Source organism: Lepidochelys kempii, chromosome 3, assembly GCF_965140265.1.
Source record: "Lepidochelys kempii isolate rLepKem1 chromosome 3, rLepKem1.hap2, whole genome shotgun sequence".
Lineage (NCBI taxonomy): Eukaryota > Metazoa > Chordata > Testudines > Cheloniidae > Lepidochelys > Lepidochelys kempii.
In genome coordinates, this window is record NC_133258.1 from 60,545,104 (window position 1) to 60,617,192 (window position 72,089).

The following is a 72,089-nucleotide window of genomic DNA, read 5'->3' on the forward strand; positions in this document are numbered from 1 at the left end:
GCCTGAAATCAAAAATGCATAATTTGCATGGTCAGGACTGTATATGATAAACTGCTCAGATTGTGAGCTATAATAAGATGGAAGTTGGCTTCCCCCAATTGCAATGAGGAGTCCAAAGGACCACATGGCTATAGACCAGTGGTAGGCAACCTGCGGCCCAGAGGCCACATGCATCCCACCAGGGTAAGCTGATTGCAGAACGAGAGACATTTTGCGGACATTGCCCGTCCTCAGGCAGAGCCCCCCACAGCTCCCAATGTCCATGGTTCACTGTTCCCAGCCAATGGGAGCTGTGGAAGCTGTGGCCAGCACTGCTGTAGACCAATTTAACAACCCAAGGACAGATTTTAAGAGGGTTGGATTCCCCTGGGAGACGATGATTAAGGCTACGTTTTAGTCATGGGTAGTTTTAGTAAAAGTCATGGACAAGTCACGGGCCGTAAACAAAAATTCACCACTGCACCCTGTCCATCACTTTTACTAAAAATACTCACCCTGAACTTGGGCGGGGGCCACGGGTGCTCGGGGGGCAGGAGGGAGGAGACAGAGGTCATGAAAGTCATGGAATCTGTGACTTCTGTAACCTCTGTGACAGACTCGCAGCCTTAACGATGATTAACTAGGGAAACAAATCTTGATTATGGTATGATTGCCTTGCCCATTGCACTAATCCTCTGATACAGGTAAAGCTGTGCCAAGAACAATTCATTGTGATGCATAAATTAAAGTGACAGGCTGCAGCACTGGGAACTTATCTTTGGTCTGCATTATGCCTTTCATGGCCATGCAGGTATATCACTACTCTCTGGTTGGAAAGACAACTTATTTCCCTATAATTTGATTGCTATCTTATTTTATGTAATTGTCAGTATCTTGTAAATAAAATATAAGCTAGGTTTTCCTAAACTTTATATTCTCTCAATATTTATTGAAAACCTTGAAAAACTGTCATAGAAATATGCTAGCTGAATCAATGAGTTTCTTTCTGTTTGTTTATTTTCAATGATGAGTTGTTACAAACTATTGTTTGACTCTAATAGAATTGTTTTAAAGGATGAAATTATATAAACTCCCTAAATGTTCATCTTATTTCTAAAATAAAACATGTGCACCAAGAAAAGATGAAGTAATATATACATAGGTCAGTATATAGATTCAGTTGTGGATCAACCTTATTTTGGTACATGATTCAATTACTTTCTGGCATTCAAATAAGCTAGACAATTCCCATTTCTATACACTTAACTGACTACCAAAAGGAACACAATTATTTACAGATCACTTAACAAAAAACAGTTGCAAGCATGCAAGAGGAAAAGGTGTGTTTGTGTGAAGTCTTGTGCACTTAAGCTTGACTGAGAGAGAAAACTGTGTGTGGTCCTGACCTTTAAGGCCAGTTTGCACATAGTGGCCTTAATTCTCATACTGCAGCAGTTTCATGGTTGTGGAACTGTACAGATGTCAGTGGAGTGACCAATTTATGCCAGTGTAAGGGAAGTTAGAATCATAGGCCAAATTCTGCTCACAGTTACACCATTGGGAACACAGAGTTACTTCAGTGGGCCCTCTCTTGATTTACACTAGTGCATTCAGCAGCAGCATGGTCCAATGTATATATTTTCATATTGGTACATACATATCTAAATCTAATCTAAATATACATATTAGATATACACCATTTGGCAAGGTTAGAAATCTCTTTGTAGTAGTACTATTCTCTATGTATAACTCATTCTTGTTTAGTATTTAGGGTGGACTCTGTTCATATCAAAAAAGTATTTAAATAATTCCTTACACAGGCAGTATAATGCCCTGAATTCTTCTTCACAGCTCCATGACATTAGTAGGAATTCTGTAACAGCCAGGGGTGGGTCATGATTTCAAGATAATGATTTTCTGATGACACATGGGTCTCAATGTAAGAGAATCCTTAAGTCTAGAAGAAAAGAAGGACTTGTGGCACCTTAGAGACTAACAAATTCATTTGAGCTTTCTGAGCTACAGCTCACTTCATCGGATGCATTCGTGGATGCATTGTTAGTCTCTAAGGTGCCACAAGTCCTCCTTTTCTTTTTGCAAATACAGACTAACACAGCTGCTACTCTGAAACCTGTCATTATGCAAGGCACCGAATTTAGCCGTATGGAGTGGAAATCGATCAACTTCATGAAAAAACTCATACAGGTACAGACAGACATCATCTTCCTTTCCAAATGCAAACAGATGGACATCATACCAAAAGGAATGAAGGTAAAAAATCCATTACAATCTACATACCACACAGACTATGCTGACAGCTTGTGCTACACACTCTCAAAGAAACTGCGGAGTTTCCACTGAATGCATCTGATGAAGTAAGCTGTAGCTCACGAAAGCTTATGCTCAAATAAATTTGTTAGTCTCTAGGTGCCACAAGTCCTCCTTTTCTTTTTGCGAAGACAGACTAACACGGCTGCTACTCTGAAACCTGTCATTACTTAAGGCTAGAGACTTCATTCACAAATGCAGGTGGTATATCAGCGGAGAGAGACTCACACACAGAATATTTCTAGCTGTACAAGAGTTAACAATCCAGACTTCTTTTTGTCAGTTTCTTAGCAGTGTTTAACAGCAGACTCTTAACTGTGCCACAACTCAGGCCTAGGAACAGGAGACAATTACCAGTCCAGAAGACCCTTTTCCTTTGCTTCCTCAGTCTGTTCCCTGATGAAATTTTATAGCACTGCCAAATTGTCACCTATCAGCCAGCCATTCACGGGGGCAGCTCCATCTCTAAGGATCTCCTCCAGAACTATCCTCATTCCAGCTTTGGCCTCCTCTTTCCCAGTTGTGCCTATTAACCCAACAGTCAGAAGTTTTCCTCTGAATGACCTGTAATGAGTCTTTATCTTTTCTGAGCTTTCCTGTTCAGGTATATTTATACTCTATTTACTACTACTGGAAAGGTTGGAATGCCAGATTAATTATTATGCTCATCTGACTCCCTTTCCCCATTCAGTTTTATGCATATTTCTGTCATAGGCCCATTGTGTGAGAGAAGGAAATAAAATGGAATCAATACAATTAAGATATGTCATGCTTGAATCTCCTACATCATTGTCCTTTGTACACTTAAATGCTCCTAGTGTGTTTGATAAGATCATTTTCTAGAAAGGAAAACACTGGAATCTGAATCACTATGTGCTGAAGGAATCTTCCTCTAATGTTTTTTGTTGTGGTGCATTAATTTACTTTTCAATTTGTGTCATGCCAAAGAGAATACCTCATAGTTTCATATAGTGTAGTACACTAAATTATTGTATCCAGGAACAGAATTTGTTTTATGTCAGCTAGATAATGGTCTAATTTTTGAATTGTTGAAAAATATGATGGAAAAAATCATGCCTTGTAATGATCTGGGTAGATAACACAAATCACACTTCTAAGGACATAATTTCCTTTTCTAAAACTGTGGAGTTTGACCTGTACTGATACACAGGTAATAACATCCCAGGACTTTGTGCAGGGTTGTCTAGAATCTAAACCACAGTCCAAATTTCACAATTACATTTATAATGAGCTGAATCAAAACCCCACGGCTGAAGGTCCCACACAACTTCAAGGAGTTGGGAGAATTATTCCACCTCTGAGTTTTATGGCTCAGTTCTAATTCTGCCATGTTGTACCTGGTTTTCTACTATGTTAAAATTAATCAAAATATGAACACTTTGGGGGTAAGCTTGTGCCCTGTTCAACAGCTATTTCCTAACACTTTCATGTAAGGATAGTATCCTTAACCTTAAAAGGGACCTATGTTAAACTGCAAGGAGATGAAAAACTAAAACCACAAAAGCCCCACAGTGTTCCAGTTATGATTGGGATAAACATTACTTCCACAGGCTGGGTTTGAATCAAGTGTAAGATTCTAGATTCAAAGTGTTTAAGGCAGGAGGAACCATCAGATTATCTAGTCTGACCTCCTGTATATCAACAGGCCATTACATTTTGTCCTATTTTGAGCCCAATGACTTGTGTTTGGTTAAAGCGTATCCTTCAGAAAGGCATTGAGTCTTCATCTGAAGATATCAAGAGAGAGAATCCACCACTTCTCTTTGTAGTTTGTTGCAGTGGTTAAATACCCCTTCCCCTCTCCCAGTTAAAAATTTGTCCCTTATTTCAAATTTGAATTTGTCTGGCTTCAGCTTTCAACCACTGATTTTTGTTTTTCCTTTCTATGCAAGATTAAAGAACCCTTTACTAACCAGTATTTCTCCTCCCAACCCCAAAATACTTACACGCTAATCAAGTCACCTCTGAATCTTCTTTTTGATAAAATAAACAGATTGACCCCTTTAAGTCTCTCATTGTAAGACACTCTGTCCAGAGATAAAATAGTCTCTCTCCTGCACACTATGCCCCTGTTTATACATTCAAAGATTGCATTATCCCTTTTCAGCACAGCATTGCACATGTTACCAAGTCCATATCTCTCTGTATGATTGTCCTGTCCTCCTCATTATTTACCATTCTGCCAATGTGCATGATCTGCAAATTTTATATTTACTTCTAGATCACAGATACAAATGTTGAAGTGTCAGGCCTATTACCAATTCCTGAGGCACCCCACTGGAAATACCCCTATTCCATGATGATTCTCCATTTGACAGCTACTTTTGGAGAAGTGTTAGTTCTTAATTTAGCTTTATTAATATTGTATTAGTGCTAATTTTTAACCATGCATTATTAAATCAAATGCCTTACAAAAGTCTAAGTATATTACATCCATACAGTTTTATGTTCATCGCCCAAACTTGGAATCTCATGAATGAATGAAATCAGGTTCTTTGATGAAATCTATTTTCCATAAAACCATGTTAGTTAGCATTAATTATATTTGTATCCTTTAATTCTTTATCAGTTGAATCTCTTATTACCTTTTCCATGATTTTGCACAGGATTGATGTCAGGCTAATTGACCTATACTTACCTGGGTCATTCTACTTGCCCTTTTTGAATATTGGCACATTAGCACTCTTCCAGTCTTCTTGATTTCTTCACTGTTCCCAAATTTGAAAATTAACATCAGCAGGCCAGAGATCTCCCCAGTTTAGGCCTCTTGGGTGCAAGTGATCTGGGACTGTTGAAAATAAAAATAGTTATCCCTTGTAGATGTTCTGTAACATTCTCCTCAGTTATTAATGAACTGGAAAGTACTTCTTCATCCTCCTGTGATACAAGTACATCGTCCTGCTTCTTCTCAAATACAGAGCAGAAATATTTAAACAGTTCTGCCCCTTTTGCCTCATTATTAATGATATTACCATCTCCATCTAGTAAAGAGCCTATTGGTGGGATTTCTTTTGGTCTTAATATCCCTTTAAAAACTCCTTCTGATTGTCCTTAGCCCTTGCAGCCATGGGTGCGTCCCCACCCCAATATCTTTTGCTTTTCAATTTTCTGGCCATTCATAATTTCTAATTTATATCAATTGCTGCTTCCCCCATTTTCCATTTGTTGTACATTCCTTTTTTTATTTCTAATTGCTGCCTTCATTTCACCACTCAAGGGGGGTGGACTTTTAGCAAAAATTGTCATATTTCTCGATTGTGGCTTTGTGATAAACCTTTGAGAAGGGTTTATTATATGATCTCCCACTTTGCAGTCACATTTTTCTGTCTCAGTTTTTCCTCCCAGTCAGTTTAATTCCATTTTCTTCAGCTTTGGGAAATTAGCCCTTTTGATGCACCACATCTATAACTCATTGGGACTGCCGGTGATCATGGTTCCTGAGCCAGCATCAGGTCCAGTTATTTAATTAATCTTTATCTGTCATGATAAAGTCCAAAATATGATTAAATTTTATAGGGTGCATAACCTTTTGTGTTCAAAAATCTACATCTAGAATTTTAGAACCTCTAATACATTTTATTACTGGTTGCTTGAGGCCTTCAATATATGTCTCCCAAATTGAACCTCCCATAACAGTTTTCCTTTCTACACATTACATAGATGTGCTTAACAAGCAACTCGTGTTCTCTGGTTTGATCAGACCCCAATAGGTGAACAATCATTTTATTTAGAAGTATTCTTATTTTCTCTATAAATACATTTATTTTTGGAAATATACTATTTGCACATAGATACTTATTTTTTAAACCAATCCCTCAGAGCTCATTTGATGAGACTAATACTTTGCTTTTCTTCAGACAGGTGCTTCAGTCTTCTGATTATAATGGTTATAGCTAGAGCTGGCTGGAGAAACATTAAGAGAACCACATTACGCTGGAATGTGTGGTTTCATCACGATCAAAACACTTGGAAAAATTAGGTCATTTCACTGAAATTTCATTTAAAAATGGAAAAAGTTCCAACAGTGGTGACATGTCCTGTTCCTACCCTTTCAGAATGAGATGTTATTTTTTTTGCTTTGAAATGAATTTTCCTTTCAAATTTTATTGTTGTATATTATACAAAATAAAAGTTAATCTGAATGAAATGTTTTGATTGTCAAAACTAAGCATTTTGAATGACTTGAAACAAATCTCCTTTCCAGATAATTTCAAAATGATGGGATTTTGTTCCAATTTGAAATGAAGTGAAATTTTAAAAACAAAAATCCTTTAAAACACAGAACATCCATCCTCCACACCAGTCTGATTAGAACACTGATATCTTACTTCTGGTAGCAGCTGTTTCTGAGAAACCACCTCAGATAGGAGCATGCAAGTGCTTAATGGCAAAATAAGAAAGGTAACAGTTTTAGAGATTTTTTTTTCCTGGGTGTAACAGAATTCTAAATCACAGGTCTCTTGAGGATTTAATGTAAACTTTGCTGCAAAAAGAATATTCCATGATGTTTGTTAATTTTATATTTACTAGAACTATGCACATATTTAATAGCAAGTTTACTCTTTTTTTTGGTCTAGGAATTGTCCATGAGCAGTTTTGAGTCTGTTCTCAAATGCATGCATTATTCAGAATTGATCACTGAGTAAATTCTGCAAACACTTCTTGATTAATAGACAGTTCAAACTGTTTGATAGCCAAAACATAGGCTTTGTTGAACTTCACATATCTTGCAAGGAATAGCAGGAAGAATGATGGTGCTAGTGGCAACCTGTGGCTGGTTTACATGTAGAGAAGACAGAGACAAGGTGGGTGAGATAATATCTTTTATTGGACCAACTTCTGTTGATGAAAGAAGCTTTTGAGCTACCCACGGCTCATCCCAAATGAAAGCCAATAACATTTGTTATAAAATGGACCTATAATATAAAAAGTCTGAACAACTTTTTTGGAAAAATTCTACCATTGTCAGCAATATTCCCCAACAGAAGCAGTAGAATAGTTCACAATACTGCAAATATTTGAATGGCCACTCTATCATTGCATGCCACCATGCATTGTGTATGACACATTGTGCAGAAAATATTTTGAGGAACGTTTGAGGTTTTTAAATGTGTGGTACAATTATGTGTTTAACCCCCTCTCTCCTCAAGGTAAAGCCAGGTGTTTTAGACATAAGTTCAACCATACAGTTCTCTGTAGGAGCCATTAAAAAGTGTAACAACATTTAAAAAGATAATGGACTTTAATACTGTGACACTATCTCATACATTTCCAAAGATGGAAGCAAGCACTGGGTCCCAAAGGAAAACTGGGAATCTCCTTGTTTCTGGGCCTGAAGGTCTGACACATAGGACTTTAGTGTTGTGCTATTTTTATATATTGAAAGCTGCCAACTACATTCCCCCATTCTTGGACATCAGGCAGGTGTCATGTTGTGGGAGAAATTCCACATGCAGGGGATGTACGGGGAGATGTCAGCAAACCAGTAAAGTGCCTGAAACCACTATGGCTTATTGCTAAAAGCAGCCAAGTCAGCAGGCTGTAAAGTGGCCATGTAGCAAACTCAGCGTGGCCAAAGAAGGAGGGGAGGGGTGTTTTGGGTGCCACAGAAAGGGCAGCTTAACCCCACATCCCTCCTGATAAGAATTGTGTTGAAGTTGCTGATACCTGCGTTTTAGAAGAGCAGGATGTGCCCCAAGAATGTCTATTGGGGTCTCAAGGCTGCAAACTCTGGAAAAATCCACACCTGGTTAATCGATAATCAGAAGGAACCTCTTGCTTGACCATTGGAACTTCTTGCTTAACAAGTTTTCTTTAAGTGACATGTTATTCTATTACTAATGTATAAATAAGGGGGGAAAGTTTGAGGTAGTTGGACTCTTTGGGACTGGACTCTCCCTCTGGATGCATCTTGTGTTCCCCAGCAGACAGGCTGCTGCTGTGTCACTCGAGAGCCACACTCAGCTTCGGGGAATTATCGAGGGTTGGGGGGTGTTCTACTAACCTGTTGCGGATGTGCGTAAGTGCTTGCGACTAAGTAAAGTTTAGCTTTAAGTGAAAGCACTCTCGTATTGTCCTGTTTATGCCAGCCATCTATCGGTCGGATGGCCGGGTCTCCCCGATTCGTTTCCTGACACCACCTTGCACAGAGTAAGAGTTATCAAGAGCTTTGGGCTGAAAGAACCCCAGGTAACAGGAGAAAGGGGAAAGAGCTTCTGATACCCTATCTAAAAACACAAAAAACCCAGTGTTCTAGCTGTTCAGCAGGTTGGAATATTCCATTGAGCGCCACAGGAAATGGATTAGTAGGCAGAGGGCAGATGAGACAATCAGAAGGCTAGAACATTCTTTTGTGACAGAACTCTGCAATTTATCATATGGATTCAATTTCAAAATAGAGAGTATGTATGAATGTATAAGTGCATTTTTTTTAAATAGGATTTTCAAATAGCACCGCTGATGCAGTATAATTTTCCATCTTTGTTTTGGTGGTGTATGTCTTGAAAGACTATCAAAAGTATTAATACTGCAGAGTTACTGCGATAACCTAAGGTGTTGTATTTAGTAACAATTTGGAAGAACATTTCCTGACCTTCAAGAATTTGCAGCCCATTGCGTTTTTCATTCTAAGCCAGAAGTCCTGTGAGTCTCTCAGACAATTTGTAATGAGCTTACTGCTTGAGGCTGACATGCTTGCACAAGTTCTAAGAAACTTGATTCTGATTCCTTTTCAGTTTGATTCAGATGCCGCACACTTCCTCAAAAGTAGGGATAGCTAAGAAATTGGGTAAGGTGTATAGAATTGAACTGATTTACCTCAGGGAAAGGCTACATTTGGACAGCAATTTAAAAAAAAAAAATTGAGCCCAATTGCCAGTAACCAAGGCCATTGGAAAGCAAAATTGAGTTACCTCAAATAAAGTGAAGGGTTTAATGCCAGTTACCAGGTTGCTTACCTAAGGTGATCCAACTTCTTTTCTGTAGGAAAAGGTAAATAAAGACTCACATTGAGGATACATAGTGAGCATAATAAATTGCTTCTGAAACAAAGTTGACTTGACACCCCTCTGGTCAAATTCAGAATCCATTGTCTTTCTAATCTAGGTGAATGAAACTGGAAGACGACAAGTTTGCAATGGTAAGATATAGGTGTGATTTCACTTGAGAGAACCATGTAACGTAAATACACCATGTCTGCATTTCACATTTAGATTGCCTTTTTATTTTCAATAGACAATTAAATGCTCTCTGTACTATTAAACATAGCCATAGGAAAGTGACATTCTTACAGGTCATGCTAAAAGATTCTTCTTATGTATGGTAAATACATCCACTTGCATGCTTCAGAGCCATGGGGCAGGTAGCTGTCTTTCAGTGTAGCACGTACATTGTACTGTCCATCAGTGCTGTCCCATGGTGTTCTCTGCTAACCTTAATTCAGAAGGGCAACTCCGTTTAAACACTTAATCATTTCTTAAGACCCTGTCTGCCCTCACAGGAGGGTAAGAAATGAGCATGTAGAACCATACCTATCACAAACTGAGCTATGGGCTCCCCAGCACAGTTTCTTTTTTACTTTTCCCCCCTTTTACTTTCAAGAAAAATACATAAATAATGTGCAAGACCTTTCCATTAATGTATCAGTCATTGCTGACACTGAACTAAGGAATGCACACATACAAGTCTATTGCTTTATATTTTTACCTTTTTCCATCTGACACAAGTAGGACCCAGTCAATTTCAGTAGTTCGGGAAGGTAGTGTACTCTCAACTGGTAGCACCCCTCTGTGTCAGGGTGCAATGCTGCAAGGGATCTTCATCCTTGGCTCCTCCTGTTGGCCACCTGCCTCTCATCAGGTCTTTGGTGGCTCAGCCCTATGGCCAAGTCACATAATGTCCAAACTCCTTCTGTGGTAACAAAAAGGTCCAAACAAGAGTCCTAACAAATCCAAGGTATGGTATTTTTCAGCCTCTCTTGGGCCAAACTAATAAATCCTTCTTCTCCAGCAGAATTCCCCACGCTGACTCCCTCCCCCAGGGACCCTGGACGTTTATCTCTGGGGTCTCCCTGCTCCCACTTACAAGTCTTATCCCAGGTAGGGTTGCCAACATTATAATTGCACAAAACCAAACACCCTTGCCCCACCTCCCTTCCCTGAGGCCCTGCCCCTTCTCTGAGGCTCTACCCCTGCTTACTTCATGTCCCCTCGTTCTCACACACTTTTCCTCACTCACTTATTTTCACTGGGCCAGGGCACGGGGCTGCAGTGTGGGAGGGAGTGAGGCTGTCAGTTAGGGGTGCAGGCTCTGGGAATGAGGGGTTTGGTGTGCAGGAGGGGGCTCTGGCTGGGGCTGAGAGATTTGGAGTGTGGGAGGGGGCTCTGGGCTGAGGCACGGGGTTGGGATGTGGGAGGGGGTACGGGCTCTCAGCTAGAGATGCTGGCTCTGGGGTGGGGATGGGGATGAGGGGTTTAGGGTGCAAGAGGAGGCTCTGGACTGAGGCTGGGGGGTTGGGGGCTCCAGCTGGGAGGTGCGGGCTCCAGGTGGCACTCACTTGCGAGCAGCAACATTTCCCTTAGCTTCCAGGCAGAGGCACAGCCAGTCAGCTCTGCCCACAGGCACCGCCCCCGCAGCTCCCATTGGCCAGGGAGCTCGGCCAATGGGAGCTGTGGAGCTGGTGCTCAGGGTAGGGGCAGTGCATGGCAACTCCGTGGCCACCCCTATGGCTAGGAGAAGGAGGGACATGTCACTGCTTCTGGGGAGCCGTGCAGAGCCAGGTAGGGAGCCTGCCAGCCCCTCACCAACTGGACTTTTAACAGCCTGGTCAGTAGTGCTGACTAGAGCCACCAGGGTCCTTTTTCAACCTAGTATTCCAATCAAAAACTGAACACCTAGCAACCCTAATCCCAGGGCTTCTCTCTTGGGAGCCTAACCTGCTTCCTGTGGGTTTCTTCTACCCATTGTAGGCTCTAACTGAGGGCTTCTCCACATAGGGATCTACTCTGATCCCTATGGGTTTCTTCTACCAGATTTCTCCTTCTTCCTCTCCTGCTGGAAGAGAGTTTTCACCTGTAGGACTCTGATCTGAAAGCCTATGCCTGCTCTCTTTTCAGAGCTTAAATGAGAGGAGCTTTGCCACTCTTACCCTCCCTAAGGGTCCTGACAGTTCTCTTGGGGTTCTCACTGTCAATTCAGAGCTTGCACCCCCAGAAGCCTACTTTACTTCCTGTAGGCACTTTCTCACATACCTTAGCTGCAGGACTTTTTCCTTCTTTCACTCTAAGCAAGTTTTCCTTTATCTTGTTCCAGCAGCCTCTTTCTAGCTCAGCTACTCTATTAGTAATGAGTTAAAGAGGTGCCACATGGAGCACCTAGCTGCTCCCAGGTGTCACTAACAGGGTCATCAAGGGCCTATTAGACTTTAATTCTCCTAAAAGGCCATTGGCCCATGACAATTTAAAAGAGCCAAACAAAACCAGCTTCATTTTCTACCTTCCCTATTTTCAGATATGTTTTTAATCTAAGGAAGCAGTCATTTAAAAAAGTTCTAAATGAAAGGAATTGGTGGGTGGGTGCTCCTAGTGAAGATCCTCAAGGCTAGGACTTGCTTCCTCTCAGCTTGCTAAGTCCTTGCTGGTGTGCATCTTGACCTGATGTAAAGCCTATTTTTATCAGGTCAGAAGTTGGTTGAGGGATATACAGTATGGGGTTATGTTTATTATCTCGGTGCAGGGCAAATTAGGCTGTTTATTGTGTATGTTTTGACCTATTTTCTACAATTAGATTTTTTCCTCTTGTAAAGCCCACTCCCAGATATAGAACGGGCACTTCCACATATAACTCTGAACACATAAGGAGGATCATTTTCAGGCATAGTACAGCATAATGCTTATGACTAACTTATTGCTTTTCCTTGTGAAATTGAATTTGTGAAGATGGAAATAAGATAATTGTCAGCTGTTGGTGATTGACTCTCTTTTCTTTCTGTAACTAGATTCTCAGTTTGATGATTAATCCTTGCAGTTTAATGACAGGCTATTGCATCAAATTTTGCAGTAAAGTGAGTGTAGCTATAGCATTCCCAAAATCCTGTAATCAGTTGGTTTATTGAAGTTGGCATTGTGCTAGAGGCTGATCAGTAAGTGCTCTTTTGGGGTGGGAGGGGAGCTAAACCTGCAGGAGCAGAAGGTATCTAAAGTCCCAGCACTTGGTTTGGAGCATGTTTGTTTGGAATCTGGTTTCTTGGTGGAAGAGGAAAGCGAAGAGCTTTCCTCGCAGAATGTTGGTTTAATGGTAGTCAGCCATTTTAGGTAAATGCTTTTATTCAAGTAGTTCAAGAGAACTTTTGCTCTTTCAATATAATCTGATTTGTGAGGTCTTCATGCTGGGGTCTCCTTGGTTAGGATATTGTGTTGCTATAATGGTTATTTAAATGCTTCCTTAGCTGAGAACGTAAATGATATGACTCTGTTTAAAACATTCATTAAAGCCTATGCCAAAATGTGTTTTATATGAAAAATGGCTTTGCTACAGAGAATGATTGGTATGTCAAGAATTTCATTTCAGGCAACATTTTTGTTATTAGAACAAGCTTCTGTTGTCTACATATTGGTTTTGTTCAGAGAGAGATAATGCAAGATAAAAAAAAACCTTTCCAGGGTTCTTATCTGCCATGCAATACTTCTATTGTAAGCATAGATAATAATAATTCTAATATTTTTTTTCATTTCCTTGGGTGCTGCCTCTTACTCACATCTTATAATGCCCCCTCATTTTGCTGCTGCTTCTCTGTAGAACTAGAAAAATAATCAAACTTCATTCTTCAGTAAGCATATATTAAAACCTTAGACTTGTGTATCTTAAAGGTGAACTATGAAGAGGGTTGTTCTTTTTAAATCCTTTTCAGAATTCCTTGATCAAATACAAAGATGACCCATATAAAGCTTGTTTTCATCATTGCTTTTTGCATAGGGAAAGCATGAAAGGGCTGAGCTGCATTTCCCTCTCTTTGCAGAAGGACCCGGCCACTTTGGAGTGGGGAGGGCAGGCAGGCTAGTTGCAGCTTAGGTGACAGCATCATGTGACCTCACCATGCAGGTCTTTTAAAGAGGCCAAGGAGAGCCCTCCTATGAACACGGGGGAAAAGCGAGACTGATCTTTCAAATTAAAGCCATAACAAACAAAGCAGAAAATGGTGGAGCAGCTTGTTCTGTTTTTTATTTTCATGTGTGTTTGGGTTTTTGGTTTTCAGTTCCTTCCCCTGAGATAGTATTGTCTTTTTACTATATTTTGTATATAGGTGACAGAGCCTTTAAGCTGTTTAAAACCAGCAAGTCCCTGCGTGGCTCAAGAGGCAGGATTGTAAGCTTTTCAGACAGGGTGTCTTTCTTTGCACTATAAGGTGGGTAGAAAGCTGGCTAGATTGTCGGGCTCAACGGGTAGTGATCAATGGCTCCATGTCTAGTTGGCAGCCGGTATCAAGTGGAGTGCCCCAAGGGTCAGTCCTGGGGCCAGTTTTGTTCAATATCTTCATACATGATCTGGAGGATGGTGTGGATTGCACTTTCAGCAAATTTGCGGATGATACTAAACTGGGAGGCGTGGTAGATACGCTGGAGGAGAGGGATAGGATACAGAAGGACCTAGACAAATTGGAGGATTGGGCCAAAAGAAATCTGATGAGGTTCAATAAGGATAAGTGCAGGGTCCTGCACTTAGGACGGAAGAACCCAATGCACAGCTACAGACTAGGGACCGAATGGCTAGGCAGCAGTTCTGCGGAAAAGGACCTAGGAGTGACAGTGGATGAGAAGCTGGATATGAGTCAACAGTGTGCCCTTGTTGCCAAGAAGGCCAATGGCATTTTGGGATGTATAAGTAGGGGCATAGCGAGCAGATCGAGGGACGTGATCGTTCCCCTCTATTCGACATTGGTGAGGCCTCATCTGGAGTACTGTGTCCAGTTTTGGGCCCCACACTACAAGAAGGATGTAGATAAATTGGAGAGAGTCCAGCGAAGGGCAACAAAAATGATTAGGGGTCTGGAACACATGACTTATGAGGAGAGGCTGAGGGAGCTGGGATTGTTTAGCCTGCAGAAGAGAAGAATGAGGGGGGATTTGATAGCTGCTTTCAACTACCTGAAAGGGGGTTCCAAAGAGGATGGCTCTAGACTGTTCTCAATGGTAGCAGATGACAGAACGAGGAGTAATGGTCTCAAGTTGCAGTGGGGGAGGTTTAGATTGGATATTAGGAAAAACTTTTTCACTAGGAGGGTGGTGAAACACTGGAATGCGTTACCTAGGGAGGTGGCAGAATCTCCTTCCTTAGAGATTTTTAAGGTCAGGCTTGACAAAGCCCTGGCTGGGATGATTTAACTGGGAATTGGTCCTGCTTCGAGCAGGGGGTTGGACTAGATGACCTTCTGGGGTCCCTTCCAACCCTGATATTCTAGGATTCTCTTTGTATTGTAGGATACCTGATATGCCCTACCATTACATACACTATGTTTACAGCACTCTGATTTCCCTAACAGCTACCACATTTTCAGAGACTCTGTGTGACTATCAACACAGGTAAAGTAGTAACACAGTAAAGTAAAGTAGTAGTGACACAGAGCAGCTGAGGCTGTTGTACTGCACTGGAGGATGCCAGCTTTATCACTTGCATTTTTGTTTTGACTACTTAAGGAATATCTTATCCCTAGTGACCAGAAAAAAAATATATAAAATGAAAATCACTTCATTTTCCTGGAATATAACTTCTGCACGTACCAATATACTCTACCTTTCGGCAGTGGACTTAGATGCCCAGGCAAGTTACTCTCTCATGGGAGGTTTCAGAGTAGCAGCCGTGTTAGTCTGTATCCATGAAAAAGAGTGCTTGTGGCACCTTAGAGACTAACAAATTTATTTGAGCATAATGTTAGTCTCAAAGGTGCCACAAGTACTCCTTTTCTTCTCTCATGAAGATCACAAATATGCTACACTTCATGGAATTAAGACAGTCTCTCAACTCTTGTGATTGCTACCTTTGGCGAGTGATCTTTATTTTTTTCCATGTCCTAGTATGTCACAGAATATGCGGCATTGAACATATTTGTCTTACAGCAGCAGTTAGAGACCCCAACCATGATCAAGGTCCCATTGGGCTAGGCCTTTGGCATAAATAAAGGGAAGGGTAACCGCCTTTCTGTCCACAGTGCTATAAAATCCCTCCTGGCCAGAGGCAAAACCCTTTCACCTGTAAAGGGTTAAGAAGCTAAGATAACCTCGCTGGCACCTGACCAAAATGACCAATGAGGAAACAAGATACTTTCAAAGTTGGAGGCGGGGGAGAGGGGAACAAAGGGTCTGGCTGTGTGATGTTTTTGCCAGGAACAGATCAGGAATGCAGCTCAGAACTCCTGTAAAAAGTTAGTAAGTAATCTAACTAGAAATGCATTAGATTTCCTTTTGTTTAAATGGCTGGTAAAATAGCTGTGCTGAATGGAATGTATATTCCTGTTTGTGTCTTTTTGTAATTTAAGCTTTTGCCTAGAGGGATTTTCTATGTTTTGAATCCAATTACCCTGTAAGGTATTCACCATCCTGATTTTACAGAGGTGATTCTTTTACTTTAATTAAAATTCTTCTTTTAAGAACCTGATTGATTTTTCATTGTTCTTAAGATCCAAGGGTTTGGGTCTGTGTTCATCTGTACAAATTGGTGGATTTTTATCAAGCCTTCCCCAGGAAAGGGGATGTAGGGCTTGGGGTGGGGGGAGATGTCTCCAAGTGGGCTCTTTCCCTGTTCTTTGTTTAACACGCTTGGTGGTGGCAGCAGAGGGTTCAAGGACAAAGCGAATTTGGTACCTTGAGGAAGTTTTTAACCTAAGCTGGTAAGAATAAGCTTAGGGGGTCTTTCATGCAGGTCCCCACATCTGAACCCTAGAGTTCAGAGTGGGGAAGGAACTTTGACAGCCCTATACAAGCAAACTCCCAAAGCATTTGAGATCTAAAAAGATAAGACAGACAAAAGTTGGGAGGGAGACAGGCATGGGGAGGTGAAGTGACTTGCCCGAGGTCACACAGCTGGTCAGTGATACTGAGCAATGGAACCCAGGTCTCCTGTGTGCCAGTCTAGTGCCCTATCTAGTAGGCCATGCTGCCTTCCCTGATGAGTTCTAGGATCTGTTAAAAACCTCGTGTTCCCTCTAACTACCACCATGCTATATGTCCAAATGCATGCAGTCACTCTGTCTAATACACACACAGTTTTATTCACATATGCTTTTATTCTAACACCTTTCAAACTACAATGATTAAATTAGCATTAAAATATGAAAACTTACCACATCCTTATATCAAAGCCACATGTGGTACAGCTGTGGTAAGTATAGTTTTCACCCTCAGAAAATAGCTGTTATCTCAGAAATAGCAAATGATAAGTGCTATATCAAAGTCAGTGTTACCATATTATATGCAGATAGTGCTATGCATATGGTGGTGGTTTTATTGATATTATTTGTATTACTACAATGTCCATTGGTTCCAATCAGGATTGGGGCATAGTGTTTTATGCAACTCAAACAAAATAAAACATTTCTTCCTATGACAGGGTTGGGACTCACCACCACGGCACCTCCCGCTGGTGACTCCTTGGAATTAGCTCAGTCCATGTGGCGCGCCCTCCACCAGTGGTGTCCCATCCATCTTGTGCCCTCGTTGGTGTCTGGACCCACGTTGCTCCCCGCTTGGCAGCATCCTCTTCAGGACACTGCCCTCTGGCAGTGCCCCTTAGTCCACGCTCACCCCCTTCCAGGGGGGCACTTAACAGCAGTCTCCTGGTTCACCCCTGCTGCAGTGGCCAGCCACACCCCAAAGTCTAACACCTTCCCTCAGGGGTCTGGTGCAGTCTGTTATGGCCACTTCCCACAGTCAGGTGCAAGATCGGAGTGGAGGGAAGACAACCCAGGCCCACCCACTACTCTAGGTCCTGACTCAGGGACTCTCTACCAACAGCCTCCCTGCCCTCCTTTTCTCCCCTCATCTGTCCAGTCTCCCTGGGTCATTTCCCATCTGACCCCTTTGCACCCTCTAGGCCCTTCTGGTCAGGGCCGACAGCCTGGCAGGTAACAGGCTGGAGCTCTCCTAGGCTCCCCTAAGTCTGCCCAGTACTGCGCTGTCCTAGGTGCTGGTCTCCTTGCTCAGGAGACTGACCTTCCCTGCTGGAAGTCTGGGAGAGACTCCCTGCTCCTCACATGGGCAGCCTTTATATAGGGCTGAGCCCAGCCCTAATTGGCCACCTCTTGCCCAACCCTGATTGGCTCTGTAACAGGCCCTCCTTGAGTGGCTGCCACTTTGCGCAGCCCCTCTGGCCTGTCTTTACCCACTCTCACAGAGGGGGTGGGACACTTGCCCCACCACACTTCCCCAGTTACAGTGTGTTTATATGATACTAAATGTGGCAGTCCAGTAATGATAAAATCACTAGATAACATCAAACAGCCTTTTAAAAACCTGTTCCTTGCATTACATATCCAGCTACTCTTCACACAGGTTGTTAAAAGCCTTCAGAAACATTCTATTCCCATATAAGAACAGCTGGTTCTTAAAGATACATTTTAAACAACTGAATCAGAAAGAGCACAACAAGGTTGGGTCTCAGCATTTATTGTGAGTGGTTGCTTGACTCGAGCAACAAAATATCATGTTCAAAAATGAGTTGAATAGTTATCAATCTTTGTTCCCATGTCACTCCTAAGGGATACTTGTCTTGTTTCTGAATTTTCATTTGCTATTACTTGTTTTACTTTGGATATTCCTCTCAAAATTCAACTCTCGATTTTAGGGGGGGCACTGATTTGTGGTCCTGTAACTGTAGCCAACTCTTTCAGAGCATATTTTTTAAAATAAATCAGATAGGAAATATTTGATGCAAAGATATTGATAAACAAAAGTGAAGCAGTTACAAAAGAACCTTCAATGTACTGTAATGCTAATGTTTTTTTCAAAAAGTGTAAGGACATGCTCAGGAAGTCTTTTATTTTCCTCTTGCTGCTGTGGCTAAATGGAATGTGTGTTTGGTGGCAGATGGATAACTGTGAAGTGCTCTCTTTATCTACTCAGCAAGGGCAACACAGCAGCAATGGTGTAATCTGCCCAGTTCTTTTGATTTTGCTTCATCTTCGGCCTGAAGTGATCAGGGACTGGACAGGAGAGCAGCAAGCCTCTTTGCCCATTAAATCATTGTTCCTTCCGCTGAGAATTTCCAGTTGGCCTTCAGTGGCTATGATACTGATGCCTCTCTGTTGGGAGCTAACCTAAGCATATTTCCCACAGGCTCTAAAATGGCAAAGACTTTTGGTAACTACCAAACTGGAACTGGTATAAATTGTTCAGGAAGGACAGGTACGGGAGGAAAGGTGGAAGAGTTGCACTGTATGTAAGTGAGCAGTATGATTGCTGAGAGCTCCGGTATGAAACTGAAGAAAAAGCTGAGTGTCTCTGGATTAAGTTTAGAAGCATGAGCAACAAGGGTGATGTCGTGGTGGGTGTCTGCTATAGACCACCAGATCAGGAGGAGGAGGTAGATGGGGCTTTCTTCAGACAACTAACAGAAGTTTCCAGATCACAGGCCCTGGTTCTCATGGGGGACTTCAATCACCCTGACATCTGCTGGGAGAGCAATACAGCAGTGAACAGCAATCCAGGAAGTTTTTGGAGAGTGTTGGGGACAATTTCCTGGTGCAAGTGCTGGAGGAACCAACTAGGGGTTGTGCTCCTCTTGACCTGCTACTCACAAACAGGGAAGAATTGGTAGGGGAAGTAGAAGTGGGTGGCAACCTGGGCAGCAGTGACCATGAGATGGTCAAGTTCAGGATCCGGGCAAAAGGAAGAGAGGAGAACAGCAGAATATGGACCCTGGACTTCAGAAAATCAGACTTTGACTCCCTCAGTGAACTGATGGAGGATTCCCTGGGAGGCTAATATGAAGGGGGAAGGAATCCAGGAGAGCTGGCTGTATTTTAAAGAAGCCTTGTTGAGGGCGCAGGAATAAATCATCCTGATGTACGGAAAGAATAGCAAATATGGCAGGTGATCAGCTTGACTTAACAGAGAAATCTTTGGTGAGCTTAAACACAAAAAGGAAGCTTACAAGAAGTGGAAATTTGGACAGATGACAAGGGAGGAGTATAAAAATATTGCTTGAGCATGCAGGTGTGTAATTATTAGGGTGTCCTACCTTGGCCTCAATGTTTTAACTCTTCACAACTAAATTTAAGTTTAAATTGTAAATATCTTTCTTATATGACATAGTTCTTATCATAACCTTACTATAGTATTTTGTTTAAACCTCTCAGGAGTCAAGGGTTACGTGATTTAGAAAAGCCTAAACAACCTGTATATTTTAGTGGTCCATTGCTGTGGCACAATGATACTGGCATGAAGTCAAAAGCTAGAGCTATTTAATGGCAGAGTTTAGAGGAGAACCCAGGAATCCTAATGCCCAGTCTCCTACTCTAACCACTAGTCCTCTGTTATGTATTCAATGGACTTCAGTGATTGGTGTACTTATAAAAGTTTCACTATCACAGTTCTTCAAAGAGGCTTCACGATTGTTTTTCATTATATCCCTGTGTTTGCTTTCTGAAGTGCACTACTCAGTTTTCCCTGAAGCGCGTAAATGATGAAAGATGTTATTCAGTTATGGGATGTACTGGCATAGATTGTACTGACTTTCCTTTCTTCCTTATTTTCTAAAATCTTATGATTGCATTTTAAAATACCTCATTACTACTAAATAACTACTTCCTTAGCTGAATAACTGGACCTAAAATTTTTCCATTGCCATCCAAACTTTCAAACCTGTTACCTTCATACACATTACCCATTACAGTTCGATATTTGGTGATATCCAGCTGTTCAGAATCCCTTTAACTGCACATCGTTATTTAACAGTTTCTCATGGATTTTGTGAAAGGAAGATCAAAATAAGGAATCTAATTACAATGTAGAATTTATAATCCACTCTTTTTTCCGGTCCCCAGACACCGACCAGGACCAGCTAATACCAAAGTATAGGTGGGCAGTTGGCAGAACACCCATATCTCAACCAAGTCAGCTAATTGTTGGAGTAGTCTGTAGGGAGTTCGCTGAGTGAAGACTGTTACCTTGAATCAATTTTACATAAAACTTTTAGACAGTGTTACTGAGATTGACTCATTACCTCATCTTTCATTCTATATCTTCCTTCCCCCTTTTTTCCTTTCTGAATTTTATTTTTTAGATTAGTGTCTCATCTTGGTGTTGTTTAAAGTGCATCTCTGTCACAGCTGGCAACTCCATTATTGCAGCAGTCCTGCCAGTCTATGAGCAGAGTGACAATTGTATCAAACTGATTAGTGCTTCTGTGGGGTTTAAGTGATGTTAAAGTGAGACCAAAGAGTTATTTTTACCTTTGATGTGACTCAATCTAGGATTCATGTGTGTAACCCACCAGAGAGTATGTTATCGGTCTCCCTCTGTGTGGATCTCCAAAGGTGAAAGGTTAATGTATTACATCACTGTCCAGTTCTCTTCCTTTCCTTTTTGGGAAGGCGGGAGCAGAAAGAGCTGAGTGTGGTAGAAACTAAGTATTCCAAAATCATAAATAAATGTGATTGATACATTGGAACCCAACAATCTCCATTACACCCATAAGCCTCGAACCTGCCAACACCTACTCCCTCCCTTAATTTTACACCTGTGAGTATACCTCCTGGGTGAGATTCTGCACTGTGATTCTAAGGCTATGTCCACACTACGAACTGGGGGTGTGATCCCCAGCTCACATAGATATATTCGTGCTGGATCTCATCTGAGTTAGCAAGCTAAAAATAGTAGTGTAGACAGGGTAGCAGCAGCATGGGCTAGTAGCCCTGAGTACATACCCAGGGGGTTCCAGCGGGTTTGCACTAGGGGTGGCTAGCTTCTGCTGCTGCTACTTCAGCAATGCTACTATTTTTAGTGTGATAGCTCAGGTGAGAGCTAGTATGAGCTGGGAATCAACCCCCGCCCCACCCCGTCTTGTATTGTAGACATAGCCTAAAAGGTGCAGCCCAGAACTCACTCCAGCAGCTGCAGGGAGAGGAGGGGTAAGATGGCTTTGGGTCCTGATCCTGGCCTCTTCAGAGGCTCCCAATTCTTCCTGTATAATATTCTGATCCTTGTCTGTATTGATAATGCCTCACAACTTTGCATCAGCAAATTTCATTAGCGCTTTTTGTGCCAATTAAATATTACATAAGATTGGTCCCAAGAACAATCCTTGAGAAACTCCACTAGTAACCTCCCTCCAGTCTAATGGTTCACCTCCAGTCTAATAGTTCAGCACATCCCATTGCCTGCTCCCCTTTAGCAAGTTCCTTACCCATCTTACAATTATTGTATGAGTCCCCATCTTCTCATTTAACTAATAAATTCCCATAGAGGAATGCTTTACTGAAGTCCAAGTCGATTAGATTTACTGAGTTTCCCTTACCCACTTTCTTTCTCATGTTGCATTACTCCCCCTTTCCATTTGTTTCCATGAATTTAATTTATTCTTTCCTTCACAATTTGTTCTAAAGCCTTGCCCAGATCACTTTTTCCCTTTCTTAAATATAGGTGTGATGTTAGCTATTTTCCAGTCACTATATGTATGTATGTGTGTGTGTGTGTATATATATATATATGACAGTCCAGTAGCAAGGATTTTTAGAAAATCTATTTCATTTTTCAGTTCTTTCAGTATTATGGGATGGAAGTTACTTGGGCCCCTTGACTTTAAGCTCTTTAATTTTTTTCCTCCTCAAATCTGCTAATTTCCATTTGTGTACACTCTTTTTTCCAGCATTCATTCCATGTTCCATCTTAGCATCCTTACTGAAAACTGAGGCAAAGTACCCATTTAGTTTGTGGGCCACACCTAGATTATCTTTACTCTCCTTCCCATTCTCACTGCATAGCTGCCAAGTCTCATTCTTCTTTAGTTTCTTTTTATTTATATAACTAAAACCCCTCTCATTTTAATTTCCTTAACAAGAGCTAATTCAGCTTGACTTGTAGAAATTCTCACTTTATTCCTACATTTTCTAACTTCCAAGGTGTAGCTTTCTTTGCTGATCCCTCCTTTTTCCCCATTCCCTGTAGGCTCTCTGCTTACTCCAAACAACTTTTTTGAGGCAGTTATTCATGCAGTTGGATCTGGAAGCTCTCTACAAGTTTTTCCCCTTGCTTTGGATGCAAATTGCCAATCGTTTTTGTATAATTGATTTTAAAAAATTCTAAGCCTCCTCCACATTCAAGTCCTTCAGCTCTTCAATCCAGTTTACTCCTTTAAATAATTCCTTTAGCTTCCCAAAATCTGCCTACCCCACACCATCCCTGAAAAGTTGAAGAAGCTCAGAAAGGGCCAACTAGTGTGATAGGCCCCACATGAGGGAATTAGGCTGGATAACCAACCCCTGATTGGAGAATGAAGCTCACCTGAACAGATACGGGCTGGGCTAGGATAAAGCCAAGAAGCTGGCAACAGAAAAAGTGGTAGTGAGGAAGTCTGTAGCCATCCTCTGCAGTAGAGAGGGAAGAAGGGAACATTAGAGAGGGAAGGAGGGAACCCAGGAAAAGAGTAGGACCCTGGGAGCCTGGCCCTGAGGCAAAGACATACCCTGAAGAAAGAAGAGTGGAGAAGAAAGCCTCTGAGAGGTGAGTAGGAAGCAGCCCAGGGAGTGAGCAGCAAAGTTGAGGATTGAACAGACCTTGGCTGCATATTGTAGGGTCCCTGGGCTGGAACCTGGAATAGTGGGTGGGCCCAGATTCCTGGTATCCTGATGAAGTGGCATTGCCTGGACATTGGGTCCAGGCAGACTTTATACTCTAGAATGGGACAACACATAATGACCTGGCCAGAGGGCCGAGTCACAAAGAGGAAAGCACCCTGTGATGATGCCCTATTGAAATAAAAATACCTCATAGTTGACAAACTGGTTTTGGTTATCCTTCCACTTAATTTAAACTGAATCAGCTCATGCTCACTCAATCCAAGGTTATTTCTGGTGCCTAGCTCTTCCATGATGTCCTTACTACTTACCAAAACCAAGTCTAAAAGTGCATTGCCTCTTGTTAGTTCAGTGACTATTTCATGAAGAATCTGTCATCAATCACACTGAGGAATAACTGGGCCCTACTAGCATTTATGCTCCAGTCTAGATCTGGGAAGTTAGTCTCCCTTTATGACAGAATTCCCAGTAGTATTTCTCTCTAGTAATATTAAAGAGATCTCTATCCATATCCAAGTCTGACCTTGGGGTTCTATATTACTATCACTTCTTTATTTCTTCTTTTTTTATTATTATTTTATCCTGTTGAGTTCTAGGTTCTTCGGGACAGGGCCTGTTTCTGTGTAATACTTGGTGTATTTTGGGTGCCCAGAATTTGGAGAGAAACAAATTGCAAAGGTGGGTATAGGGATATCTTTATTGGTCGTTAACAGTAAGACGTTCCCAGGCAATGTTAGCTTGGTACTTTATCTCCAGCTGGTTCTTTGCACAGCCCATCCAAAACTAGGCCATTAAATTAATAATGGTAAATAAAAATAAACAAAAGAAACCTACTCCCAAAGAGGCTCTGAATACACATGCTACATCGTCACATAGAGCAATTGCAAAACTCCTTGTGAATTATCGAATATCCTTTTAAAATGACAACTTTTGATGTCAAAAACAAATTTATTTTTTCCTCCCAAGACTTCTTTGCTCATCTTATTCTCTCACATTAAGACTCTTCCTCCCCACACACTCACTTTTAACTCTTCAGTACAGAGGCATAAATTTTCTGCTGAAACTTGCGGGCTTTTTTGTGAAAAATGAAGATTTGGTGACACTGAAACACTTTCCAAATTCATGTTGGTTTTACCAAATTTGTATAATTAAAAAAATCTGAAAAAATCAAAATGTTTCTTGGTGCTAATGGGGCAGGTTCATGTGGTGGAACGCTGATTCTGGGCTCGGGAAACAAGCACAGACTGGTGGGACCGCATAGTGTTGCAGATTTGGGACGATTCCCAGTGGCTGCGAAACTTTCGCATGCGTATGGGCACTTTCATGGAACTTTAACTTGCTTTCCCCCGCCCTGAGGCGCAAGAATACCAAGATGAGGGCAGCCCTCACAGTTGAGAAGTGAGTGGCAATAGCCTTGTGGAAGCTTGCAATGCCAAACAGCTACCGGTCAGTCAGGAACCAATTTGGAGTGGGCAAATCTACTGTTGGGGCTGCTGTGATGCAAGTAGCCAACGCAATCAAAGATCTGCTGATATCAAGGATAGTGACCTGGGAAATGTGCAGGCCATAGTGGATGGCTTTGCTGCAATGGGATTCCCTAACTGAGGTGGGGCCATAGACGGAACCCACATCCCTATCTTGGCACCTGAGCACCAAGCTGGCGAGTACATAAACCACAAGGGGTACTTTTCAATAGTGCTGCAAGCACTGGTGGATCACAAGGGACATTTCACCAACATCAATGTGGGATGGCCGAGAAAGGTACATGACGCTCGCATCTTCAGGAACTCTGGTCTGTTTCAAAAGCTGCAGGAAGGGACTTTATTCCCAGACCAGAACATAACCATTGGGGATGTTGAAATGCCTATAGTTAGCCTTGGGGACCCAGCCTACCCCTTAATGCCGTGGCTCATGAAGCCGTACACAGGCAGTCTGGACAGTAGGCAGGAGCTGTTCGACTACAGGCTGAGCAAGTGCAGAATGGTGGTAGAATGTGTATTTGGACATTTAAAAGCGCCCTGGCGCAGTTTACTGACTCAGTTAGACCTCAGTGAAACCAATATTCCCACTGTTATTACTGCTTGCTGTGTGCTCCACAATATCTGTGAGAGTAAGGGGGAGACGTTTATGGTAGGTTGGGAAGTTGAGGCAAATCGCCTGGCTGCTGGTTATGCATAGCTAGACACCGGGGCGGTTAGAAGAGCACAGGATGGCGCGATGTGCATCAGAGAAGCTTTGAAAACCAGTTTCATGACTGGCTAGGCTACGGTGTGAAAGTTCTGTTTGTTTCTCCTTGATGAAACCCCCCGCCCCTTGGTTCACTCTACTTCACCATCCCCTCCTCCCTTCGATAACCGCCTGAAGAGGCAATAAAGTCGTTGTTACTTCACATTCATGCATTCTTTATTAATTCATCACACAAATAGGGGGATAACTACCAAGGTAGCCCAGGAGGGGTGGTGGAGGAAGGAAGGACAAGGCCACACAGCACTTTAAAACTTTAAAACTTATTGAATGCCAGCCTTCTGTTGCTTGGGCAATCCTCTGCGGTGGAGTGGCTGGGTGACCGGAGGCCCCCGCATCCCATTCTTGGGCATCTGGGTGCGGAGGCTATGGAACTTGGCGAGGAGGGCAGTTGGTTACACAGGGGCTGTAGCAGCGGTCGGTGCTCCTGCTGCCTTTCCTGCAGCTCAGTCATACACTGGAGCATATTGGTTTGATCCTCCAGCAGCCTCAGCATGGAGTCCTGCCTCCTCTCATCACACTGCCGCCACCTTTCAGCTTCAGCCCACCCTTCAGCCCGCCACTGACTCTCTTCAGCCCGCCACCTCTCCTCCCGGTCATTTTGTGCTTTCCTGCACTCTAACATTGTCTGCCTCCACACATTCGTCTGTGCTTTGTCAGTGTGGGAGGACAGCATGAGCTCAGAGAACATTTCATCACGAGTGCGTTTTTTTCACCTTCTGATCTTCGCTAGCCTCTGGGAAGGAGAAGATCCTGTGATCCTTGAAACACATGCAGCTGGTGGAGAAAAAAAAAAGGACAGTGGTATTTAAAAAGACACAATTTATAGAACAATGGGTACACTCTTTCACGGTAAACCTTGCTGTTAACATTACATACTTAGCACATGTGCTTTCATTCCAAGGTCGCATTTTGCCTCCCCCCAGCGCGTGGCTAGCCCCTCCACCCTCCCCGTGGCTAACAGCGGGGAACATTTGTGTTCAGCCACAGGCAAACAGCCCAGCAGGAACGGGCACCTCTGAATGTCCCCTTAAGAAAAGCACCCTATTTCAACCAGCTGACCATGAATGATATCACTCTCCTGAGGATAACACAGAGAGATAAAGAACAGATGTTGTTTGAACGCCAGCAAACATACACTGCAATGCTTTGTTCAACAATGATTTCCAAGTATGTGCTACTGGCCTGGAGTGGTAAAGTGTCCTACAATGGTGGATCGAATAAGGCTGCCCTCCCCAGAAACCTTTTGCAAATGCTTTGGGAGTAAATCCAGGAGAGCCGCGAATGCCAGGGCAAATTAATCATTAAACATGCTTGCTTTTAAACCATGTATAGTATTTTAAAAGTTACACTCACCAGAGGTCCCTTCTCTGCCTGGCAGGTCCGGGAGGCAGCCTTGGGTGGGTTTGGGGGGTACTGGCTCCAGGTCCAAGGTGAGAAACAGTTCCTGGCTGTCGGGAAAACAGGTTTCTCTGCTTGCTTGCTGTGAGCTATCTACAACCTCATCATCATCTTCCTCGTCCCCAAAACCTGCTTCCCTGTTGCCTCCATCTCCATTGATGGAGTCAAACAATACGGCTGGGGTAGTGGTGGCTGAACCCCCTAAAATGGCATGCAGCTCATCATAGAAGTGGCATGTTTTGGGCTCTGACCTGGAGCGGCCATTCGCCTCTCTGGTTTTCTGATAGGCTTGCCTCAGCTCCTTAAGTTTCACGTGGCACTGCTTTGGGTCCCTGTTATGGCCTCTGTCCTTCATGCCCTGGGAGATTTGGACAAATGTTTTGGCATTTTGAAAACTGGAACGGAGTTCTGATAGCACAGATTCCTCTCCCCATACAGCGATCAGATCCCGTACCTCCTGTTCGGTCCATGCTGGAGCTCTTTTGCAATTCTGGGACTCCATCATGGTCCCCTCTGCTGATGAGCTCTGCATGGTCCCCTCTGCTGATGAGCTCTGCATAGTCACCTGCAGCTTGCCATGCTGGCCAAACAGGAAATTGAAATTCAAAAGTTCGCGGGCCTTTTCCTGTCTACCTGGCCAGTGCATCTGAGTTGAGAGTGCTGTCCAGAGCGGTCACAATGGAGCACTCTGGGATAGCTCACGGAGGCCAATACCATCTAATTGTGTCCACAGTACCCCAAATTCGACCCAGCAAGGCCGATTTCAGCGCTAATCCCCTTGTCGGGGGTGGAGTAAGGAAATCGATTTTAAGAGCCCTTTAAGTTGAAAAAAGGGCTTCATCGTGTGGACGGGTGCAGGGTTAAATCGATTTAACGCTGCTAAATTCGACCTTAACTCCTAGTGTAGACCAGAGCTAAGTTTCACTGACAGTTAATGGAACTTGTGCTCTCAAGTCACTTGGGTGCTTTTGAAAACTGTATCTTTAGGCCCTAGTTCAGCAAAGCATTAAAAGAGATCCTTAACTTTACATTGAAGTTGATCTTGTGCTTACGTCCAGTTAAAGTTAAGCATATGCTTGTGTTCTGCTGAATCAAGGCCTACAATGAGAAAGTTCACTGTGTCAAAGAGAGTCACAGCCAGTGGTGAGCTGGAGCTGGTTTGCACCGATTCGCTAGAACCGGTTGTTAAATTTAAAAGCCCTTTTAGAACCAGTTGTTCCACGAGGGACAACCGGTTCTAAAAGGGCTTCTAAATTTAACCGGCCAAAAATGGCGCCTTAGGCGCCGACTCCATGGGTGCTCCAGCCCTAAAGCACCCAAGGGGAAAATTTGGTAGGTGCAGAGCAGGAAGCTGGGCCAGGCTGAGAAGCAGGTGGCGGCTTCCCGCTCAGGCCCAGGGAAGCGGAGGTGAGCTGGGGTGGGGGGACACAGGGAGGGCTGCCTGCGTCACAGCTGGTAACCTGGGGAGGGGGGCGTGCAGGGAAACCACTCTCCGCCCCAGCTCACCTCCACCACCCTCGGCCTGAGCGGGAAGCCACCGCCTGCTTCTCAGCCCTCCCAGGCTTCCTGCCAAACAGCTGATTCGCGGTAAGCCAGAGGAGGGGGCGGAGAAGCAGAGCAGGGCAGCGCATTTAGCGGAGGAGGCAGAGCGGAGGTGAGGTGATCTGGGGCCGAGCGCGGGGTGGGGAGCTGCCAATGGGTGCTCTGCACCCACCAAATTTTCCCCGTGGGTGCTCCAGCCCCAGAGCACCCAAGGAGTCGGCTCCCCCTGCTCCCCCCATAGCTATGCTCCCTCGCCCCTGGGAGCCAGAGGGACCTGCCGGATGCTTTCTGGGAGCTACCCCAGGTAAGCACCTCCGGGACTCCCCACCTCGCCCCCCGGCAGGTGCCTCTGGCTCTTAGGGGTGGGCACCCACTACGGTGGCCCATGAGACCCTCCTGCCCGGTTCTGGGGGCAGACAGGGAGGGGGGTGGATGGGGCAGGGGTCTTGGGGTGGGGGGGATGCATCAAGGAACACGGGGGGTTGGATGGGGCAGGAGTCCCAGGGGCAGGGGTGGGCAACGACCCCCTCGTGGTGTGAGGAGGGAACCCGTTGTTAAGATTTTGGCAGCTCATCACTGTTCACTTTTCAGGCCCAGTGCAGGATTGCTGTGGACTAACCATCACAAGTCAGCAGAATAGTATGTACCAAAATAAAGCCAGTTTACTCATTATACATCATGTATAAAAAGCATGCTTTCCAGGTTTCTCACTAAAGTTTTAACAATGACTTAGAAAAAAGAGTTTAAGACTATGATTGATCTGTGTGAGTACACCTTTGCACTCTCACAATCTATCTTGAGGATGAAAGAGATGGCTGGAAGTTGATGCTAGAAAACTTCAAACTAGAAAAAAAGGAATGCAATTTTAACAGTTCTCACTGGAACAGATTATCAACAGATGTGATGGTTCAAGCCTTCAAAACCACTTGAAGTCTTTCAATCAAGACTGGATGTGTTTCTAGTGAGTATACGCTAGTTCCACCACAAGTTATTGGGCTTGGAAAGATTATATTTTTATTTGTAAATGTTGATTTCACTGTACACACACACAGGGACAAAAATATTTCCAACAATAATTAATTAAAATGTAGATAGGCAAAGTAAGAAAAATGCTTCTTGAGAACTTAGCGTTTGAGTGGAGGATATTTACTTTGTATATTTTGATATGTGATGTTGACAATTTGTGTTTTAATGGTTCTAAAACTAACTTTTGGAATCGCAACCTCTACTGTCATTAAAGAATGTTGGACCTCCCCTGTTGGCTGTACCCCATAATTTCCTACCATTGTGAAAAATAAAGATTAAAAACTGAAAATGCTTTAAAATAAACATTATCTGTAAAACTTATATTAAAAAAATAAAATTCTGCCAAGCCTGATATAACAGCAGCGGCAAACGGTGGAACATGATCCCATTGAGAAGTATTTCTTTTTATCGGCAAAGACTGTTGGCTACAGAATGTTGTTACACTAAGTGTGTGTCTAAATAGAGTGTTACAAAACCACTAAGACTATAAAAAAAGATAAGCACATTAATAAATAAACCATATAGTAGTGCACACCTTGGAAAAGTCAATCTGATAACAGCTAACTATAAATAAACTCCATCTTTTCCTCCAGCACATGTATGGATGTGAAATTACAGGTGCAGGAAGATAAATAGGAAACACAGCTGCACCTGTGATCTTTGAGCCTTTTATTATTATGGGATAGCTGAACAATCTAAATGGACTATGTAACATTTACTTTGACAACTGCAACCCTAGGAACTGGTTGTCAGGCTTAGGTTGCAATTGGAGCCTAGAACTTCTAAGCTGTCGTATTGCAAGTTCACTCAATGCCTCCTAGGGCAGCCCCATTAGCTGCTAGCAAGAACCCATCCCAAGCAGCCACACAATATGTATGACCCTTGCTTCCATCTGTTTACCTTCATCATTGACATTTGTGTCTTTTATTCTTTATCTCTTTCCCCTCCATTACGGTTCATTAATTCCAGCTAGGAGGATGCCCAAGTGGTTCTTTGCATGTATAATGAAAGTGCCGTGGCTTAATAAGTTCTGCTATCTCAGGGCCCAATTCTGTCATTTACAACATGCAGGCAAATTTTAGTGGGGCTCCATGCTGGTGCATTTTGCAAATTGTAGGATAGGGGCTACACTTGCACATTTAGCAGACACTTTAATGAAGCCCAGCTTCTGCAAGCTTGTGAAATTAATACTCGAAGTGCTAGTTTTCATTATAGTTACTGCTTGACACTTAGTTTGATTGCTATGAAAAAAGGTCACATCTGCCAACCGTAATCACATACTCAAATTTGGGATACCCTATATATTTCCTGCTAAATAGAGAGACTACAGAATCGGCAGGGGGAAGGGGAGATTAGAAGAGAGCTTGCTTTTGTCACTACTTGGTGGAAGAAAGTATGATTGGCCTTCTCAGTAATTGGAATGTTGTAAACTAGGACCCAGATCCTGCAATGTCATGGGCACAGGTGTCTGCTCACTTGCTTCTCACGGCATGATTATGGCCTACAATGTAATTGGAAACAGACAATTGAAAATTGTTTTTCTTTCAGATTCAACTGTTTGTAAAGACAGGGCCAAATTCGGTGCTGATTTTTTCACTCTTGCTACCACATTTTTGCCACTGGGATTACACGGCTTTAAACAAAGCGAAGAACATGGGTTCTAGTACATCATTTTCTATTTGGATTCTTTAGTGGATGCTTTGGATAAAGTTGCCTAACTTCAGAAACAGTAGTAATAATTAGTAAGGTATTAAGAAAGCATGAGGGTTTAGCTGGGAGGATGAATATGTTTAAGTTCTTCCCTCTTTCACTCAGTCAAGAGGTGAGCCTGAGTCTGCAGCAGGAATGTCCTATCAGAATTAATATATGTAAGCAATGACAGGGTTAGGATTTTCTATTTAGTGTATGCACAGTTTGAAAGTGCTAAGCGGAGTGCCTTACCACACACAAGTAGGTATATATTAGTGCAAACACACCTCTGAGTATGGAACTATACTTATGAAAGGACTCTTTAAAAGGCAAACTGTCCAGATAAAAATGTCACACCCCATTTGACTGTTTTGTATGGCTCTGCACTTTACGACTGTACACTTGGACTGTAAACATTTTGGGGGAAGATGCCCTCAGACGATTTTCAGTTCATTTACCCATAGCACAGTCCTGTGTGACGCTATCAGTAAGATGGTATGCCATGAGTAAGCATGTAAATATAATAATGTATTAAGCAAACAAAAGAAATAGTGCTACAGGAATCATGTTGGTTGTCCATCTGTTCTGTGTTATAGATTTCTCCATCCTTCAGGAAGGATTTTGGTTAATCGCTCCTGTTTTGATTTTGGTCATTAGAATTTGTGTGCATTTGTTTTATTTGCAAGATACCACATATACTTAACATTAAATGTGCTAGGGAAGGATGACTACTTTTGTTTTCTCTGGGCATCAGTTAACCCCTTTCCTGCTAACGATATGAAGAAAGTGTTATTTTCAAACAGCCCTCCTTCTCCTTCTCCTTCATGTTAGAGAGTGGAATTCACTGCTCCATTTTCAAATTGCTGACTCATGCTCATCAGCTGGAGGATGTGACTATGTCGTTTCCAAACATGTCTCTACCCTCCTGAAGGAAGCATCAACTTGAATTTCCGTTTCTGACTGTGCTGAGAGAAGGGCCTGAGTCCCTTGATTATTTAAGGTTTGCCTTTGCTAGTCAGCCAGAAGATACTGCAGAACCAGAGCAATTTTGAAAGCCTCTCTTTTCCTGTGCACCAAGGTTATAGTTTTGAAAAGTGCCCAAGTGATTTAGGAGCTGGAGTCCAATGACTGTCAATGGGACACTGGCTCCTAAATCACTTAAGGGCATTTGAAAATTTTAGCCACAGCACATGAACAAATCTATATAATATAATCATCCAAGGGATTTTATTTTAGTGCTCTCTGACACTTCATTTGCTGACTTTCTAACTGTTTTATAAAGAAAGTATAAAACTTGGAGTTTGGGGGGATCTCTCTGAAACTCGTTTCAGCATGCTCTCCTAACAAACTCTTTTTTTAGGCATAGCAAAGCTAACTTATAGACATAGGGAAAGCTTCTGTCTTAAAAAAGGCAAATCTAGATGCCTAGCTAAAAAGCAGATTTCGTCTGCTTAATGCAAACATTTATCAAATAACATGCAAGTATAGCCCAGGTAAAGTCAGTATAATGATGGGGTATGGCCAGGAGCCAATCCTGCTACAAGTGAAATTAATGGAAGTCCCATTGACATCAAGAGGAGCTGGATCAGGACTATAAATAGTCATAGAGACATGCAGGAAACTTAATATTTGGTTTTTTTCTTGGGTACTTTATCTATCCTACCCTCGCTTTCCAGTACTCCACCTAGTTTCTCCTTTCCTCATTGATTATTCAGTACTTCCACATTGGCGCTTCCCACAAAATACAGTTAGGCATGATGTCCGCACCATGGAGCCTACCTCTAAGGCCACAGCCCTGCACTGAGACCTCCGCATGTGCAGAGCCCTATTTATTCCAGTGGGTGGCATTGTTTGGGCACAGAGATCCACTTAGTCATGTGCTTACTGTCCGAGTCAATTGAGCTACTATAATAAACTAGTATAATGGTCAGATTTCATTGATGTGGAATTCTGTTTTTAAAAATCTTGGGTGAGGTACTCTGTTCTTGGGGGGGTTATTAGCTTTTACAGAAGTGCATTTTAAGAGGGTTTTGAATGAAGTGGGAGTGGGTGTTTTGCACGTAAGGGTAAGGAATATGTTCCAAGAAAAAAGGGATGGCAAAGAAGAATAAAGAGAAGCAAGAATATGAGCAGTATACAAACCAGGTTTGGAGGAGGGCATGCTGGGAGGACCAGCAACATCAGGAGGGACTTCTCTAGACACAATACCATGCAAAATTCACAGAGCACTGCTGCTGCAGATCAAAAGTTAAGAAGAAAAATTTTCAGTAAAGACCTGTCAAAATTGACACCAGCAACATGCTGTTTTTAAAAAGCTACCCCCAACAGCTGTATTGGTAATGAATGACTTGAGCTGAGATGCTACTGTAGAAGTTTCTGTCACATTAACCAGATGATACTCATTGGCTGTGGCAGGTGTTGTTGAAACTGACAAATCTATTCTAGCTATTCTGTCAATTTTACCTTCCCTTTCCCCTTAAGTGTTCCATTTGCATTTTCATCACTGTCACAGTGATCGTCAAATACAGATCATCTTTATCAATTACACTCTTAGCCAAAACCTCACGTTGTCTGGCATTCAGGACCCCTTTTGTTTAGAACCACATGAGACTCACCACTGACTAAAACTATATTTGCTGTCTAACTTTCTTCTACACAGTGTTGTGCTGGAGAGAATAAACTGATGTGTCTATTAGAGCTGCTTTATTGAATCTGGATTGGAAATGTTCAATATTGGGTTTGTTAAAACTAATTATAAGATGTCTATTTTTGAGTGTTTTTCTGCCGCATTTACAATACATTGGATTCATAGATGCATAGATTAAGCTTTGATGACTAAGGAACTGGCAGGAAGAATAGATTCTTCAACAATATCATGCTTCAAAAAACCTGGTTAAATAAATTTGTCTTTGATTCAGTTTCCATCTTTTTGTAAGGCCTTGCTTTTAACCAGTTTTCCAGCTGTTTTCGCTAAGATACAAAGAGGTCAAGTGACTTAGGGCTAGATTCAAAAGGGAATTAGGCTGAGTGTTGCAACACCGAACTTTGAGGTGCCCAGCTCAGGTGGAACTTACTGCTCTGAGTTAGACACCTTGGCTCTCAATAAAAAATCCATGGAGAGAGTTAGGCACTTAAAAAAAGGTAGAGAACGTGGCTACCGCCTGTGAATCCCTGAGTGGGGAGCTTAGGGTGACCAGACAACAAGTGTGAAAAATCGGGACAGGGGTTGGGGGGTGGGTAATAGGAGCCTATATTAGAAAAAGACCCAAAAATCGTGACTGTGCCTATAAAATCGGGACATCTGGTCACCCTAGGGGAGCTACCTAAGCTAGACAGTAGGAAATGCTGAGGAGAGGGATGTGGCCTAAGCCTTGCCCTTCAAAGGGAGTTAGGCTACTAAGTCTGGACTGGAGGGATGTGCCATCATCAACTCAGGATTCAAAACCATGAATCCTCTCCTGGAGTTAACCAGCTGAAGCAGGTTGGTCCTTTCTTAAGGAAAGTTGAGGAGGAGGAGGTGGTTGCTGGTTGCCCCCCCTTTTAGCCAATATTCCAGTGGTTAGACCACTCATTGAGGATGTGGGAGATCTAAGTTCACATCACCATTTTACCTGATGTGGGATGAGGAGTAGTTCTCCCTACTCCCACATGAGTACCCTAACCACTGGGCTATGTCTCTCAAGCTCTCCTGTTGAAGCTGTTCCACTTTGTATAAATCATGAACCATTCATTGGAGCAGAGACTGGAGCCTGGGTATCCCACAGCCCAGATGAGCATGCCAACTACTTGGCTATAGAGTCAATATTTCTCTCTGGCCCAGTACATATTTCAGTGTTTATACATCATGGAATATTTTTCAACTGGAGAGACTGAGAGAGTGCCACCCCAGAATACCTCATAGCACAGTGGTTAGGGCAACCATGTGGGAAGTGTGAGACCTGGATTCAATTCCCTGCTCCTCTCAGGCAATGTGGGGAATTGAATCCAGGTCTCCCATATCCTGGGTGAGTGCTCTCACTGCTGGACAAAAGGGGACTGCTACCACCTCTTCCTTTTCTGGCAGCTGTTTCTCTTACGGGACCCAGTTTGATAGCCATGCCCTCAGGCAATTTCTGTGTCACCTGGAGTGCCTAGGGAACTTTAGTAGGGGGAATTTAGGCACCTACAGTCTTAGACTGAGCAGGAGTTTTGAGAATGCCAGTAAAATAGGTGAGATTTGAGTCATGGCTTTCTCAATTCTGAGTCCTTTCTGCTGGCCACTCACTATTGAGGGTTACTGAATTATACAATATTTTACATGATAAATGCAAGCACTGCACTAAATTGGCATATTTGACATCCTTATTAGCAGGAGTTAATTAGACCATAGTTTCCATGTCCAGAAAATGGACAGAATAGCATCCAAACACGGATTTAAGTATCTCGTAAGATTATGACTAATGAAGGTTCCATATATTGTTCTGCACTGGTGTTTTAGCTGAAGTATTAACAGCACTAAAAATGATGTATGCTGCTTTCCCCTAGTCCCTGGAAGGTCATTACCTAAGGTCACGCTTTATAAGATAACTTGCTATTTAGGTTTTAAGTGCTTTAGAGTAGAGAGCATTTAGTACTGTTTATACACAGCCTGTTCTCAGTTGGCCCCTAGGTGCTGCGATGATGAACATAATAAATAATCATATTTAAAATAGGTCAACAGAAGCAGAGGCCATTTAAAATAGGCAAGCAGAAGCAGATGCCAACTATCTTAAGGCTATGCAAGCCATGTGACTAGTCAGGCTTCATGGCAAACAGTACTATCACAATTTCAAGGACTTTTGCAAAACAAGTGGCTTTTAGGAGCAGTTTTGTGCACAGTATTATGAAAAATCTGAGTATGATTTTTGGCATTTGTCATTCCACTCAGGACCACAGAAAAAGACTTAAACATGTCTTCCGACAACTAGCTTTCCTTTACTTGAGATACATAGCCATCTTGTATCCCTTAGCTGGTGATGCCCAGCCATCTGCTATTCCAGGATGTTCCCAGAAGTGAATGAGAGTCGGAAGCTGGGGAGGGGGATGGGCATACAGCTTTGCTACATCGCTCTTGGGATGAGGAATAGGAACTGAGAACTTCTGATGATTGCAGCTTGTATTCGAGCGTGAATGCCAAAATTCTGTGGAAATGACCACATAGCATGAGCCCCATTGAACAATCTTTTTTTTTTAACTAGAAAAAAAGATACACCAGAATAAGGAAACAAAAATCAGAATTAGGAATATTAGTCCTCACTGTCATCCATACAGACACTGAAGCATAACATTTTCTCTACCCGTGCAGCTGTTACATATTGTTGTATCTGACTCTTGTTTGAGTCACTGGAAGAATTATGAATTTTAATTTATATTGAACTGGCAGAATAGACATAAGCAGGACATGTATATTTAATCACCACCTACAATCCCATTTACTTGCTACCTCATTTTATGTTATCTCTTTGCTGTTTGACTTGGTGTTGTTAGTGCAGGCAGCATAAGGCCTCTTGCTTTAACTGACTCAGTGAGTGCTGCAAATATTTGCTGAATAGGTGCAACCCCCTAGTGCACAACTAACCCCTAAAGATGCCTCTTGTGTATTTTTCATGTCATTATTTGTAGTGATAATGATAAAATATACATGCAGTGACCTACCTTGCCCCAAGCCAGTACTATACTCAGACAGAAGCTAGAGCTCAGCTGTGAGCCTTGCTTAGTATCTGGGAAGGAAAATAAAGAGAGTGTAAAGACCTCCCCCTCCCCGACCTTCCCCCTCCCCGTTCCCCTGCACAGGCTACTCCTGTCAGCAGATCATGTGTGAGGATGGCAGGGAGTGGGTGTAGCCTTGGCTGGTGTGCTGGGGAGCAAAACCAACGCAGCTGAGTCAGCATGGAGGGGGAAGAAAGCTACACCAGGAAAGGGTATGATGTAGTTCATGTTTCCCTGAGGGCAAGGGGAAAACTGGGGATCAAACCGTGACAGATTCCCTGCCCTGCTCCTGAGCCATGCCTAGAATTGCTAATTTTAGTTGGATGTATTCCTGGAGGTTTCATCAAATGACAGAATCTTTAATTAAAGATCAATCTTTAATTCCTGGAGACTACAGGACAATCCTGGAGGCTTGGCAACACTAGCATCCCAGCTACATGCCCTTCCTTACTCATGGAGGGTTGCAAGGTGCCAGTCTAACACTATAGAGCCGCTCACTACAACTTCTTGGCTCACTAATGTTTTGAGATGACCCATTTTCAGCATTCTTTAACACCATTGTAGTTTTTAAGGTCAAAGGGGACCATGCAATTATCTAGTCTGATCTTCTGCATAGCACAGATCAAAGAATTACACCAAGTGGTTCCTGTACCAAACCTACAACAAATCCATGATATGCTGGTACTATAATCAAGGCAGGTGGATTTTATTTTGCCTCATTTCAAAGCCACTTGAACAATGTGGGTTTCAAAGTTCTGAACTGGAACATTATTGGGTCCATTTTCTGCTTAGGAGAGTCTGTCCTGAAAAAAGTCCAGTGAAAAAACAGTGAAAATGTAGCCAAGAGCAGTGAAAAATAAACATAGAGAAATTCTGGCTGGGATAAGGGAGCAGAGCAATACTTGGAGCAATTATCTCACTTCAGTTGAGTTCCTGTCATATTCTTGAATTAGTTCACCCATCGAACCGAATGTGCTCAATTACAAGTGTTCTCTTATTTTAATTTTTCTTTTGCCTTTCTGGAAACTTAATCCAAAATCTTCACATTTGGGTGCCTAACGTTAACGTCCTAAACTCATATTCAGGCACCTAAACAGAAGTGGTCATTTTGACTGGCGAGCAAACGAAACTGTTATAATCACACATCTTTTTTTAAATTGTATTTTCTGCTCTACCACAACTCAAAAAGGGTTGCTGAGATTTTCCTGAAACTTTCCTAAAGAGTTCAATTTTGGGCTGAGACTGAGTATGAGGAGTTATTTCCAAAGGTGAACTATTCAGTAAGTTATGAGAAACAGGGCAATGATCATAGAATTCTTCATAAACATGGAACTTTAAGTATGAGCAGAGTACCTTCCAACTACCCACAAGCTGAATATAAGCACAAGCACATTATTACATCAGATACATTTGCTGGGAAATTGTCTATATTAGCACATTTTTAAAAATTCATGCCTACAATACAACAATTGATGCTGTTACAAAATACACATTCTGATAGTGTTTTAAGATTGATGTCTATCAAGGTGTTTAAGCATAGCTACCAATCTACTTTAATATTTCGTAATAATAATAATTAATAAGAATAACTAATAATACTGCGCTGCTTTCCTTTAGATAGCTTCTCCCCATATATTAAACTTGTGAATCTACTACAGATTCTTTGCCATTTTTTGACCCCAACTCCTTTCCTAGCACTCCATACATCTATATTTCTCCTCTTTCCCTTCCCTTCCAGCCAAGGCCAGAGTAAATAAAGGAGTTTTGAGGCCTTCAAGGCTGTGTAAAATGGCTGAATGGCAAAGTAATGAACACTCTTTGTGACTGGAGTCATAGACACGTATTTATTGCTAAGCAACACAGGCTGATGTCAATGAGTTTTTCCAAATGCAGATGGTGAGTAGGTTTGTTGAACATTTGAAATCATTCTAATATAAATCTTGAAGTTTGGTTCTAACATAAACACAAAATATGCTCAGCTGGTCAGAATGAAGATCTTTTCAGAGTGGAAATAGAGGGCAACATGAATTTAATAATAGTTTCTGCACATACTTATAGGTGAGATTATTCATAGCTGCATCTACTAAAAATCACAAGTGAAGCTTTCAAAAACACCTGCAAACCCTCCTAAAGTGATGGTATTCTTAACAGTTACTGTTAAAAATAAGGGAAGAACCATGTTTTATTTTGAGGGGGTTGTTCTGATTATAAATAATATTCCTAGGAGTTACTTGGTTTCTCATGAATGTAAGATTCATAGTATTGCTCAGTGAATACCAGTGGCACCATATTCTTTCCCACACTGCTCTGCCAGAACATCTCACTGCGAATATAACTGCTGTTCCATTGCTGAGTAGTGATGAATGATTCTGGTGAGGAGAAGTTGTGCCAAATTATATAAAATGCTTGTACTGTGGGAATGTGTACACCAAACTCATCTGATAATCTCCATCTGAGCCCAAAGTTTCTAGGGAGAAAAACAAATTCGTTTGTCAGCTCCAAGTGCCGCCCCTCTCCCCCCTCCCCCCCCCCGGTGAAAATCATGGTGATCAGCTGAATTTTGACACAGAACTTACCATCAACATGAAGGTCAGTACACCAGAGGGCGGCTTAAAGGACAAATTCTTTTGACTCCCAGGTGGCTTGGGCAGCTTGCTGGGAAACAAATTTAGGGATCAAAAGCAGCCCCTAGGAGGGGGCCTGGCTACACTGCAGTGGGGATGTGTTCGGTCTTAGGAAAAAAAGAGAGTGCAAGAAGCCAAACAGTTCTTAAAGCTTACAAACAGAACTGCACAGCATCGATGGCAGTATCAATGGAAAGGCTGCAAAAATAGCAGTTTCATGGGATAGAAATCAGTTCACTAAATCAGTTGGCAATGGTTCTAACATGTAGATGTGCAAAATGCTCTAGCCTTTTTAGTTTGGCATATGAACAAACCATTTTTATCTAAAGTTGTTCTGAGTCATTGTAGAATAAAGGTGTTAGTTTGGGCTAGTCTGCACAGAGGTCTCTTGTGCAAGGGAGATGCAAGGGAGAGTGGTTAAATTACCTTAGCTTCCAATACCTGGGTAAAGAAGAACTTACTGAGAATGCAGCAGGGGTTAGCAGGGGAACATTTGTTCACTTTATAGTAGGTTAGTTGGCTGTTTTCAGGAAAGTACTTGAAGCCACTTTTTATCTATTCAGATTGTTTGAGGACAAAGATTAGAATTGGGTGAATTCACTAAAGGAAAAAAATGATTAATTTTGGGTGATGATTGTATGTGGGGGGAGTTCTGTTTGGGTTTTTAAATTTTTCTTCATATTTCATTACATTTTTGTGAACCCAGTCCTATTCACTCTGGATGTAGTTGATAGTCATAAGTGTTCACCTCCTGCTAAGAAGAAATAATTTTTGAACTCTGAGTTATTCACTTTCACAGTTCACTGTTAGCTATTTGTGCTGTGTGGTCACGTGGTATTATTTCTGCTATCTTGACTGGATGATCGACGCTTAACTGGAAAAAGATAAGTAGCAAACAGTGAATAATGTATATTGAATAATGAAACTTTCAGAATTCACAGATATTTCATAGACAATCAGCCATCCAAATATTTGTGAATAATAAATAATATGACCTCAGTAATAGCAGAAAATTTTCTGCTATTACTGAGGTCATATTATTTTCAATTTTCAACCATCTCTACTCAAAATACTTTACTCCTGATCACCAGGCATGTACACTATGCCACAGAATTCTGTTGTTCTTTTCTGTCTTTAGCACACTGCTGAAATATCTAGCAGTCATGCCATTTCTTTTTAATAGCTACTAACTTGGAAAAGATTAAAAACAAAATATGAAAACTTGTCAAGAGGTAAAGGGCTGTGAAAAAAGAAAACTACTGAAAACTGTAATCAGTATTGTTTTAAAAAAAATTAAAGTCTTAGTTTTGTCTGTGATAAATGCATATTTCAAAGACTAATATTGTAGATTTAGTACTTGGGAAAATATCTTGACAAAATCTTGAGGCTGAAGTATTTATTTATCTGTGAAACAATTTTATAGAATGCTCAGTGGCAGTACAAGCTTTCCTGCCCCATCAACGTGCTTTCACCTTGAGCTGGTCAGACCATCTCCAGAGGTGAGAGTTTTTCAGTCTCCATGTCTATTGTCCCAGACTTGTGGAAAGCAAGACAAGATACAGGGGATGTGGTTTAATTATTAATTCATCTAGCAACTCTCTGGCCAATACTTATATAGTGCAAAGTCCTTTTACCTGTAAAGGGTTAAGAAGCTAAGATAACCTCACTGGCACCTGACCAAAATGACCAATGAGGAGACAAGATACTTTCAAAGCTGGAGGGGGGGGGGGAACAAAGGGTCCTCTCTGTCTGTGTGACGCTTTTGCCGGGACCTTTCACCTGGTGGAGGGCTGCCATTAGCTTCCCACCCCTCCATAGCTAATCTCCAGACTTCTGCTGGGATCCTACTGCCCTTCCCTCGAATAAGGGTTAAGGGGCTGGTAAATCAGGATTGTCTCCTGTCTGCCACAGACACCAGGAGCCCTGACCCTAATCCCCAGTTTCTTTCAGGAAACCAAATCGTCTATGGAACAACTATCTTCTCTGCATGTGGCAGGCTGCTCCCCGCTGCCTCCTTATAGCAGTTGTTAATCCAGGCATGAGAGGAGGGTCAGGCTGGAGAGACAGGGTTTAGCTACCCTCTCCAGGTGCTCAGGGGCCAAGGGCTTACCAGAATGACACTTTGCCACCCACCAGCTTAATAGATGCCTTTCTCCCCTCTTCCCTCCCACAGGCCAGTCACCCCTCTCCACCCTGGAGGGATGGGGGACCTTTAAAGAAGCCACTACCCTCTTTTCCCAACAAGCCCTTGAGGTTGCAGGGGGTGCATTCTGCTGTCAGCCTGTCTGTTGAGACTGGAAACAAGGGCTCAAATTAGTGTCAGGCATGATGGCAGGGCGTTCTGTGTGCCATGGAAATCTTTCTCCCGGTAACCTATCAAAAATGTGCCATATTAGCTCATTTTACAAAATGTAATTAATTGAATATTGAACCAAATGGCAACTTGGTCAACAGAAGAAACAACACTGCTGTTTTTTGTGTTTTGTCTGTTGGATTTCCATGTACTGATTTTCACTGGTTATTTACAAAGTTCTCTCCCACTATAGCTCCTCCCAGATAGCAGCATGTACACTGCAGACTCCACCACAGATTCGAGAAAGCATCCCTACCCAGGAAAACACTTAGGGTATGTCTACACTACGAAATTAGGTCGAATTTATAGAAGTCGGTTTTTTAGAAATCGGTTTTATATATTCGAGTGTGTGTGTCCCCACAGAAAATGCTCTAAGTGCATTAAGTGCATTAACTCGGCGGAGCGCTTCCACAGTACCGAGGCAAGCGTCGACTTCCGGAGCGTTGCACTGTGGGTAGCTATCCCACAGTTCCCACAGTCTCCGCTGACCATTGGAATTCTGGGTTGAGATCCCAATGCCTGATGGGGCTAAAACATTGGCGCGGGTGGTTCTGGGTACATATCGTCAGGCCCCCGTTCTCACCCTCCCCCCGTGAAAGCAAGGGCAGACAATCATTTTGCGCCTTTTTTCCTGAGTTACCTGTGCAGACGCCATACCACGGCAAGCATGGAGCCCGCTCAGGTAACTGTCACCCTATGTCTCCTGGGTGCTGGCAGACGTGGTACGGCATTGCTACACAGTAGCAGCAACCCCTTGCCTTGTGGCAGCAGACGGTACAGTACGACTGGTAGCCGTCATCGTCATGTCTGAGGTGCTCCTGGTCGCCTCTGTGAGGTCGATCAGGAGCGCCTGGGCAGACATGGGTGCAGGGACTAAATTTGGAGTGACTTGAGCAGGTCATTCTCTTTAGTCCTGCAGTCAGTCCTATTGAACCGTCTTATGGTGAGCGGGCAGGCGATACGGACTGCTAGCAGTCGTACTGTACCATCTTCTGCCGAGCAGCCATGAGATGTGGATGGCATGCAGTCCTTCTGCACCATCTGCTGCCAGCCAAAGATGTAAAAGATAGATGGAGTGGATCAAAACAAGAAATAGACCAGATTTGTTTTGTACTCATTTGCTTCCCCCCCTCCCCTGTCTAGGGGACTCATTCTTCTAGATCACACTGCAGTCACTTACAGAGAAGGTGCAGCGAGGTAAATCTAGCCATGTATCAATCAGAGGCCAGGCTAACCTTCTTGTTCCAATAAGGACAATAACTTAGGTGCACCATTTCTTATTGGAACCCTCCGTGAAGTCCTGCCTGAAATACTCCTTGATGTAAAGCCACCCCCTTTGTTGATTTTAGCTCCCTGAAGCCAACCCTGTAAGCGCCCCTCCCAGCGTCAGAGCAATGGCAAACAATCGGGCATCTGAGAGTGCTGTCCAGAGCAGTCACAATGGAGCACTCTGATGGGGCTAAAACATTGTCGTGGGTGGTTCTGGGTACGTGTCGTCAGGCCCCCGTTCCCTCCCTCCCTCCTTGAAAGCAAGGGCAGACAATCGTTTCGCGCCTTTTTTCATGAGTTACCTGTGCAGACGCCATACCACGGCAAGCATGGAGCCAGCTCAGGTAACCGTCACCCTATGTCTCCTGGGTGCTGGCAGACGCGGTACGGCTTTGCTGCACAGTAGCAGCAACCCATTGCCTTCTGGCAGCAGACGGTGCAATACGATTGGTAGTCGTCCTTGTCGTGTCCGAGGAGCTCCTGGCCACGTCGGCTGGGAGCGCCTGGGCAGACATGGGCGCAGGGACTAAATTTGGAGTGACTTGACCAGGTCATTCTCTTTAGTCCTGCAGTCCTATTGAACCGTCTTATGGTGAGCGGGCAGGCGATACGGACTGCTAGCAGTCGTACTGTACCATCTTCTGCCAGGCAGGCAAGAGATGAGGATTGCTAGCAGTCGTATTGTACCATCTTATGCCAGGCAGGCAAGAGATGAAGATGGCTAGCAGTCGTACTGTACCATCTTCTGCCGAGCAGCCATGAGATGTGGATGGCATGCAGTCCTTCTGCACCGTCTGCTGCCAGCCAAAGATGTAAAAGATAGATGGAGTGGGTCAGAACAAGAAATAGACCAGATTTGTTTTGTACTCATTTGCCTCCTCCCCTGTCTAGATCACACTGCAGTCACTCACAGAGAAGGTGCAGCGAGGTAAATCTAGCCATGTATCAATCAGAGGCCAGGCTAACCTCCTTGTTCCAATAACAACGATAACTTAGATGCACCATTTCTTAGTGGAACCCTCCGTGCAGTCCTGCCTGAAATACTCCTTGATGTACAGGCACACCCTTTGTTGATTTTAGCTCCCTGAAGCCAACCCTGTAAGCCGTGTCGTCAGTCGCCCCTCCCTCCGTCAGAGCAACGGCAGACAATCGTTCCGCGCCTTTTTTCTGTGCGGACGCCATACCAAGGCAAGCATGGAGGCCGCTGAGCTCATTTTGGCAATTAGGAGCACATTAACCACCACACGCATTATCCAGCAGTATATGCAGCACCAGAACATGGCAACGCGATACCGGGCGAGGAGGCGACGTCAGCACGGTCCCGTGAGTGATCAGGACATGGACACAGATTTCTCTGAAAGCATGGGCCCTGACAATGCATGCATCATGGTGCTAATGGGGCAGGTTCATGCTGTGGAACGCCGATTCTGGGCTCGGGAAACAAGCACAGACTGGTGGGACCGCATAGTGTTGCAGGTCTGGGACGATTCCCAGTGGCTGCGAAACTTTCGCATGCGTAAGGGCACTTTCATGGAACTTTGTGACTTGCTTTCCCCTGCCCTGAAGCGCATGAATACCAAGATGAGAGCAGCCCTCACAGTTGAGAAGCGACTGGCGATAGCCCTGTGGAAGCTTGCAATGCCAGACAGCTACCGGTCAGTTGGGAATCAATTTGCAGTGGGCAAATCTACTGTGGGGGCTGCTGTGATGCAAGTAGCTCACGCAATCAAAGATCTGCTGATATCAAGGGTAGTGACCCTGGGAAATGTGCAGGTCATAGTGGATGGCTTTGCTGCAATGGGATTCCCTAACTGTGGTGGGGCTATAGACGGAACCCATATCCCTATCTTGGCACCGGAGCACCAAGCCGCCGAGTACATAAACCGCAAGGGGTACTTTTCGATAGTGCTGCAAGCTCTGGTGGATCACAAGGGACGTTTCACCAACATCAACGTGGGATGGCCGGGAAAGGTGCATGATGCTCGCATCTTCAGAAACTCTGGTCTGTTTCAAAAGCTGCAGGAAGGGACTTTATTCCCAGACCAGAAAATAACTGTTGGGGATGTTGAAATGCCTATATGTATCCTTGGGGACCCAGCCTACCCCTTAATGCCGTGGCTCATGAAGCCGTACACAGGCAGCCTGGACAGTAGTCAGGAGCTGTTCAACTACAGGCTGAGCAAGTGCAGAATGGTGGTAGAATGTGCATTTGGACGTTTAAAGGCGCGCTGGCGCAGTTTACTGACTCGCTTAGACCTCAGCAAAACCAATATTCCCACTGTTATTACTGCTTGCTGTGTGCTCCACAATATCTGTGAGAGTAAGGGGGAGACGTTTATGGCGGGGTGGGAGGCTGAGGCAAATCGCCTAGCTGCTGGTTACGCGCAGCCAGACACCAGGGCGGTTAGAAGAGCACAGGAGGGCGCGGTACGCATCAGAGAAGCTTTGAAAACCAGTTTCATGACTGGCCAGGCTACGGTGTGAAAGTTCTGTTTGTTTCTCCTTGATGAAACCCGCCGCCCCTTGGTTCACTCTACTTCCCTGTAAGCTAACCACCCTCCCCTCCTCCCTTTAATCATTGCTTGCAGAGGCAATAAAGTCATTGCTGCTTCACAGTCATGCATTCGTTATTCATTCATCACACAAATAGGGAGATGACTACCAAGGTATCCCAGGAGGGGTGGTGGAGGGAAGGAAAATGCCACACAGCACTTTAAGCACAGCACTTTAAAAGTTTACAACTTTAAAATTTATTGAATGACAGCCTTCTTTTTTTTTGGGCAATCCTCTGTGGTGGAGTGGCTGGTTGGCCGGAGGCCCCCCCCCCACCGCATTCTTGGGCGTCTGGGTGTGGAAGCTATGGAACTTGGGGAGGAGGGCGGTTGGTTACAGAGGGGCAGCAGTGGCAGTCTGTGCTCCAGCTGCCTTTGCTGCAGCTCAACCATACACTGGAGCATACTGGTTCGGTCCTGCAGCAGCCTCAGCATTGAATCCTGCCTCCTCTCATCATGCTGCCGCCACATTTGAGCTTCAGCCCTGTCTTCAGCCCACCACTTACTCTCTTCAGCCCTCCATCTCTCCTCCCGGTCATTTTGTGCTTTCCTGCACTCTGACATTATTTGCCTCCACGCATTCGTCTGTGCTCTGTCAGTGTGGGAGGACAGCATGAGCTCGGAGAACATTTCATCGCGAGTGCGTTTTTTTTTCTTTAGAAGCTTCACTAGCCTCTGGGAAGGAGAAGATCCTGTGATCATTGAAACACATCCAGCTGGTGGAGAAAAAAAAAGGGACAGCGGTATTTAAAAAGACACATTTTATAAAACAGTCGCTACACTCTTTCAGGGTAAACCTTGCTGTTAACATTACATACATAGCACATGTGCTTTCGTTACAAGGTCGCATTTTGCCTCCTCCCACCGCGTGACTACCCCCTCAACCTTCCCCCCTCCCTGTGGCTAACAGCGGGGAACATTTCTGTTTAGCCACAGGCAAACAGCCCAGCAGGAATGGGCTCCTCTGAGTGTCCACTGAAGAAAAGCACTCTATTTCAACCAGGTGACCATGAATTATATCTCACTCTCCTGAGGATAACACAGAGAGATAAAGAACGGATTTTGGTTGAATGCCAGCAAACATACACTGCAATGCTTTGTTCTACAGTGATTCCCGAGTACGTGTTACTGGCCTGGAGTGGTAAAGTGTCCTACCATGAAGGACGAAATAAGGCTGCCCTCCCCAGAAACCTTTTGCAAAGGCTTTAGGACTACATCTAGGAGAACCGCAAATGCCAGGGCAAAGTAATCCTTTCACATGCTTGCTTTTAAACCATGTATAGCATTTTAAAAGGTACACTCACCAGAGGTCCCTTCTCCGCCTGCTGGGTCCAGGAGGCAGCCTTGGGTGGGTTCGGGGGGTACTGGCTCCAGGTCTAGGGTGAGAAACAGTTCCTGGCTGTCGGGAAAACCGGTTTCTCCGCTTGCTTGCTGTGAGCTATCTACAACCTCCTCCTCATCATCATCTTCTTCGTCCCCAAAACCTACTTCCGTATTGCCTCCATCTCCATTGAAGGAGTCAAACAACACGGCTGGGGTAGTGGTGGCTGAACCCCCTAAAATGGCATGCAGCTCATCATAGAAGCGGCATGTTTGGGGCTCTGACCCAGAGCGGCTGTTCGCCTCTCTGGTTTTCTGGTAGGCTTGCCTCAGCTCCTTCAGTTTCACGCGGCACTGCTTCGGGTCCCTGTTATGCCCTCTGTCCTTCATGCCCTGGGAGATTTTCACAAAGGTTTTGGCATTTCGAAAACTGGAACGGAGTTCTGATAGCATGGATTCCTCTCCCCAAACAGCGATCAGATCCCGTACCTCCCGTTCGGTCCATGCTGGAGCTCTTTTGCGATTCTGGGACTCCATCATGGTCACCTGTGCTGATGAGCTCTGCATGGTCACCTGCAGCTTGCCACGCTGGCCAAACAGGAAATGAGATTCAAAAGTTCGCGGTTCTTTTCCTGTCTACCTGGCCAGTGCATCTGAGTTGAGAGTGCTGTCCAGAGCGGTCAGAATGGAGCACTCTGGGATAGCTCCCGGAGGCCAATACCATCGAATTGTGTCCACAGTACCCCAAATTCGAGCCGGCAACGTCGATTTAAGCGCTAATCCACTTGTCAGGGGTGGAGTAAGGAAATCGATTTTAAGAGCCCTTTAAGTCGAAATAAAGGGCTTCATTGTGTGGACGGGTGCAGGTTTAAATCGATTTAACGCTGCTAAATTTGACCTAAAGTCCTAGTGTAGACCAGGGCTTACATACATGTTTAGCTCTTACTGAAGTCAATGGGACAGAAGCACACACTTAAAGTTACGCAAGTGCTGACCTAAATAGGGGTGGATGTAAACATTTGCTTACATGCTTTCCTGCATCAGGGCTACCATGTGGCTGATTCCACTCCCAACTAATGCACCCATTGCTGCTTCCCCAGCGAGAATTTCAAACCCCTTCTGCCTAGCACGCACATTCTGCTTTCCAGCCTGGGCTCCATTTCAATCTATGCCTCACCAGCCATAGCCACATGTGACTTGAAGTCTGCCCCAAGTACCTGCTTTAGTTGATTAGGAACCTGATATAGTGCACATAACTGCCCAGTATTTTTTCAATATACGATCTTATTTATGTCTCAACCAATTAATCCAAACTTGGCAAGGCACTAATTCCTTCTCACATAGAGGAGCAGTTCCTCATGCAAATAGCCCCATTAAAGCCAGTGAGTCTACTCACGTAAGTAATTACTCCACAGTTGGGCCCTTAATACTGCCCAAAAGCAACTCTGAAGTTTTGAATCCCAACACAAAATCATGGGAGTACTTTTCAGATAGTGTGAAAATTTCCTGTTCTCATGTTCAAATAGGGTTAATCCCATTTTTGTGGGGCAAAAATACCTTAAGGCTGAAAGAAGCTAAGAAATTTAAGATTAAAAGCTTACAATCAAGTGGCCAATTGGGATGGATAAACGTGTCTGGATGAAATAACTTTTGAACAGCTATTGAAAACAAACCCAAACTCTAGACCCTTTAAGGTTCATCATTCTCTGGTGGCCATGTCAGCTTTAACTAGACCATCAATTAAGGAATATGACAATAAGACAGTCTCATGAGATCTGTGTTTAACTATGATACCACCACTGCCCCACAGCTATGGAGCTTTGAAAAGTTACTGTTCCTTCAACAGCCTGAATCACATAAGTGCTATGTAAGTGTGCAATTTGTGGTCTGAATGTGTAGACGTGCCAATGCGCCTTTTTAATATGATTCTTCCATCTTAGATGTTGCTTACCTCACAGAGAATGGGGTACAGAGGACATCCCACATTTATTAATTGGTTGCAAAGCACCCTACAGTACTAAAATATGTGAACCCTTTCTTTTTTTTAGTAAATATGGAAGAACCTTTTGTGAGCATAGCATTCAGTTCCTCATCGGTGATGTTCCAGCAAGCGTTGCAATAAATCCAGTTTCTGAATTTAGTCCTCTGAGGACCTCAAGATAGGCCAAAACCAAATGAATTTGTTTGGCTCTTTGAATGTGCTGCATACAGTATTGCCTGATAATTCACTAACAAATTTATAACTTGGTTTTCAAGGGGGAATAAAGGGAAATAATTGGCCTCAAAGGAAGCATCTTTAAGAACAAACATGTTTTCTCTGTGTTCTCTTAGGGAAAGAACCACTGGGGAAAAAAAACAGTGGCAGGTAGTGCTTTTATTACTGGAAAAACCGCTCTTGATATATTATTAGTTTGAAACTCAGTAACTCAGGTAACATCTCTCCTAAAGGATTTATCTTTTCTATGAGGCCCTATGAACTCTAGGGTCTGTTGCTGTGGAGGGTGTGAGAGAGATGTAAGCAAATAAATATTTTCCTCTGAAAACCATGCTGAAGTCAAAGATTCTCTAATGTCAAATGACATAGTATATTTTCCTTCTTTTCTTTTTGGGCTGTTGCCTGATGCCTCAATGACAACTTGATTAACGAAAAGAAAAGGAGATGCTGATCATGAAAGATCTAGAAATTTATTTTTTAAAATAAAACGCGCTAGCTATTAAACATTTTATTCTGGATCTTCAGTAGGTATAAATCAACATAGCTCAACTGATTTTTAAAAATAAATGATCAAGTCAATGGAGTCACACGGATTTATGCCAGCTTAGGATCTGGCCCTTTAAATATGTGTAGCTTGCTTAACACTAAGGCTATTCTAGCATACCTTCCAAGATCATTGTCTTCTATTTTCTGAAGTTAAGCATGGTTTAAAGTTCAACTTGGCCTGGCCTCAGACTGCTTATTTGACTCTTTGGCCCAGATACTGAGCAGTTCACCCCATGCTAATGGGTCTCCCACAGCCTTGCCCTAACAATACTCCTGAATGCTTGGCTAGTGAGTCCTGCTCAGAGGTCAAAATGATTGCCAGCTGTGGGGTCAAGAAGGAATTTTCTCCCAGGTCAGTTGATCAGGGACCTTGGGGGAGTGGGGGAGTCATCTTGCTCTGCAGCATGGAGTGCAGATCACCTACTAGGATCATCTGGGTATATTTCTCCTAATCCAGTTGTCTGCCTATGGCCCACAACAGGTTAGTGTTCTGAGGACAGAAATACTAGAGTCTAAAGTCACTGTGCTCAATGTAGAGGTATCTGGGTTAAATATAATGGCCTGTGATATACAGGAGGTCATACTAGATAATCTAATGGCCTCTTCTGGCCTTAAACCCTATGAAACTAAGTGGTGCCTTTATATGGGCTTGGAACTGTCTCAGCTGATCAGAGCACTGCAAGTTGCTGCATTATTAGTGGCTATGGGGAATCTGGTTTACATAACGACCATATAGTTATTTCTGAATATTCCACTCGGACCACTGTCCCAGAACACACATCCATATGTCCTCATAAATAAAGTCACTACACTATCTGAATCCCTCTGAAAGCTCTCTCCCCACCTACCTGAGATAAGAGATAGAATGGGTCATTATCCAATTGCACATAAATGAAAGTGTGTGCACACCTCTTGCATCCATGTATACTGGCTCTCCGCCAGGCTGACAAATTCTCAGCAAAATCAGGCCAGTAGAGACAGGTATGAAGCATGATTTCCCAGATGCTCCAGTGTTAAGACACAAGGTGCTCCACTAGGGCAAAGAAAACTCATTCAGGTGAGCTCACTACTCCCTCAACCAGGTTTTTTTTTTCCATTGATACATATATTTTAATGCCAGAAGGGACCAATATGACCATCTCATTTGACCTTCTATATACCACAGGCCATAGGACCTAACACAGTAATTCCTTCATTAAGCCCATAAATTCTGTGTGAACTAGCATATCTTTTAGAAAGAGATCCAGTCTTGATTTAAAGACTTCATGTAATGGAGAAGCCACCATGTTTCTTGGTAAATTGTTCCAATACTTATTACTCTCACTGTTAAAATTTACACCCTATTTCTAGTCTGGATTTGTCTAGTTTCTGTTTCTAACCCATAGACATTGTTATGCCTTTGTCTGAGAGATTCAAGAGCCATCTACAATCAGAAATCTCTTCCACATGTAGGTACTTCTGAACCATAATCAAGTTACCTCTTAACCTTCTCTTAGATTAAATTAAATAGATATAGAGTTTCTTTAGTCTCTAGCTATAAAGCATGTTCTCCAGACCTCAAATGATTCTTTCTGGATTATCAACATCCTTACTGAAGTGTTGACACCAGAACTGAACCCACTGTGCCAGTAATGATCTAACTAATGCTGTGTACAGAGATAATACCACCTCCCTACTCCTACTCAATATTCATCTGCTTATACATCCAAGAAACATGCCAGCCTTGTTACCTACAGCGTTGCATTTGGTTATCTACTATTCTCCCTAAATCCTTTCCAGTATCACTATATTCTAGGAGACAATCATCCATCCTAGAAATGAGTCCTACATTTTTTCACTCGTGATGGATCCTGCTTTCTGCTCCCTCCCACTCAGGGACAGAGAAGAAGTTTGAAGGGGCAAGACCAGAGTTTCAAGAATGCACAAATTCACCTTGCCCTCGCAAAAAAGTTAAGCTGGGCTGGAAGGGTTGGGGTAACTGCTGTTTCCCCACCCCACCAACTTATTGCCCTGAGCAGCTGAAGATCTTTGAGCCTGACAAACCTATCACTCTGGCTCTCAGATGTATTTTGGAACAGTCAGCTGGCTTTCCAAGCAGTTTCCTAAATTACCCCCTGCCCAGGGTCTTGTCAGCAGTGTAGCAGCTATGCAGATGTTGTTAAAGGGGATCTTCCTCACAAGATTTCGTAAGTTGTGTGCTGCATACTGGAATAGGGTCTGTATTTCTCCCCATTTAAATATAAAAGCAATTATTTTTAGTGGAGGCAGAAGTGAAGACTGCAATGAGAGTGTTCTATATCTGTACAGATGTAAATAATTGTTCTTTGGAGGCTACCAAAAATACTTCAGAAACAGAAGAGAGACAATAGATAACAAAGGAGCGGGGGAGTAGATATAGTGAAAAGCAATTGGGAAGTTATATAATTACAATTATATAACTTTGTACCTTTTAGCTTTTTAGTGTACAGGGGAGATGTGTTTCTGAATCTATGAATGGATTTCTCAGAAGTCAGTAACTCCATAAAGGTGACTTCACAAAAGTCATGGGAGTAGGAGATATGACCAGGCAGAGCCATGGTGTTCTGGCTTGCCTTAACCTACTGTATCTCCTATTCAGCTAACTTCTTTCCCAGCCACTACAGAACACAATCAGAAAAGCAACCCAAAAGAACACAGGAATGCTTTCGTTTGGAATTCTGCTAAGATGTATCCAAGTATTCAGCCACAGTAAATATCAGTTTTGCCACCTAATTCCCCATGTTTTGTAAACTTAATAATTATAATCCATTTTCAGATTTTGATTTATACTCCTTTAAGCTATCTAAAGTAAAAATGGCCCTGAGACACAACACTCAGATACAAGTCAGAACTACAGAAACATTTTGGGGTGTCTGGATACAGAGTATTGATTTGGGGCCATCCAATAAATAAAATAGGGAGCAAAAAAATTCCACTGAAAAATCTCATACAAAATTCCATTAGTGCTTGATCCCAGAAATACATGCACTTCTGTGGTCAGTAATAGAGCGTTGTGCTTTAAATTTTGAAAGATGCAGATTCCACACTAAATTGTGCTCCTTAGGAGCAATATTTTAATTGCTCCAAAATCTAGCTCCTAGGAGAACATGTATTATCTTTGCTCACTGAGATTTTAAGTGACAAGATTTTTAATGACAAATTAAGTCTGATTAGCTTTTAGTTGCAGGCATGCACGTAACTCCTCTTCATTTAAATGGCAGTGATGCGTGTGCAACTGTTGAGAGGATTGAGCCATCTCTCTCTCTGATATATCAATGATTTTAAAAGCATACATTTCCTTCTTTATGTTGTACTTAATATAATATGTTATTAATATTTTACTTTCATTTTTATGACTATTTAAGATGTTAGTTTACTTTTTGTAACTCTCTCAGTTTGAGGAAAGGAAATTGACTGATCAGTTTTACTTTTGCTTGTGGCCAGTTTCTAGTCAATTTCATTCCCTCCTTTTTAAGCAGTAGCATAATATTTGGGTCACAGACATAGTAACAGATAACGCTCAGTGCTTTGGAGGAGAGGGAATGCAAGGAGGCTCCCTCCCACAATGCAGCAGCCACGTACGTTTGCTGTCAGGACTGCAGTTGTGCCCAGGCACTGTGTAGGATGATCCATCCTGCCTCCTTATGGATGTCTTGTGGATAGCTTTCAGATCAACATGGCTAAAACAGAGGTGGTAATTTTCCTTACCCCATGCCCTGTCCCTTCTCTTTTTTCTTGATCACCGTGGACAAAATGGACACTCAGGCCCATAACCTGGGCATCAGCTTCAACTTGGGCTTCTCTCTCTAAATCTTGCTTGGTTTTTCTGCATAGCATCTCTAAGATATGGCCTTTCCACACAGCTAAAACCTTTGTCCTGGCTCTCTCATCTTCCATCTCAGCTTCTGCAACATCCTTTTCTCTGGCCTTGACAAATCCCATCTTGCTCCACTCATATCAGTTCAAAATGTTGCAGCAAAGATCATTTTCCTAGCCTGTCACTTTGACTGCGTCACCCCCCTCCTTACATTCCTCCACTGGCTCCCCCTTTTTCCATCACAGCAAAGGTAAGCTACTTGACTTCACTTTCAGATATCTTCATGACCTTTCTCCACCCTGCCAATCATCTCTCATTTACAATCCAGAAATCAACTCCCACCTCTGTGGCCCATGATCCCAACCTCCATCACCCACTTGTTAAATCTCCAAACAAGCCCCTTTTCTCCTATGCTGCCCCTCACACTTTGGAGAGGTTTCTTTTACCCATCTACAAAACTACTTCATTGTCCTCCTTCAAAACCCTTCTTAGCAGCCTCCTTTGTCATAATGCCTATAAAAAAGCCTGACAGTTAAGCAGCTGGTGTACCAAGATCACTGCCTATCATGCTGACCAATTTTGTCTCATTTCCTTGTGTTCTATCATCTCTCTCTCTCTCTCTCTCTCTCTCTCTCTCTCTCTCTCTATATATATATATATATATCAACCTCTTGTCTCTTGTCTTTTACTTAGATTGCAATCTCTTTGGGGCAGGGACCATCTTTTTGTTCTGAATTTGTACAGCACCTAGCACAATGGGGTCCTGGTCCATGACTAGGGCTCCTAGGCAGTAAAGTAATATAAACAATAAATAACAACATTTTACAGATGGGGAACTAAGGCTCAGAGTTTAAGTGACTTTCCCAAGTTTGCACAAGGAGTCTGTGACAAAGCGAACAATTGACCACATATCTCCTGAGTCTTAGCCCACTGTCTTAACCACAAGTCTGTTGTTCCCCTGGAAGGCTAGCATTCAATGTGACACTGTATCACATTTCTAATACCGCACATCCCTTCTTCATACACAGCCAGTTTGAATGATAGAAATGAAGCAATTGCTTTTAAAAAGCCTCTTGGGAAATTCATTATTATAAAAGTGCTGAATTTAATGTAAGAATTGCAGTCAAATATTGTTAATTGACACTTCTCCTTATTTTGTGCTCTTTATCAACTGACAAAAATGTGCTATATGCAAGAAAATGATTTCTGAATGATTATTTTTATTTTATTTTATTCATGCCAGGTTTGTAAATGACTTGTTTACCTGTGGGTTAGAGAAAGTGTTTTAATAATACTTAATGAAGAAACTACAATGGTATTTCAGATGTTAATTTTCAGTTCACATCAGAAGAAAATGATGCATCTCTGAAAGGTAAATTGGAATATAATTTCGCAATGAGTGCATTTAATTTAATTATTAATAATATTGTGGGATTATTTTGCATAAAATATAGAATCAACATAGCATTATAAATGATCATTTCAAACACAAATTCTTCTTGGAATTAAAACAAATAAATTACAGCAATGAAGCAGAACAGGGTTATAATGTAGAAAGCATACTAATAAAGGGATTCAGACCCTATGATCTGATCCTAGTCTGTCTTCATATTTCTTAAGATATTGATATTGTAATCATGCCAGCCAATCATACTGTAAATCTATTTTAACTAATCTCTCAAAATTAAAGTTCTCATATTTCATGCTATGATACGTATCTCTTTATTATTCCCTGAATAGGAGTTCACTGCACTTGTAGCATAAATATTGACCCAGGTTCTTACTAAGGATCTCCTTCTGCACCACTGAAATCAATGAGAGGTTTGTCACTAACTTAACAGGAATAGGACTGGGCTATAAATGAATATCATTCTAAAATAAAAATATACACTTACAGCATTGAGCAAGGAGAGACAAGCAGGGCCTCTCTTTTCTCTCCACTGTCATCAGGGCAGCCCTCCCTCATCCTGGATACTGTCTTTCAGATCTGCTCAATCCATGTTATCTATCTGCACTGTCCCAACGTGTGTCCTCCCTCCTCCTCCCTCCCTTCCCCTCCCCCCGCCCCCGCAGACACCAGGATTCCAAAAGGACCTCCAGCAACATCGACTTTTCTATTCCCTACCTGTCATTCACCCACTGTATACACCTGACCCAGTTCCCATTGAAATGAATGAGTCGTTCCATTGACTCAATAGGAGCTGGATCAGGCCATAATTTCATCAGTGGATATTGTTACAAAGTTTTTATTAGTAAATCAAGGGTTAAATGCAAACAAAGTACCAAAATAGAAAAAATAGAAAATATTTTTTAAACATAGAAAGGCAAGAGTAAAACTAAAATTTAAAAAGCAAGAGCTATGCTTTTAAAATAAAAAAGCTACTACTAAATATAACTGAAAGTGGGGAAAGGGTTAAGATTTATGTACATGAGAGAGGACCGGTCAGAGTTCAATGTGCTGTATTTTCTTGTGTGTTCATAACATGTAGCATAATAGAGCCATTACGACTAGAACAATATAAATAATATTACTAATATTTGCATTAGGAGATGTTCTGATCATTATTAAAATATTCCATCTTGATGTTTTGATGTCATTTTCATTGATTTGTTGAGCATCAGCAATCTGGCTGCAAAATCGGTTGTCTTCCAAGTAGTCATGCTCAAATAAAATCACAAACAACTCTTTATGCAGAATAATTTGGTATTTATACTTTTCCCTTATTGAATGGTAAAAATTACCTTCCCTCCCTCTCCCAAATTCTGCATTTTGCTTGGTTTATTATTAATTTATATATATTACAGTGTCACCTACAGGCTCCAACTGAGATCTGGTTCTCTTTGAGCTATTCCCTGTACAAACATGTAGTACAAGACCAGTGTAGACCTGAAGATCTTACAGTCAAAATAGACAACATACAGAGAGAGGAAGCAGAGCTGTGAAGACTACTGAATTTTCAGTTTGTTGGCTGTTCCAGACAATAACATACATGTTAATTATAGTAGACCCAAAACAAAAATTGTTTGACATTTTCAATGAAACAAAAATTGAAAGAAAATTGTTTCAGGTTCCAGTTTAACATATCTAATATATCTTTTCTGCCATGACAGATCAGAATGTAAGTCATTGATTACTATCAACAGCTATTTAGGTTGAATCCTGAAATGTGTAAGATTATAGTAGGAAAGATACTGCAGATAATCAGCGTTGAAAGTATAAGGAAATGTTATTGCAAAGGAAGGTAGAGAGAGAAGGAAAAAATCCAGTTCCTCAAATAACTTTCAGTATCTTGTGTATCCTTGCTTGTCAGGCAGACAGCTGTGTCTGGAATGCAAAAGAATTAAAAGCGCTATTTGTCATCTTGTATTTTATATAATCTTGGACATGGTGGGAGGATGATTTTTGCCATTATTTTTATTTCTAAAATGCTAAGAGTTGGATCCTACAAGCCCTCCATGTGCTGAATTCTCCTGTACTTAGAATTCAATGCACTAAGGACTTGTATGCATGCACCCTTAGCTCTGAAGGTATATATTAAGTATTACACATATCATTTAAAAGCATCATTTATTGGACAAAGGGGATATGGGAGAGCTCAGGAAGCAGCTGTGGGTGCATCAGAAGAGTAAGATATGAGGAACAAGGAGGGGAATGGTGTGCTGTGGTGTAAGGATATGGAGGGAAAAGGGAGGGAGGAATTGGGACTATGGTGAGCACAGAAGCAAGTGTGGGGCCTGGGGCTCTATCTAGTATGGGATGGTTGGTTCTGATGGGGAATCGAAGGAGGCAATGAGGTCCTATGAGTGGGGGTGCTGAGAGTCACTGAACCAAACTGTAAACCCTGTATATAATGGAAACCATTTCAAGCCAGGGAGTGCGGCAGCACCTCCAGCACCCTAGTGCCATCACTTATGCCTTGGAGCAGTAGGGGGCGGGACTTTAACCTGGTAGGGCATGGGGAGAGTGGGTCAGTGGGTGATGTGGGTTTGGTGTGGGTGTCTGGGGCTTTGACTGGCAGTAGGGAAACCAGTCTCCCCACCTCTGGCATGAGGTAGGGAAACTGAGGGATCAGATTTCCTTCTGACCAGGGGAAGTGGAAGGCAAGAGAGAGCAGCACAACTGCTGTGCTGTTCTGCGTTGTTACCAAAATAAAAGAATTGCTCTTTAAGATTCACTCAAAGCTTAAACTAAAATTTAGAGGGAGAAATGACTGCTTATTAATACCAATAATGTGGGGGAGAGAGAATTGTTAAATTGCTGGGACAGGTTGGGTAACAGCTATTTATTTACTATTTCAATTTAAATCATATAAAGACACTTATATGAGTCTCCAGGCATTCTAGACTCATAACTGATAGTAAAACATACCCTGGTAGCATCAAAACAATCATCAAAATCTTGGCAGACAGCCACTTACAAAAAGAAAAACTCCTTTCCATCCCTTTGTCATCTGGGAAGAAGGCACTCTGTCCTCTCCAAAGCCCTGTTGGACAGCAGTCTTTTGCAAGATGTCATAAAGGTCCCCAAATTCAGGTTATTTCAGACCAAGCAGGAGAGCAAGTCCAGGTCCTTGAGGCCTCACGGAGGCCCTGCCAGCCACTCCCTCCCATTTACAGTGAGGGAAATCCAGCTCAGGTGCCCCTGCTGACTGCAGATGTAGCAATATGGTGTGGGAAGAGGGGCAATCCCTCACCTAGGCTGGTCCCAGGCCACTTAGGGTAGGTCTACATAGCAAAAGAAAAAAAAACAACCAAACCCAGTGCAGTGAGTCTTAAAGCCCAAGTCTACAGACTAGGGCTTGTGCTATGGCGCTAAAAACAGCAGTGAGACTTCTGGGCGCAGGCTAGAGCTTGGACTCTAAAACCCACCCCCTTCCCTGGGCTCCAGAGCTCAGGCCTAAATGTTGATATGGCTATTTTTAGCTCATAGCACTGGAGCCGGAGTCTGCAGACTCGGGCTCTGCGACTCACTGCTGCAAGGTGTTTTTGCCCATGTAGACCCACCCTTAGGGGTTTGTAGCTCATAACTAACGCCATGAACTCCACCCAGAGACCAATGGGCAGCCAGTGCAGGTTGCCAAGCCCTGACATCATATGATGCCTGCACGGTGCCACTCTTAGTAAGTGAGCTGCTGGGTTCTGCACCAGCTTCCATCTCCAAATGATTTTAAGGTGTAGCCCTACATAGAGCACACTGCAATGGGCTAAGGCATGGATAATGGTGATAAGGACCACAGCCGAAAGAAAAGGTCACAACCTGACAGACAGATAAAGTCTGAAAAAACTGACCAAGTTACTGTTGTAATATGATTGATCACTAATAGCTGAGGGGCTAAAATCACTCCCAAATTGTGAGCCCTGGTAACTAATGGCAGATGTATTCCCTTAGTCAAAGGGACCAATATTACCTCTGCCATCGCAGCCTTTTATGGGGTATGTAAAGTAAAATTGCAACCACCTCAGATATTAAAGGAAATCAATACTTGTCAATGAGCTTTGGGCAGCTATACTGAACATCTGTGCCTCTTTACTAATCTAGTAGATCAGAGAAAGTAAAGCTTTGAGCTAAATGAGCCTTTTAGCCCTGGAAGGTTTTCATGGAATTTAGAAATTTCCACATTCATAAATACAGACCTCTGGTAAAGGGCTATATCCGCATTCAAGCAAACATTTCAGAGTATATTTTACCATGATCTCATTCCATATCAATGTGCTTTTTCTCTGTCTCCCTTCTCATTCTTTCTAGTTTCCAAGATATTTTTAATAACAAAGTTCATTATGGGCCCCTCAGAGAGAGAAAGGCAAGGAGCTGTCTAAAAGAGAAACACCTCCACATTTTAATATCAAGTTCAGGCTTTAAAACTACACATTTTCAAACAATTTCACTGAATATTTAGGAATTATGACAAATGATATATATGAAATTTGTTCCTCTGTTTTGTTTTATTTTTCAATATGGGTAATTTCATAAACATATAAAGCCCAATGCTACCATCTTTACTTTGACAACACACCCATTCAAGACAGTTGGAGATATTTGCTCCAGATTTCTGCTGATTATTTTCTGAAATATAGGTCCTGTTTCTGGTTCTGTGAACAAGAGGGTGCTCTCTGGGCTGTTTAAGGATCTAATCCACCTTCTTTGCTCAGACACAACTCCCATACATAAGGAAAGGTCAAAAATGTTCAAAATCTCATTCTGCTAAGTGAACTACAGCTTCAGAAAAAAGCACAGAACAACCCCTTTAGGATGTTACCAGAAATCTGATTAAAGGAACTTGATTACACTCACTGAACAAGCTCTCTGAATATTTTATATATTTTAAATTGGATGTGAATGAAATCTGTCATTTCATATGGAAATCAATTCTCTGTTCATACAGTAAAATATAAAATTTCCAGTACAACTCTTCTTCAGTTGAAATAAATAGTGCCATTTAACAACTACTCAGACAGGAGAATGCAAGAGGGTGTTATTGTCTAATTGTTTTCTGTGGGAACTGAGTTGTAGCAGTGCCAATTTAAGAGCTAGTCAGGAGGTCTATGATTTAATTAGAGTGAGAAGTGATAAAAATTCTTCCTTCATAAATGAAAACTAATACCCACTAATTGTGGTTGGACTAGGACAAATACAGAGGACCATTTGTGAGCCTTCCTTCTCTGTAATACTCTGGAGTCCTAGTCTAAGGGAATTACAAAATAATTAAATTCTCTAGTATTCACTCTGAATCTGCTGTGATAAATGGTTCCTTTGTGGTCTCGATAATAATTCTTTCATTTGTACTATTTTGTGAAGTAGGGTTGTAGTAAATAGGCCCTCAACGTTCAAAACCATCTACCAGTTTTGAGCATCTCTGGTTTTGGCCACCCAACTTGAGACATCTACAGCCTGATTTTTCAGAAATCCTGAGTATCCACCATTCCCTTTGTCCCCAGCACCCAGTCTAGTCAACAGGGTCAGTGAGCATTTGGCATGTTTGAAAGTCAGGCCAAAGCTGACTCAACGGTCGTGAATATTTGTGAACAGCCAGAAGAGAGAATGCCAACGGCTTAATCTAAACTTCCATCTAACTGTGAGGCCTATTTCCATAAGCAGGGAAAGACCTGCTAGTATAGTCCAAACTTACTCCACACCCTAGCTTTAAAAATAAAAAGCAGGAATATTTGCATCTGAATGTGGAAGAGGCTTAGAAAAACAGTATTGCCAATCCCAAGTTCAAATATCATGAGTCAGACCTTCCCCCCCACCCCCCGCAAAAAAAAAAAAGAATCATGAGATTGGCCTAAAACTCAAGTGATTATTTTAACAGAATTAAATCATGATTTTTAGTTTGTCATCTTATTTTTGAACTTTCCCTGCATACTTCCAATGTGTGTGTGACAATCACAGGAGTTTGGGGAGGGAGGGCTTGGTAGCAGGAACCTGCCAGGAGCAGTGAACAGAGAGGGCTCAGGTCAGAGAGAGAGGGGGCTGGAACTAAGGGGCCAGGTCACAGGTGTCTGCCCAGGCTGGGTCAGTGGGAGAGAAAGGAAAACTATGGGGAAGCAAGAGCACTAAGGAGCTGGGAGTATGGTGAGCTGGGGGGAAGTGTGTGGGGGGTGAGAGGGAAGCAAGGAGCTGTGTAGCAGGTAATAGCTGGGGTCATGGAGCAGTGAGGGCTGAGAGAGCAGGATGGGGTAGGGAGAAGGAGCTCAAGGGAGTTGAGCATAGGATGGGCTGGGGGGAGGGAAGGGGAGGGAAGGGGTCAGAGAAGCAGTGTAGTTATTGGGACCAGGGAGGAGGAAGAGCAGGTGGCTACTGGGAAGAGGTGGGCTGATGAGTGCAGCCACTGGCTCCCAAACACAGTGATGGCAAGAGCTCTTCCAGTCAGCACATGAACACCTGCAGGAGGGAGCAAAACTGTATGACTTGTGATAAATTCATGAGCATTGGTAAAGCTGTGGGAGCACTTGTTTGGCAAGGGAGTTTAAGACAGGGAATACTAAATTTCACAACGGAGCTGCCTGATAAGCCTGCCCCATCAACATCTGCTGAAGAATTGACACCAAGTCTACCTGACAAACCGCCTCCATTGAAGTCAGCGCCTATATGAGGATCTGAGTTTTGCAGTCATCTTAGCCAAATCAATTGTATCCAGATTAGGAAGGAGGAAAAGATTCTGTATATGCTAATTCAGACAGTTCTTTAACACTGTGTTGCCTCTTTCCATGGTCCTGAAGATGATGGCGACATACCCAGGTCAGAATAGTGGAATCTTTTGTGAGGTCTTTCTTATGTCAATTGACAATGAATTGTGGAGAACCATCAACAAATCTATTTCTCAAAATACACAATATAAAACCAAAGCCAAGAGAGGCAGCGTGGTCCACTGGCTAGGGCACCAGTTTAGGACACTGGAGACCTGAATTTTAGTCCCTAATCTTCCACAGACTTCTTGTGTGATTTTGGGCAAGCCACATAAGCTGTCTGTCCTTCCATTCCCCATCTGTAAAAGCACTTCCCTGCCTCACAGGACTGTTGGGCATGTAAATACATTAAGAATTGTGGGGTGCTTCATTACTATTACAGTATTTAGATAGAAATATTCAGAATAGTGGAGGTTTAGGCCGAGATCCTCAAATGTTTAGGCACTTAACTCCCACTGAGTTCTTATTTAAGAAATAAGACACATTTGTGAAACATAGTCTGTGAACTTCCTGTCAGAGAGGACTGGCCATCGGGGGACGGGAGAAGGAACAAATAATACATTGCTTAAAGTACCTCCACAATAAGTATTTAAACCATATTTATAATATTTTTTCATTCTTATTGAAATATTTAAAGATAATCACTATTAATTAGAATAATTATGAATCTTGCTACCTTGAGGGCAAAACATAAGGCCCAGCTCTTTGTCCTCTCTTTCCTACAGTGTTAGTAATTATAATAAATTAAACAAACCCATCAAAGAAACCTCCCATCTGTGTGTTCATGGAAGGGAGGAGGGAACCAAAGGGAGACTCCAAGAGAAAACTACATTGAGAAAATTACCTGCCATATTTATGTCATATAAATCGCTCAAATACCAGATTAATGAGGGTGATTCTCAACTAGATTATGCAATAAATGGCCTAGTAAATGGCAGTAGCAGATTCCTACCCTTCTGGAGAAAAGGGGTGGTGCAGAGAAATAGATTGTACATATAATTGACCCTCACCATTGCGAATTACTATTTCCTACCCCTCCTCTCTGCTGCTTGGGATCAGCTGTGCTGGCTGGTGCAGGGGAGATGGAAATAGACAGGGACACAGCTGGGGCTCTGCCAACTCACTTTCTGCCTGCTGGAGATGGGGTAGTAACAGGTGTGCAGAATCTGCTTATCCCTGTTCCCCAAAATCCAAGCTCCAGGGAGAGCTTATGAGTCTTACTCTCTTACACCTTATGTAGTCATATAGGGTTGGTCATGATCTAGCCCATAAACATCAAGGTCCTGATCTTGTAACCCCTGGGGGAGGTACACAGAGGTCTTCCCGGGGGGCACATCAACACAACCATATATTTGCCTAATTTTACAACAGGCTACATAAAAAGCACTAGCAAAGCCAGTACTTATAGTAACTCCTCACTTATCATTGTAGTTATGTTCCTGAAAAATGCAACTTTAAGTGAAACGATGTTAAACGAATCCAATTTTCCCATAAGATTTAATGTAAATGCGGGGGGTTAGGTTCCAAGGAAATTTTTGGGGGGCAGACAAAAGGCATTATATACTGTACAGTACTGTACTGTACTGTACTGTGGTTGGGAAGTGCCCCTGGCTTACCCCACACAGGCACAGCCTGCTGCAGGCAAGGACGCTAGGAAGCACCTTCCCTGCAGCAGCAGTGGCAGCTTACCCGGAGAAGAACAGGTGCCGACTTTGCCAGGGGATGCTCCAGGCCCGCCTCTTCCCGTCCCCGCTCCACTCCAGTCCCACCTCTTCCCATCCCCACTCCACCTCCTCTCCGGAGCACGCTGCAACCCTGCTCCTTCCCGCCCACCACCTACCCCCCCAAAAGTCCTAAGTGCTGCCAAACAGCTGTTTGGCAGTGGGGGAAGCGCTGGAGGGGGTGGGGGAGGAGGCGGAGAAGAGGAACTTGTGCAATGCTCCCTTGTAAAGTCGCTGTTCTTCCACAAAATCTTACAAGCAGTGGACAGAGCAGGCAGCCAAACAACGTTATAAGGGAGCATTGCACAACTTTAAACGAGCATGTTCCCTAATTGAGCAGCGACATAACTTTGAAACAATGTTAAGCGGGAGGATGTTAAGTGAGTTACTGTACTAAAATTTCATCCAATAACTTTTTTTATACTGCTATATATATTATACACTGAAATGTAAGTACGATATTTATATTCCAATGGATTTATTTTATAATTATATGGTAAAAATGAGAAGTAAGCAATTTTTCAGTAATAGTGTGCTGTGACACTTTTGTATTTTTATGTCTGATTTTGTAAGCAAGTAGTTTTTAAGTGAGGTGTAATTTGGAGGTATACAAGAAAAATCAATCTCTTAAAAGGAGTACAGTTGTCTGGAAAGGTTGAGAGCAGACCCCATACACTTGTGGAGTCAGTGGGACTCTGCAGTATTAGATACCAACACAGGAGCAGGGCCTGAATAGTAAGTTGCCTTGGGTCTGGCCTTCCATACACCAACATTCACTCTTTTCCTGATCTCCAGGTGGTAGCTGTCAAGAGCTGTGGTGTGGCTAAGCAGCCTCTTGGAAATACAGCACAGCTCGTGGCATTACCATACCAGAAATGGCTTTAAAACAAGTGTCTACAGAAGATTCTAAAGGAGTACCCAATGTGTAGCCATATGCTGGATCAGAACCTTCAAAAGGGAATAGAACAGCTATAGAACAAAAACAGTTGTTTTGCTCAGTAGGCTCTGTATTAGGATCACTGCAGGGTTATGTATTCAGCTTCTTTCGGTTAAATTGGCATTTTATATACTGCTCATTTTGTTTATTTATTTTCTTGAGCCCTTATTCTTGTCACATTCTTTCTTCTTGGTGCTTTTTGTACTGCTCTTTCAGGCTGATCTGCATATTGATTTTTGCTAGCAAGACCAAGACTTCAGATTTCACTCTAATTAAGTGCTGCTGCTGTCGCTAATTGATCCAGCGCTAAGGGCCAGGTTTTTAAAAGTATTTAGACACCTAAAGATGCAGATAAGTGACTAAGGGCTTGTCTTCACTACCGGTGTAAATTGACCTAAGTTAAACTACTCCAGCTACATGAATAACAAAGCTGGAGTCGACGTAGCTTAGGTCGACTTACCCCGGTGTCTTCACTGCACTACATCGATGGGAGAGGCTCTCCAGTTGACTTCTCTTACTCTTTTTGGGGAGCTGGAGTACCAGGGTAAACGAGAGAGAGCTATTCCTTCGATTTAGCAGGTCTTCACTAGACCCACTATATAGACACTCACTGCATCGATTGCAGCAGCATTGATCTCCCTGGTAGTGAGACAAGCCAAAAGAAATTTTAAAATCTGGCCCTAAGTGCCCAGTGAGCAACAATCAGATGTTAATTTCCTCCCATTTCCCTTCACTCCCAATTTGATCAGAAACCTTCTTGCTGGGATACTGAGAGCTGAAATACTGCAGTTAGTTCTCTTGGATTTTTACCATAATGTACTTAGAAAAGTAATATCATTAATATTGATGAGATGACAATCCTTTAGATCACTGCACTGGCTATAACAAGTTCAATTCTTAATGTTAGCGAGCAATTCAGTAAATTATTCCTCTGGTTTACAACCTGCATAAGGTCATAGTAGGCAGACATTTTTTTTTATTTATTGAATCAGACTCTTAATCTGCAAGAATGACAAAAATGAAGAGAGAGAGAAGTCATCACAATTGTGCAGCTTTTCAGAAGATGGCAAAATTAGGGCAAAATTATCCTCTCAGAACTGCAAGATAAGCTCAACTTCTATATTTTGATGTCCTTACCGAACTCCCAGCAACATCATATCATATTTTTTACATCACTGACAATGGTGTGTATGTGTCATTGATGATGTTCTTATAATCTGATTTCAATATATTTATATTTATATAATACTTAGTCCTGCCTTGATAGCATGGGACTGGACTAGATGACCTCTTGAGGTCCCTTCCAGTTCTATGATTCTATGATTCTGTTTAAAGTGGTACGATTTTCTTCTTGATCAGCTGGGCCATACTCTGAATTTATAATTTGGGGGCCGTGTGTGTATCTGAAGTCAGAATACGGTCTATTGTTTTGGCTGATGCAAAATCCAAAAGTTTTAGGCATTTTTAAAAAATCTGATTCATTTGGCATGAATAGGAGATTTTCATTTTTATAATTCCTTAGACTCTGAAACCTAATCTTACATCCTTATTTGGTCATTGTACGGACAAAAGCCACTGATGTCACCAGAGCTACACCAGTACGGAAGGTAAACCTGAGCACTACCAGGCAGATTGAAGAGGAGAATTTTTTCCATTAGCAACTTTCACATAGAAAGAAACTTGAAATTGAAATATTAAAAACACTTTATTGTCATGTAGTTTACTATTACTCATGCCTGTGGTTAATGTATGCCTAAGTATCATCCTTTCTATGTGTTTGGGTATTCTATCAGGGTATTTGTGGGAGAATTGATTTGATTAGTGATGTGATTATGATATCATTTGTTTTGTTTATAGAGGTAATTTTCTCTATAGCACTATGTTTGAATGTTGTTGTTTATTTTGCTGATGGTTTAGTTGTACTGTATTTTTGTAATTTTTTTTATCTGTTTTAAAATCTATTCTTCTTTTTTCTTTAACCATTTATTTTGCTCATAATTTTTGCTAAGTATTTATTACTGGCTCTTGGAGACATTTATGTTTTCAGAGATTTCTTTCCTTACAATCTCTGTTTTGTTTTTCTTATTCATGCAATTAATCCATAATCTGCAGTTTAATGCTGTGAAAATGATTGTGATGCTTCATTTTAGGCATTGCAGTTTTTCTGCAATTCAAGCTGGAAGGGAGCCAGAAATCCCTTGTTTAAATATGTGTCTTTGTTATTTAGAAAAAGTGATGTTGCAAGAAAAATTATGAACATGTAAAAAAGGCTTTTTTTTAATTTTAGCTATGAAAACTCCTAGTGATTTCCACACAATGGCGTCTTTTGAAAATAATGCTTGAGAGCTCACTCCAAGTGCCATTGAAGTCAATGGGACTCCTTCTATTGGCTTCGGTGGGAGTTGGATCATACTCTAGAGAACCGCATTGCCGGACTAACCACTCACCTAAACTCTCATAAGTACTCACGCATGGGAATACATAAATAAGTGCTCATCCACTGGAACACTGAAAAGATTTATTGTGCCTAAAATAATGCAGGTAAGGAAGTCTCCACTCCAATCCAAATGATTACGACAGTGATATTCAGATCTCAAGGGTTCAGGAGCCAAATTAGCAATCAGCATTACCCAAAAGAGCCACAGTAATGTGAATTCATTGTTTCATTTGCCATAGTACTATATAATGGTATCAGAGGAAAAATATTTGGGGGGAGGGATAGTTCAGTGGTTTGAGCATTGGCCTGCTAAACCCAGCGTTGTGAGTTCAATCCCTGAGGGGGCCATTTAGGGATCTGTGCCAAAAATTGGGGATTGGTCCTGCATTGAGCAGGGGGTTGGACTAGGTGACCTCCTGAGGACCCTTCTAACCCTGATATTCTATTTAATTTATATATAAACAGCAAAATGAATAACCAAGTATTATTTCATCAACTACAATTGGTTAATAACATCGTAAAAGCATCCTGATTGCTTAATAATTTAGATTGGTTAATAATTAAATCACACACTGTTTGAATATCATGTGCAGCAAAGAATCACAGGAAACACACTAAAGAGCCACTTGTGGCTTGTGAGCCTCAGTCTGAGTATCACTGGATTAGGACCTGTGTAAAAGTGACTAAAGTAACTTGCATACTGAGTCAACAAAAATCATAGGCCAGAGTCACCCCTGGTGTAACTCCTATGGCTTTAGTAGAGTTATACTAATGATGAATTTGGCCCAACAGGACTTGTTCTGGCTTCTGATGCACACACTTGTGTATTTATAGGCATATCTAATGCCTATATAGGCTAATGTAGTGCCAATCTTTAAAAAAGGGAAGAAGGAGGATCCTGGGAACTACAGGCCAGTCAGCCTTACCTCAGTCCCCGGAAAAACCATGGAGCAGGTCCTCAAGGAATCAATCCTGAAGCACTTACACGAGAGGAAAGTGATCAGGAACAGTCAGCATGGATTCACCAAGGGCAAGTCATGCCTGACTAATCTAATCGCCTTCTATGATGAGATTACTGGTTCTGTGGATGAAAGGAAAGCAGTGGATGTATTCTTTCTTGACTTTAGCAAAGCTTTTGACACAGTCTCCTACAGGATTCTTGTCAGCAAGTTAAAGAAGTATGGGCTGGATGAATGCACTATAAGGTGGGTAGAAAGTTGGCTAGATTGTGGGGCTCAACGGGTAGATATCAATGGCTCCATGTCTAGTTGGCAGCCGGTATCAAGTGGAGTGCCCCAAGGGTTGGTTCTGGGGCCAGTTTTGTCCAATATCTTCATAAATGATCTGGAGGATGGTGTGGATTGCACTCTCAGCAAATTTGCGGATGATACTAAACTAGGAGGAGTGGTAGATACGCTGGAGGGCAGGGATAGGATACAGAGGGACCTAGACAAATTGGAGGATTGGGCCAAAAGAAATCTGATGAGGTTCAACAAGGATAAGTGCAGGGTCCTGCACTTAGGACGGAAGAACCCAATGCACCGCTACAGACTAGGGACCGAATGGCTAGGCAGCAGTTCTGCGGAAGAGGACCTAGGGGTGACAGTGGACAAGAAGCTGGATATGAGTCAACAGTGTGCCCTTGTTGCCAAGAAGGCCAATGGCATTTTGGGATGTATAAGTAGGGGCATAGCGAGCAGATCGAGGGATGTGATCGTTCCCCTCTATTCGACATTGGTGAGGCCTCATCTGGAGTACTGTGTCCAGTTTTGGGCCCCGCACTACAAGAAGGATGTGGATAAATTGGAGAGAGTCCAGCGAAGGGCAACAAAAATGATTGGGGTCTGGAACACATGACTTATGAGGAGAGGCTGAGGGAACTGGGATTGTTTAGTCTGCAGAAGAGATGAATGAGGGGGGATTTGATAGCTGCTTTCAACTACCTGTGAGGTGGTTCCAAAAAGGATGGTTCTAGATTATTCTCAGTGGTAGAAGAGGACAGGACAAGGAGTAATGGTCTCAAGTTGCAGTGGGGGAGGTTTAGGTTGGATATTAGGAAAAACTTTTTCACTAGGAGGGTGGTGAAACACTGGAATGTGTTACCTAGGAGGTGGTAGAATCTCCTTCCTTAAGAGGTTTTTAAGGTCAGGCTTGACAAAGCCCTGGCTGGGATGATTTAATTGGGGATTGGTCCTGCTTTGAGCAGGGGGTTGGACTAGATGACCTCCTGAGGTCCCTTCCAACCCTGATATTCTATGATTCTATGATTATGTTATCTGTGGTGCTCATCCCTGAATTATCTGGATAACTTCAGTAGAGTGATGATTTAACAATGCAGGGTAACTTCAGAAATTGGTTTATATGACATAGGAGATGGCCCTAAGAGGTGCTGAACACTTGCAACTCTCAGTGAAGTGTGGTCTAATTATGTATAGACTACCTGCTAACAGCAACTACAGCAAGAGAACTATCTGCATGGCTATATTCAAATTACTTCAGTGGGAAGTTGCAGATGTTCACACAAGATCAGGATCAGTCCATAATCTATGTCATATACCAAGGAGAGGACACCACATTGATGAAAGAAATAGTTGTGCAAGTCAATCTATATAGTAACATAAGTAAGCGGTGACTGCAATGGCAAATATCTGTGTTTAATGAAATCTGAGAGAATTCTACGTGATCCACCTACTTAAAAGAAAATAAGAGATTTGAACTATTATCTAATTCTTTTAATATTTGGTTTTGATTTTTGTTGTTTTGATCATACAAATACTACTATTTCTAGTACCTTTAATTATTATATGAATTAACTCTTCCCAAATTAAATAGTGGTTTCTACACTCACTTACCAACTGTGCTCACTGAAAACAATGCGGTTGCACAGTGGAGTCCAAAATCTGTGGCCTTTGTTTATGCCCAATTATAGCCTTCATTTGTGTGACAGTTACTGATAGCCAATAAAGATGCACTCTGATAGTCTCACTGTGAGACAAAAGTTGACATAAGATTCTGACAGGTATGAGATAGCTGTAGTACCTAATTAGTGTCTGTACCCACTAATTAGAATACCCACTCCTCTGTGACTGGTAAGTGACCATATGGTTGTTTCTCTTTTTGCTGCTGCTGCTGCTTCTGCTTTGGGCTGCAGTTACATACGTCTTTTGTCAAACAGTTCAATGAGAACATGATATTCTTGACAAAGGCCAGAATTAATCTAGGACAGAGTGTCTAATAAAGGCAGAGTGATTGGCATTTCCCAATCTTAAATACTTCTATGTGGCATGTAGGAATAGTACAGTAAAAGATATGCCCCCTAACAAAGATCAAAAATGTTTTGCCTTACATGTTTTCTGGATGGAGAGACCAACTGAAAATAGGGACCCCAAACTCAGGCTGTTGTTACTTACTTCAGGTCTATGATTCTAAGTGATTTATGAAGCCAGCACCATGAATGATCTGATCTTTGAACAAACCCCAGATATTGCAAATTTTCTGCTTTCCTGGTTTATCACTACTTATATGCAGAGGTCAGGGCCTTTCATCAAGGAGGCAGGCTGAGTGTATCTGTCTATCTTCAAAGTTTCACGGACTCTGTTGGCACTCGCTGGTGGCAAATGATGACCATCTGCTGGATCAAAGCATTAAAGGGCTGGTAGTATGCTATAGCCATCTATTATCCACAGCCACTGATGTACTGCTTATGCTCTCTCCCTCCCCCCTGCCCATCCTGTCAGATCACTTTGGTAAATTGATGAGTTGGGACAGATTAAAGGGAGGAGGCAGTAGATTGGAGCATTGATGGTGGAAGAACAGAGTCTGATAGTCTGCAACATGAAGAATTTGTGACTTCTGTTCCACATTGGTGAAAGAATATAAACACATCATAGAGTCTTGCTCCAAAGTTCCTACAAAGTACCACCTGGCAGATCTTTAAAACTATACCACTCTTATTGAGAAACTTCTCTAACAGTCAAGGAGCACTGGTTCTCTTTGTTCAGTTCCAAGGGACTATCATGCTCATAAGGAGGGCTGTACTGAAAGCATTGGAGACAGAGGTTCTCTCCCCACAGAACAAGTAGAGCAAGGTATAGTACAAGCTCCCAACACTATCTAGCTATGTGTCTCAATTCCTAACCTAGAAAGATCCTTTTTGGAGAGTAAAGCTCAATCCGTATGCCCAAACTGTCAGAAAGGGGACCAAATTAATGTCGTTGTTCAGGTGCCAATCCAGATCCAGTAGTCTGTGTGGAATGGCTGGTAGCCTCAGCCCAGTTGCTAGTGAACTTCCATTAAATATTAGGAGTACTTGTGGCACCTTAGAGACTAACCAATTTATTTGAGCATAAGCTTTCGTGAGCTACAGCTCACTTCATCGGATGCATACTGTGGAAAATACAGAAGATGTTTTTATACACACAGACCATGAAAAAATGGGTTTTTATCACTACAAAAGGTTTTCTCTCCCCCCACCCCACTCTCCTGCTGGTAATGGCTTATTTAAAGTGATCACTCTCCTTACAATGTGTATGATAATCAAGGTGGGGGGAGAGAAAACCTTTTGTAGTGATAAACACCCATTTTTTCATGGTCTGTGTGTATAAAAACATCTTCTGTATTTTCCACAGTATGCATCCGATGAAGTGAGCTGTAGCTCACGAAGCTTATGCTCACATAAATTGGTTAGTCTTTAAGGTGCCACAAGTACTCCTTTTCTTTTTGAGAATACAGACTAACATGGCTGTTACTCTGAAACCTGTCATTAAATATTAGTAACTCCGCATTAGAGTTTTAGCCAAAGCACCATTTTATAGACAAAAGGTTGTGGTTTATCCACGATCAATCCTGTGAATCATTCAATCCTTTATTCAACTAGGGTGGTATTCACTACCGTGCAGTGGTCTTGCACAATGCCCTACAAAAAAATTCAAACCTCAGCTATCTCTGTGTTAAGGGTATAAGTGGTACATAGGATTTTGCACTGATCTGCTATGCTAGGATGGATGTCCCTCTTTAAGCCCCCCAGTTATAGAACAGACCAGAGACACCTAATTCCTGAACTGTAGAAGATTATGTTATTGTTTATTGGTGTTTTTAAAATAACTCTCTGTACATGGTCTATAATTCACCATACTTTAGATGAAGATTTCATCTCAGTTACTTGTGTCTACTCTCTCTGTATTTAAATATATAATTCCTGATTTTTTCATTAGTTCAAAAAAAAAATAACCTGCATCTCCCATCATTATGCCCTCTAGCATCAGGAATAATGGGTTCCAATCACTTCTCTTCCCATCTTTTTTCTAGAATACCCTACTCCACTGCAGTCTAAGCTATCCAATAGTCCTTTTATC

The 72,089-nt window shown here is 42.5% G+C and overlaps 1 long non-coding RNA gene across 1 annotated transcript; it reads right to left on the reverse strand.

Moving 5' to 3' along the window:
- Positions 1–26,743: 26,743 nt before the first annotated feature.
- LOC140908166 (uncharacterized) lies at positions 26,744–36,745 on the reverse strand. Its single transcript, XR_012157790.1, has 3 exons — positions 36,686–36,745; positions 33,155–33,246; positions 26,744–26,805 (listed from the first exon to the last, which is right to left on the reverse strand). It is a non-coding gene; the product is annotated as an uncharacterized lncRNA (long non-coding RNA).
- Between the last annotated feature and the right edge of the window lie 35,344 nt (positions 36,746–72,089).